Source organism: Triticum aestivum, chromosome 7B (assembly GCF_018294505.1).
Source record: "Triticum aestivum cultivar Chinese Spring chromosome 7B, IWGSC CS RefSeq v2.1, whole genome shotgun sequence".
NCBI lineage: Eukaryota > Viridiplantae > Streptophyta > Magnoliopsida > Poales > Poaceae > Triticum > Triticum aestivum.
Genome location: NC_057813.1, coordinates 149057421 through 149118630, shown reverse-complemented (window position 1 = coordinate 149118630; position 61210 = coordinate 149057421). Strand labels below are relative to the sequence as shown.

At 48.4% G+C, this 61210-nt stretch overlaps 2 protein-coding genes across 17 annotated transcripts; one reads left to right on the top strand and one right to left on the bottom strand.

Moving 5' to 3' along the window:
* The first annotated feature begins 4438 nt into the window (after positions 1–4438).
* On the top strand, positions 4439–31494 carry LOC123161599 (protein ENHANCED DOWNY MILDEW 2). 15 transcript variants are annotated; one of them, XR_006480753.1, is made up of 16 exons: positions 4439–4626; positions 6526–6984; positions 7067–7163; positions 11126–11170; positions 11346–11518; positions 12264–12360; positions 12455–12550; positions 12786–13036; positions 13140–13229; positions 13300–13417; positions 16676–16872; positions 18592–18654; positions 21055–21108; positions 29742–29825; positions 30287–30678; positions 31123–31494. XR_006480753.1 is itself a non-coding variant. In XM_044579417.1 (14 exons), the coding sequence occupies exons 2-13, from the start codon at positions 6569–6571 to the stop codon at positions 29790–29792; spliced, it is 1551 nt and encodes a 516-aa protein (XP_044435352.1). In that variant the 5' UTR covers positions 4439–4626; positions 6526–6568; the 3' UTR covers positions 29793–29797; positions 30287–31494. The 15 variants fall into 15 exon arrangements, 8 of the variants coding, with proteins under 8 accessions (XP_044435352.1, XP_044435351.1, XP_044435355.1 ...); XR_006480752.1 differs by having other exon boundaries at positions 31085–31494; XR_006480748.1 differs by having other exon boundaries at positions 30287–31494.
* A 4810-nt stretch (positions 31495–36304) lies between these two features.
* On the bottom strand, positions 36305–43585 carry LOC123162992 (uncharacterized). 2 transcript variants are annotated; one of them, XM_044580745.1, is made up of 2 exons: positions 42130–43585; positions 36305–37013 (listed from the first exon to the last, which is right to left on the bottom strand). In XM_044580745.1, exon 1 carries the CDS (start codon positions 43298–43300, stop codon positions 42611–42613), a length of 690 nt encoding a protein of 229 aa, XP_044436680.1. In that variant the 5' UTR covers positions 43301–43585; the 3' UTR covers positions 36305–37013; positions 42130–42610. The 2 variants fall into 2 exon arrangements, with proteins under 2 accessions (XP_044436680.1, XP_044436679.1); XM_044580744.1 differs by lacking the exon at positions 36305–37013 and having other exon boundaries at positions 41309–42285; positions 42395–43585.
* Between the last annotated feature and the right edge of the window lie 17625 nt (positions 43586–61210).

The following is a 61210-nucleotide window of genomic DNA, read 5'->3' as shown; positions in this document are numbered from 1 at the left end:
GCGGGCGGCGGCTGGGCCCGGCGGGCCTCGGCGGCACGCGGGTCGGCGGCGGTGATGTGTCGTGTTGTGGTTGGTCAGGGCGGCGGAGCAGACATGTCCGTCAGCGTAAGAAGTGTCCGGCGGCGCGAGGAGAGGGATGACTAGGGTTAGACCGCGAATTTCGGGGGAGAGGGCATATTTATAGGTAGAGGGAGCTAGGAGAGTCCAAATGGGGTGCAGTTTTCGCCCACACGATCGTGATCGAACGACCGAGAGCATGAAGGGGGTTTGGATGGGCTCATAAGCTGTTATGAAGGGGTGTTGGGCTGCAACGAAAGAGGCTTTTACGGTACCCCGGTTAATCGTTGGAGCATCAAACGACCTCCAAATGGCACGAAACTTGATAGGCGGTCTACCGGTGGTGTACCAAGGCCGCTTGGCAAATCTCGGTCCACTCCGAGAACGTTTAACACCCGCACAAGAAAAGAGGCAAAAGGGGGCGTCGGGGGACATAGGAGTGCCAGATTGCAAAACGGACAACGGGGAAAATGCTCGGATGCATGAAACGAACATGTATGCAAAATGAGATGCACATGATGACATGATAAAATGCAACACGCAAGCAAATGACATGGCAACAATGGCGAATAACTGGCAGACACCTGGCACATCGGATCTGGGGCCTTACAGAGCCGTGCGACGAGGAGCCATCTTGGGCTAAGAAGCTTAAGAAGAAGATGAAGAAGTTGTTCTTTATTGAGGCTTATGGTTGGTACAAGGATCATGTGGCAGAAAAGAAAGGCCCACAGTCGTGACGAGCTCATCATGATGCATATTGGGCTGGAGGTAGCCAGCGAGTCAGAGGACAAGATCACATAAGAGGAGGAGTGGACGTCCAAGCATTACCAGTGGACGGACTCAGAGGTCGATCAACCTGCTGCTGCAGAAGAGGAGTCCAGCAATCACGAGGAGTGATGATGATGATCTAGTGTGTTGCTGCCACCCAAGATCGTAGTAGTGCTCTTTGCCCTTTTGGCTTCTCGATGCGAAAGGGGGAGAGTGTTTAGAGTTTGTCGAGTCACGAGTGCGTCTTATTTGCTTGCTTTCTTCGCTCGTGAACTCTTTTATCGTTTGCTTTGGTTTGTGTTTGTGTTTGTGAGACCTAGAGACCGAGTCATATGGTGTGAGACATATGCTACCCTACTACTTATCTATGCATGTCTAAGTACTTTGCCAGTGTGTGAGATTATGCTTATATTGTGGACTATCTTTATGCTCACATGCTATTTCTTGCATCCATTCTTATCTCTCATATTATGTTGATGCAAGTGTTGTCAGTTTATAAAATATAGGGGGAGTTTTGATCCTAGTGTGTGTGCTTTGCATTCCAGAAACATACTTAATTAGTGCACACATCTAGGGGGAGCCCGTCTATATTTTATAGATGTTGGGTTTGCTTATTATCTTAGTATATCTTTTGTGCAAATCTTGTGTTGCATCAATCCACAAAAAGGGGAGATTGTTAGGGTATATTTCTCTCTTAGTGGTATTGGTGATTGATGACAATGCATTTGCGGACTAATCATGTGCATTGAGCATTTAAGATAATCTATCATATGGCATAAGACGATTCTATCCCTTCAGAGGTTCAAAAGTGAAGACGATTATTTTCCTGCGTTTCTTTTTTGGTGGATTTGAGTCGTAGGAGAACCGTGCTATTAAGAGGGGGTCCGCTTCGGAAAGGTTAGGGTGTAATCAACACGTATACATTTTCATTTGCACCCGCATTCCTTTCCCCCGTCGACGGAGTTTGCTCCTCTGTTTTTCTGTGCATAGCTCCTGAAGGCCCCAAGCGGTAGTACCGCTCTGGGCAGCCGTAGTACCGCTTGTTAGCGGCAGTACTGTTGTCTAGTACTGCGTGTAGTACCACTGCTTCTGGGGACTCGACCTTTTGGTCGGGTTGCATGGCAATCAAACGATAGTACTACTTATAAGCGGTAGTATTGCCCACCCACTACCGTGCCACTTCCGCTTCCTTTTGGATCCATCACACTCTCTGCGATGGTAGGGCGGTGGTGGGTGCGCATCACTACGGCTTGTAAACCATATTACCGCTCTTTTTAGCGGTAGTACCACTGATGCGGTACTGCCACCATCCCATGTTCTTGCCATGCCTCTGTGGACTGTGGAGCTGCAACCCCAGCGGTAGTACCGCTCCGGCGGCACTACCGACTCGTGTCTCCGTGCCATTGCACTGCTCTATGAGTACTTCCGCCCGAGCGATAGTACCGCTCTCCGGAGCAGTAGTACCGCTTGTATGCGGGTTGTGAGCAAGAAGACGGTGGGATCTCTTCCCACTATAAATAGGGGGTCTTCTTCCCCAAGAAGACTCACCTCTTCCTCCCCCCAAACTTCATTGTTGCTCAAAGCCCCATTTTCACCCGATCTCTCTCCCTAGACAACAAAACTTGTTGATTATCTAGGGTTTGGTTGAGAGGGTCCCAATGTACACTTCCACCAAGAGAAATTTGATTCCCCCACTAATCCCTTGTGTTTCTTGTTACTTTCGGGTGTTTGAGCATCCTAGACGATTGAGGTCACCTCGGAGCCACAATCCATTGTGGTGAAGACTCGTGGTGGTGTTGGAAGCCTCCAATATCGATGCCTTCAAGGGCACCACTAGTGAAATCACGACATCTTGCATTGTGCGAGGACGTGAGGATAATACGGTGGCCCTAGTGACTTCTTGGAAGCATTGTACCTCCACACCGCTCCAACAGAAATGTACTTCCTCTCAAAGGGAAGAAATTTTGGTAACACATGCTTGTCTTCCCGACTTCGGTTGTGGTTACTTCTTACCTTTATTTTGTGCAAGCTTTATTTGTGTTGTGCCATTTGTTTGCTTGTGTTATTGTTGTTGCTAGCATCATATAGGTTGCTCACCTAGTTGCATATCTAGACAACCTATTTGTTGCTAGACCTAATCTGTAAAAAAACCCTAAAAATTAGTAGTTGCCTATTCACCCCCCTCTAGTCAACCATGTCGATCCTTTCAGCAGCCATGGTGTGCCGCAGGAGAGATGGACGATCATTTACGTACACACTGTTGGATGAAGCTAAAGGAGGAATACGTGTGGGAGGGCATGATCCGTTGATGAAAAACTTGTTGGACATCCGATTAATCTAGTCGAATTTAAGACATTGTTGTACTAGACTTAATTCAAATGCTATGTATGGTTGATTTATTCTATCTAAACTTTGATGAATATCGGGCGGTTTGCATGAGTTTCTTGCAGTTTGTTCAAATGCGAGTTGAAATGTATGTGAGCAGCGTTGAAGCGGCCTCCCACATTTGTGTCCATGGAGTACCCCTGTGCGCGGACAGATGCAAAAGGAGGCCCTTTGATCATTTTAAGAAAAAAATGCAATATTTGTAAAGTTTGTCATAAATAAGTTTGGTGACAAACCTCCCCAACTATACGTATACGACTGGTTGTAATGGAAACATCATAGCTAGTATCATGCATGCCAAATAGACAATTTTGATGATGTGTTATAGAATTAAATGAAGAAAGAGAGTTGAATATCATAATAAATGCTACGCTATTACTCCGTATCATAATTTTAGAGTATATGTCATGAATGACAATAAATAAAATACTACTCCCTCCGTTCCTAAACCCAAGTCTTTTTAGATATTTCAAATGGACTACAACATACGGATGTATGTAGACATATTTCAGAGTATAGATTCACTCATTTTGCTCCGTATGTAGTCACTTGTTGGAATATCTAAAAAGACTTATATTTGGAAACGGAGGGAGTACATGATACTAATATACTCCCTCCGTTTCTAAATATAATTTTTTTAGAGATTTTAATATGGACTATGTAAGGATGTATATAGACATAATTTAGAGTATAGATTCATTCATTTTGCTCCGTATGTAGTTTATATTATAGAATCTTTAAAAAAACTTATATTAATAAATAAGGGGAGTGGATATGATACTATGTATATATGCATGATAATTGTATAGGATACTCCGTAAAAACCAACGATACTATCCTAGCAAAACTTTTGCAAAAGTTCAAATTATATAACGAAAATACTAGACAGACGACACTTCATGCACGATTTACAATCAGATGGATGTGAAACACTTTATTCCCTGATTCAATGGCTGGATGTGGAGCGTCGTTCATGCATCGTTCAAAAACGTCGTGTGTATAGCAGCTCTCATTGTATAACAACATGCACATGTCTTTATTGCGTGGTGTGACCGTTCGCATAGCCCCGCTGCAGCGTGCGAGAGTCCCGGGCTAATGAATGAATTTTTCCTTACTAAAGTCACATAGCTTCGGAGCCACTGATACGTAGGTCCGCTACCAGGCCGGTCCACATGTCAGCCAGGCGACGGACGCCCCAGATGCAGAGATAAGTCCCGTGCAGCCACGCTTTTGCATGCGGGTTGTGTTTTTGGATTCTTTGCGCTATGCTCGCACCCTCCCCCCATATCCCGCCCCTCAAGTGTCGTCGGCTGCGGTTCCTCCCCCAACTTCTTCTGCGCTACGTGCTCTGCCCTCTCCCCCCTGGGGTTTCTGCGCTCGGAATCCAGAAGGGGAGGCCTTCCTGGTAGCTTTTGGGTACGATTCTGGTTCATCTTGATTCATCCGCCTGCCTGTTTCTCTCGATCTATTCCAGTACCACTGTTCTTGGTCGTTTACTTCCCGGAGTTCGTGGCCGTGTCTTTTCCGGGGGTCGTTTCTTGGCCTCTAAGCGAAGTCAAATGCGGCGATTTTAGTTCTTGGCGACCAATGTGGGTGGCGGTTCCTCCTGATCTGTACCAGTACCACCTTCCCGAGCACTGTTCTTGTTTTTTTTTTGCTGTCTTGGTCGTTTCTTGGGGTCTTTGCGAAGTCAAACTGCGGCGATTTTGGTTCTTAGCGGCTGCCTTCTGTCCAAGCGTGTTATTAGTCAGATCTGTTGTATTTTCTGATGGTTTTCTTGGAAGAAGACGCTTATCTTGGCGAGATTATTTTGCGAAGTCAGGATATTTCTTCTCGAAACGTGTTCCGGGATTCCTAGGGCCTGTTCTCGTACTTTCTGCTATTTTTTATCTTGCAAAATATTAGATGCGAATGGAATTTTTTTAGTAACCGCTAAGGGGCTTACTGTTCATCTTCATCTTTCGTATAAAGTTTTTAAACACAATTTCCTGACTTCACAGTTCAGGATGACCGGATCTTCTGAATTGGAGGAGGCAGTACCCCCTCTGTGTAAAACGGGGAAGGGAAATCAGAGGAACATGATTCGCTGTATATTTACTAGTGTTCATAGATCTCTGTAGATAACTGCTGTTCATAAATCATCGTATTAGATTGCAGTTTAGGAAAATCAAGCGAAGGGGAAGTCAGGGTACTGTAGCTTCCCTCCCTTCCCTCCCTTTGTTAGAGGTCCTGGATCCTCACTGGAGGGGAAACCCCCTGGATTCTAATGCGCCAGGGAAAAAAACTGCCATGCTCTTTCTTCGGCCAAGGGATTACCATGTGAATAATCAACTCTTGGACCATATGAATGCTGGCGCTTCTCGGAGTGGGGTTAAAGGGATTACCCCTTCGGTAGTTTGTGATTTCCCTAAACAAAAGAGAAAAGCAAAACAGGGACTCGTCTTGACCGCCTGTGCTGATTGGTCACGCAATCGATAATGGAGCTTCATCTTCGGCGAGCAGATTGGTGTTGCCGCCTGTTGCCTGCCAATACCATAAATATTAGTTTCCCCACGATGATGCCGGAGCTCGCCCATCTCATTATTCTTGCTGTGTCGGAGCCAATCACCATGAGTGTGTGCTTGTGCTCGCCGATCCCCGTTGATGAGATGGATAGCTTCAGCGGGTTCGCTCAGCTTGATTCACTAGGAATGGATTGCGCCATGTGGTCAACTGTTCATCAATGTGGTCAACTGCGTTGGTGGCCATGTGGTCAACTGCTCGTCAATGTCAGCGTATTCTTCTGCGTCTCAGCTAAACGGGATGGCATGGAGCCATGGAGGGCAGCTGCAGACGCAACAAGAACGGCGGCACGAGGTGGGGTGGAGTGATGGAGGCCATGCCCAGAGTTGGCGTTGGAGGGAACGAGAGACACGGGAAAATTGTACACGAGTCGGGAGGCGTTTATTTCTGGCTCGGGGATATGAGAGGGACCGGGCCAATTTCTCCTCTCCCCTGATCCGATTCTAACCAAATACACAGGCAGATAACCCTGATGCAAGTTTCCATGGGTGGGAGCTACCCATGGATTTGCTAGGGTCCCGCCCTTTCCCCTGAACACCAAACGATCCCTTACTGGTTTCCACGGTTCCCCGGCATTCATATGGCCCAAGAGTTGATCATTCATTTTCTACTATACTCAGATCTGTCCTCACTCCTTACCGTTTTAATAAAAAGATGGTTTCCTTCCTTTTCTGGTTTGTGGTTTGCTTTGCATTGCTATTATGTTCTAAGGTTAATTTGTGACTTCTCATTGATTTACTTCTGTGTTCCCAGTGACTCCAGTGAGACTCAGATTTGTCTCTGCTAGAATCTTGCAATGACAATTTTTGACGACGATGATGATGCGGAGCCACAACTGAAGGTCGTTGACAACTACTATTTTGAGAAAGCCAAGAACGAGTTTGTTTGTTTCAGCACCTTGCCCCTTAAGTTTGATGAGAATGATAAAGTCTCCGGGAAGGGTATCTACTTGCGTCGATATCCCGCAGGTGGCGCCCCTGCAGTATACAAGCAGGTTGTAGCTTGGACAGTAGCACTTAACCGTGAGCAGCCAAAGATCTCAGTGCTTTCAAGTGAGGGCTATTGGATAGAATTGGATCTATTGAAACCACGGAAAATCTATTGGAAGTTTGCTCGATCAGCATTAACGACAGTTCAAATGCTCCACTTTGTCAAAAGGCAACCCAGAAAACTGATGATAAGTCTTTCTGTTCACCTCCGTGAAGTATTCAGGTATTTTGTCCACGTAATTTTTTTTCTTGGCTAACGCTAGCTATGGGCTCATAAGTTTTGCATTTTGGATGCTCATTTGTAGTAAATTTGAAACGGAAGAGATGGAGGATGCTTTAGGGAAACACCATCACATAATCAAGCGATGTGCAGAGAGGGATCCTGCTTTAATGAGGTCAAAGGTGTGGATATCAAACTTTCCTGTATTGAATGTAGTTGTTCAGTTTGTAAACTCTGTTGAGCTCGCTCTATTTTCATATGATTCCTTTTTTTGACACCACACTTTGTCGAGCTGAGCTCAAAACTACTCGAACTTTGGCAAGCCAGTATTACTTGGACTTATTATTTTTGTATGTTTAAAATATTTGTCAAACTAAGTTCTAAGTCCTCTTGAGCTGTTGTTGCTGATTTAATGGTCAGCAATAAAAACGACATTTTTCTATAAACAATTGGATGTACTCTTTGGAAAGATAGTCACATTCTAATTGTCAATTTTGCCTCATGCTCCGTTCCTGCTTGTGTTTCTGGCTCCTGAGGTTCTCGGCTCTAGTGAGTTGTGCGATGATTTAAGTTGTTGATGTTTCTGTAGAACAGGAGAAGAAAGCTACACTTAGGTGTATATCTTGTTTCTGTAGAACAGTAGAAGAAAGCCCATTGGGCCCATGTAGCTGCATGTATATCTTCTTATCTTCTTCAAAGGAATAGAGAAGAAGTGATTTTGCCAATTCCAGTTTTGTTAACATGGTAACAGAGCTATGCCATCTCCACTGTAGACCTAGGTTCCCGTACGTCGCGGTCGCCGGCGAGTTGCTGGCAGCCGTCCCCATCGCGTTCGTGCGAGTCCAAGTCTGACTCGGGTGAGTCAGAGTGTGCAGCAACGCCATCCTCCGCCGCCCCAGCTGCGCTATTCCAGGTCCAGGTTGAGCTCTGCTGCCGCAGCAATTTGTTGCTGTCTGCTTTCTAGTCCTCGTGCTGCAGCTAGTATCATCTGAATTGTACTCTTAAACACCCCCCTTCAAACTCAAGGATGGTCAGAAATAGAAGCCTTTGTCAAGAAAAAACTTAGCGAGCAATGCAAGATGTTGGCCATACTGAGGAGGGTTACTATTTCTCTCAGCATCGCTACACTCAAGATTTGGTTTCCCGCTCAGCTCTTTCTGATACGCGCAGTGCTCCTACCCCAATGGAGCTCCACTTGCAGTTGCGTCCTAGGATGAAATTCGCCTTGAGGATCCTTATCACTATCGTCATCTTGTGGGCAGTCTTGGCTATCTCACTGTGACAAGGCCTGACATTGTACACGCTGTCCACATTTTGGGTCAGTTTGTCAGTGCTCCTACCTCAATTCATTAGAGTCGCTTCATGTGCTTCGATACTTGAGGTGGACATCTTCTTGTCAGTTGTTCTATGCTTGCTCCAATCAGCTCCGATCTTCTTGTCAGTTGTTCTATGCTTGCTCCAATAAGCTCCAATCTTCTTGTCAGTTGTTCTATGCTTGCTCCAATCAGCTCCAGCTTCATGCCTACTCTGACTCCACTTGGGCGAGTGATCCTGTTGATCGTTGCAATGTCACCGGCTACTGTCTCTTTCTTGGCACTTCTCTCATTGCAAACAGACTGCAGTTTCCCATTCCACTGCTGAGGCTGAACTTTGATCCCTAGACACTACCACATCAGAGACTGTTTGGCTTCGTTGGCTCCTTGCTGATCTTGGTGTGTCATGTAATGCTATGAAGCACCCATACAGTGACACTGATACGTGGATACGGGTACGGGGGTACAGGATACGACAATTTCTAGAAACAGCAATACGGCGATACGGGACACGGCAATTTCTAGAAACAGCAATACGGCGGTACTGCGAGTATATATATATATATATATATATATATATATATATATATATATATATATAATATATATAATTGACTGCATGGGATGGGATCATAATACTGCCCCACTGGTTGGCTCCATGCCTCTTTCAGTCGGAAATGATCATCAATATCCTCAATCTTCGTGGTGTATGCAAAATACGTCATATGATAGTATTAGCATTTTTTTCAATTTGGCACATAACACTCAGCAAGCATGCCTTTCCCTCTCTAGCGCCAGCAACAACTACAGGTTAGCAGCAACCTTTTTTATGAGCATTGGTCAGCAGCAACTTAGGAACTGTATGAAAAAACATGGCTAGCGTTAGCAGCAACAGCACGTCAGCAGCAGCCATGTACAAAAAATGTCTTCAGTCGTGAGTCTATGACTCATGACTAGTAATTGCTAGCCAGCAAGGCAGCATCAACAGCAGCTCAGCAGCTAACTCAGGCACTTAGCGATGGAAGGCAGCACCAACTAGCACGCAGGAAGAAGAACCAAGCCGGCAGCAAAAAGTTACATTGGTTGCTGCTGATGGAGATTCAGCAACAGCGGTGGCGGTGGCGGCGACTCCAGGCGGCCGCGGCGGCGCGTGCATAGGACGTCGTCGCGGGACTAGATCGTGTCGCTGGTCTTTCGATCGAGGAGATGAGGACCGGTGGGTACCTGTGTAGTGTTAGGAGTGGGCTTCTACTGGGCTCTGGCTGTGCTCCCATCATTCCGTATCCCCGACGTGTTGACGGTGTATCGGATTTATTTTCTTTTCTTTTTAAATCGGAAATCACGTTATCATTGAGATACTCGTATCGGTGCCCTATCATGTGTATTGGCGCCGTCCCGAACGGGGACACACCAGTTTTTGACGTATCGGTGCTTCATAGATGTGATGCACCCACCTCGCTCCTTTGTAATGGCACCGCTGCTATTCAGATTGCCAATGGTCCAGTTAAGCGTCAGCTAACCAAGCACATTGGCGTGGATGCATTGTTCATGTGTTCTCACTGCCAATAGTCAACTATTCTTCTCCAGTATGTTCTATCGGAGCTTCAAATGCCAGATTTCTTCACCAAGGCTCAGACTGGAGAACAACATAGACTTAATGTTCTCAAACTATGTTTCTAACCCCCTTGAGTTTGAGAGAGGGGGGGGGGGGGTTAATACTTAGATGTATGTGTATAAGTTAGATGTATATATCTTGTTTCTGTATAACAGTACACAGTACAAGAGAGCCCATGTAGCTGCATGTGTATATCTTCTTTAGAGGAATAGAGAAGTGATTTTAGCAATGCCAATTTTGGCAACAGTTGGTATTTAAAGTTCGGTCTAGCAGCGAGTTCAGAGGAGGGCATTGAATGTCGGAGGTTGTTTGTGATGATGCGGAGTAGATCAAGTTATGTTTTGGTACATTAGCCGTTAGGCAGTCAATGTCGGCACCGGCTGTTGTTGATGCCTGAGGGAGAGGTTGACGGTGGCAGGCTGCTATTATCACAATATCCCTCCTTTTTGGGTTAGTGCTATCAATGCGGGAGCAGGCACGTTGCTTGCCAACACTATTCAGATGATGGAGAATTGAACCAAGTGCTAGAAATCCGCTCGTTTTTTAAAACAAAATTGCTGCCTGCCCTATATGTGCTCTATAGATACTTATCTTCTCTCATAGTGGCGATGCTGAGGCTCTATGGTGGGTAGCTAGGTTATACTCCCCCCCCTTTCCGTAACAGTTGTCTGTTTGAACATTGACACAATATCCAAAATATAAATATTATCAGTAATTTGTATCTTATCATACTATGAGATCTAATACAGTTAATATTGTGGAGTACTTTCTGAGACAAATTTATGCATATGATTGTCTAGTGCATAAGCCAAATGTTTTTGAAGATATTTATAGTCAATGACTGGAAGGTTTGACTTTACCAATGTCTAGAGCTGTCAACTTGATCAGGTTGTTACAGAATTGATCCAACAGCTAGGAGTTAAACTAACCTTTTGAAATAAATCTGACTGTACCTGTTGGGCTGGCGTGTTACAAATTGTTGCCGTCACATTAACTGACACAACCAAAGTGGAACTGCACAGCACTAGTCATTGGAACAGTTAGCTTTAATGAAAAAGTAGCATTGCAACATCCTTTCATATACAGGTATGGGCTATGCATTGCCGTTTACTTTAGTATCCATTTGTATGCTGCTTGCTGTGTCTGCATTCCGATTTACAAAATTCCACTATGCTTCAATTGATACATGATTTTTTTTTCCTTTCTGCACATACAGATTCTGCAAAGCTTTATCAAGGACACTTCTGGGAAATACTTTGAGGTATCTAAGTTCATAGTTTGGAGCTTTCTTTGGATACGTAGTGTTTTTGGCATGCAGGGCTAAATACACATTATTTCAAACCTTCTTAAGCTTTATTACCACACCATTGTTTACATGGTGTTTCGAAATTTCTCATGTCTTGTCTAAATGTTGTTACTTTTCATATGGAAATTAGGACATATTAAGGAGTCTGAGCACCAAGGAGTCATTCATTGTTGTTGCTGAGCCTCTTGCAAGTGGGGGTAAAGGCAATTGCGATACATATAGTGATGGTAACATAATCGGTGATGATGGTGATGGTACTGAGCCAATATGTGCAATATGTGACGAAGGAGGAGAATTACTTAGGTATAATGTGTTTTTTTATACTTACGAGATGATATCTGTTTAATGCCTCTCACAACATTGTGGGTTAGCATATGCTCCATATCTCACTTGACATCATTATAGTTATTCTAATAGTGTTGTAGTGTCCTATTTAACATGCATTTGTGCGAGTCGTTATTGAAGCTATCCTTGCAAGGATATGTTTGATAGTTAGTTTAGATTATACCTTATGTTTGTTGGTACGAGAATACTAATCTGTACTATATTTGCTCTCGTTCTGAGCCCTTCTTTGTTTCTTTGGATCCTAATGATCTCAAGAACAACAGCAAACTTTGGTGCTATGTTTTTCTGAAGACTTTGCATCTGGTGTAGGTTATGTGTGTTCAAACTTTATTATAATTTAATCTGGTGCATTATGCTTTCTGTAGCTAATTATTTCTTGTGTGTGTTCATGCTTTTTGTTGCTTCTCAAACCTAAGTCTCTTGTTGCTTCTTCTTATCTTAAGAATGTATTGAGGGGGTTTCTTCGCCCTCCCTATCTGTTCTTTTATGTTTTCTGTTTCTAATGTTGGAGAAGAATGTGTAAATTTGTCAAGGGATTGATCCTCATACCATTTGATGTTATCTTGTTACCATCCACCATTTCATGGATAATTCATTTTGTGTGAAGTGACCTACATAATCTATTATGTCGAATTATCATGGTATTTTAGCTGACATAAATCTCGTAACTCCACCTGACGCTTAACACAATGCTTTGATGCAGCTGTAAAGGTCGATGCAAGAGAGCCTTCCATCCTACAATAGAAGCTGGCAGAAAGTCTAAATGTGTAACACTTGGTTACACTGCTGTCCAAGTAAAGGTGGCTTTCTGAAGTTTTTACTGACTGATACTTCAGCTTTATCACTTCATTTTGTTGTCACATATTAGTTACTGTCATTTTTACATATTTACAGGAAATGAATAAGTTCATATGCGAAAACTGTAGATATGAACAACACCAATGTTTCAAATGCGGAGAACTCGACTCGTCTCATGAGCCTAATGCCAAGGTGACATATTGCTTCTTCCTTAGAGTACTCTACCCGTGGTAGAGAATATCGGTTTTTGGTTTCCTGATTTCTTTTCCTGTGCCCTTTCTTCTTGTCTTGGGAATGGCAAAATGCTGCTTGTGTTGTTATTCATCTTTGTTACATCCTGTGCCCTACTGATCATTAAAACCATAATAATGCGCTTCAAGTATCTTTGCCTCTTCTAGTCCTAAGTTTGGAAACTGTATGTTGTCAGGTCTTTCAATGTTGTAAACTGTTTTGTGGCCACTTCTACCACCCCAAGTGTGCTGCAGAATTACTTCAGTCTCACAGTAATGGAGCCTGTGAGTTGGAGAACAAGATTGCAGCTGGGATGCCATTTCCGTGTCCTGTACATTGGTGCTCCAGACCTGATTGTAAAATAATGGAGGAAGGGACTGAAAGAGCAATGTGGCTTGCTGGCTGCAGACGTTGTCCAAGGTCATATCACTTAGATTGTTTGCCAAGGTATGGTGCAATATTCATCTGAATGATTTTCCTTAACTTAATTTGTGGATTCTTGGTTCTGCATGGTTGAATTCTTCTCATCACGTATATTTATGTTTCACAGGGAGATATGCTTTAAGTATGGTAACGGACGTATACGTGCTTGGTTTCTATCGGAAAGAAACCTATCTAAAAGACTCATCATTTACTGCACGTAAGTTAATTTTTTACCCGGTTCCCTACTTCCTCCACACCGGCTACTAACTCCTGTTCATACCATGCAGAGACCATGAGATAGACCCAGCTATGGGAACACCTTGCAGGGATCATATAAAGTTCCCTGCTCTTCTAGAAAACAAAGGTCACGGTTCAACAGAATCCACAAAGTTTCAGCACTCTGAGGTACTTAAAGATTGAAGTTGCTAGCATGTGAACATACATAAAACCATAACCTAATGGAAGTCAAACTCTGACAAGTTAAATGTGCTTGTGATTGCCACACTGTTGGCCTTATAAGCTACCCCCTTTGATCCAAAATAAGTGTCGTGTTTTTAGTTCAAATTTGATCTAAAATCCGACACCTATTTTTGAACTAAAACCGCGACACCTATTTTGGATTGTGTGTGTAGGGGGGGGGGGGAGTATTTTGCATGATTCTGTAAACTGGTAATCAAGTATAATGCACAAAAAATAACCTCATGGCACTCACCATGTTGCTTTCGTCAATTATAAGTAAATAAATGGAATCAAATGTAGGCTTCTTGATCTATGAGTATCACTTTGTAAAGGTTGTTTCTTGAGCTTCTATAATGACTTGAATGGTAGCTTGCTTTTCCGTAGCACCCTCCCAAGGGCCTCGATACTTTTGGTAGGGGTTTGACTAATGTCATAAAATGTAGAACTGAGATGTCAGTTTTGGTCATTAGACCATAATGTTCACAAGCCCATATAAATAGCTTATACTGATTTATCGGTTAATTAGTGGCATCAAGTGTTAAGGATATGCATGTGTTAGTTGGGACTATTACCCATAGTTACCAAATCCACTGCTCCCTTGATTCGCAATTTGGGTTTTTATTGGGGAGAAAAGCCACATAAATTTTACTTGAAAGGACTAGGACCATGACCAGGAAAAAAAAGACTGACGGATAAAGATTTGGTGGACTCACATGGCATGATAAACACGAACGAGCAACGGATGTGGTGAACCCAGCAAAAAAGAGAAAGCAAAAGCTAGGAAGCACTCACCAGAGAATGATGCAGGGGCCCATTGTGTTTGTAGGGGGATCATGAAGGAAGCCATGCAGGTGGGATGTAAAAAGAGTAGTATTGAATGGCAACTAATGGATGGACACCCACTTGATGGAAGGTGCATGTGTGAGACGGAGTTGGCAAAATGGTCAATGTCAAGAATTAGCGGACAACAAGGAAGAGAAACGATGTTGGGCATCGAAGACATGGGACTCAATAAAATAAATATGCCTTGAAAGAGCACCTATCAACGCTGGCATCAACACACGGGCAACTGTAGTAGGAGACTAGCATGCTAATAGCAGCACAGAGAGCCACATATGGGGTAGTAGGCATGTAGCAGCTAGCCGCCAGCTAGCCACCAGAGGCAATGACCAGCGAGGACCGGCCTCCTTGAGATGGCGAGGGGATGCTTGTAGACTGGAGGGTGTCTTGAGGAGTTTTGAGCGAAGCTAGCTGGGGACGAGCAGTGGGAACAATAGAGGGCATTGGCTGCCCAAGAAGTCGCAACAATGTCTAAGGAGATCAGGGTGCAACATGTATTTGGGGCCAACAACCAATGTACTTGGTGGATTGGTGCGGCAAGTGGGGAAGTTGTTGGGCCTAGTGAAGCGTGGAGGCATGGCCTATGGCATGGGGACTGGCCTCCTTGAGATGGCGAGGTGGTGCTTGTAGACCAGAGGGTGTCTTGAGGAGTTTTGAGTGGAGCTAGCTGGGGACGAGCAGTGGGAACAATAGAGGGCATTGGCTGCCCAAGAAGTTGCAACAATGTCTTAGGAGATCAGGGCGCAACATGTATTTGGGGCCAACAACCAGTCTACTTGGTGGTGGGTTGGTGTGGCAAGCGGAGAAGCTGTTGGGCTGGGCCCAGTGAACCGTGGAGGCATGGCCTATGGCATGGGATTGGCGAAGCTTCGACTGCAGACGACAGTCGTCGATTTAAAGCTTAGAGATGACGCATCAATTGGAGGTTGCAAGGATGGAGTGAGGAAGTTGGCGACCTTTATTCGGGAACAAGAGCTGCCGAGACGGCTTGATCTGGTTGGCAACGCATCGTGAGTTGTGACGCGCATGAGAGGGTGCCTGATGCAATCATGGTATCTGTAAATGCCTAAGCAACAACAAAAGTAGATGAGTCTAGAGGAAGAATCAATCTGAGAAGATAGGGAGTTTGAGAGGCAAACTCGATCGAGAAGTGGAGATAAAAAACAAAATGCATCTATCTGGATTGAGGGCATGAGTTGTGTGTGACCCCCCCCCCCCCTAAAAATGGGCCCCTTGATACCATGTTAGAGGATGCAACTTGAATTATTGCATACCCCAAGGGACAAGTATATAGTACATGTGACTTGGGAGTACAAGTAAGGGCATCTAGACTTGGGAGTACTCATATTACTAATACTCCTTGAGAAAATCTTGATTATAGTTTGAAGCCATTCACACTGAATCTCGTAACTATGCTATTACCATATAGATCTGGTTCTTTTTCTTAGAATGGTAGCTTATATGTGGTCCATTGATAGGTAGCGTGATCATGGATGATGCAACACCATCTCGTGTTTGCTAGGCCAACATTTCTAGTGCTTGCGAGTCGGTATGAGGATTGCGAGTCTTCTTTCCACCATGATGATTACAAACCTGAGTAGTACGAGCATTTTTGTTGGAGGCGCTATGAGCATGACGGGTTGGTCGAAGGCATAAAAGGATGATTATCCCCACAAGGTGCATGACCCTAGAATGCGAAGGAAGGAAAAGTAGAGATCTTTGAGGGAGGGGCTTATCATGCCCGTGTAATGTGTGAAATTAGCCGAGGTTAGATTATAGCCACGAGGTGGCCTCTAAATGTTGTGGAGGGTGCCTTGTCATACAAAGGATTGTTTGAAGCCTGATCAACCACTTGTATTCAATAGCCACGTAAGTCATGCAGTAGCATGAAGTTTTTTATGCCGTCAAGTCAAGTAGATTCGCATGCTTTCAGAGCAATTTATAGCCAAGCAGCCCCAACTAGTCATAAGGGATTTATAAAAGTGAATGAGAGGATGTCTTGGTACATGGGAGGTCAGAGGGTAGAGTTGCAGTAGTGGAGCCTACAAGGTGGTATTTTCATGGAAAAACTTTAAACTCTAGAGTAGCTCAAATCTAGAAAGAGGGAACAACTAAAATAGAAAGGCATGTGAAGTTTGCTAGTAAGACTCAATCAAGGCAACATACGTGAGGCAACCAGGTTCGAACTCAAGGAGAGGCCACGATAGAGAAGAATCTCTAGGCAAGGTCATGGATGTTCAAGTTGAGCGAAGGTGATGATAAGGGCTCGGCGTCCCTAGCCCATGAAACGAGTTGTGATATTAATGCACTTTGGCTTCTTAAGAACAACAATTTATCTGCACCTTCCTTTCTCTATTGATGTAGGATTATATATGTTCACCTTGTCCTTCACAAAGGAAGGCAAACGCTACAAAAGTAGAGGAAATTAGAGAAAGGCTTGAGAAGAAGAGAAGGCTGCAGCACAACAAAGAGATGGGTTCGAGATTGTCTATAGAAGGAAATAAAAACATCAAGAGAGATTCAACATATGTTTTGTTGGGATCATCTCACAAGGCATCTAGGTAATTTGCTAAAGCTCTATTAATTTTGAATATACTTGTATCCTAACTCCTATCTTCGTGTTATGGCCTTGTCGCATGAGGTCCAGGAACTTGCACCCAAAGTCCACTATAACTTGCTCCAAGTGTTGTCAATCTTGCTATTCACGAAAAACTAAACCAGGGACTGGGTTTCAACCCAAGTGCCGAAATTAGAATCTTTTAAAGATACCCTAAGGATTCCAATAGATGCTCCTCTTCCTTCTACCTTGATAACCTAGTCTCTTTTAAGAAAATATCTTGGTTCTTTTTAACACTCTCGCGTCCAATCCAATAGCATTAGATGCCATGGCAGTTTTGCTCAATCTGACTTGTCCTAGCTCTTCTCCTTTGCCCTGTCATTTCTAGCGAGTTGGGAACACTCACAATGCTCTTCCTTGTTCTTTCCTCCTTCGGCTATAGCAGCCCAATCCCCAATCATCCTTCTTGTTGCTTCCTCTCTTGCCTAGAGCAACCTAAATCTACACTGTGGGTATGCGCTCTAGCGTCACCTCACCAATGGCCAATCTGGGAAGCAGACCAACATGGCCTCTACTTCGCTTGAAGTCAACCACGTTGGTGTCCCGCACCTCCGTCACGTCATTTGTGTTACCCTTCTCCCTCTTCCTCTTTCTCCTGCATGTATGCTCCGCCAGTATATGCCGCGAGCATCCTTGGCCCACTAGCTTAATTAGCCCTGTGTGTGTTTCTAGACTCGATGTTCACAATAATCCACTTTGCTTCTACCACGGGCACCCTAGCTGTGCGCAACTTCCCCACTCCCTTCTACATCCGCTTGGAACTATGTCCAACACTTTCGCCTTTGTGTCCCCCACCCCCCACTCCCCCCCACACACGAGTTGGCTATCCTACCACTCAACCTCGTTGAATGTGCATCCTGAATTCCTCCACTGCACCCATGGACCATGCCATGTGTACTGGCTGAACATCTATACATTTGGTGAATTAACCCAGTCTGACAAAGTTCTCGTCGGCTCTAGTTTGAAATCCATGATCCCTTCGACCCCTCGCTCCCTGGTCATTGCCCTCATTGTTTTACTTCATCGGTTATGAGAAAGATAGCTCATCGACGAGCCCATGTTTGACCTTGCCACCTAATTGTTGTAATGCTTTCATGTCGTAACCCTCAACCATCACTAGTCGGTATGGAGCCTTTTTTGACGACATGCTTGCTCCCGTAGCCTAGCTTGTCATCATTCAACCGGTAGGTAGAACTTTAATGAGCTCTTCTCTACCACCATCACACTTATTACTAACGGGTCCTACTTTCAACGAGCTTGTGTAATGGTTTAAATCTGATAGGTGGAGCCCACCTAGTAGGTTCAAATCATTACTAAAAGCGTACCCCCTTTGAAATACTTTCCTTGTTTGAAAAAGTGTAATATTTGTTTAGTTCCATGTGTCATCAAGTCATCGTTTATAGTAATATCAATTGTGTCATCGTTTATAGTAATATAGAGGGTTTAAATTAAGCCTACATGGTGATTGTTCATCGATTAACGCATATAATTTTTTACTCAAGAACGAAAACAAAAGAACATTAATATCTCCCATATTTAAGCCAATTTAGTGATTTTGTACATTCATAGAATTCATAACTCAACCCAACAATACCAATTTTTTTGCATAATTTTGGGATTTGTTTATTCATTATTTCTAATTCTTTCTCTTATTTGCGATTAGAGGAAACCATTGTGTAGAATTTTGATGATGGTCTCGAGGACTTTGAAGATTCTGCCAAACCAGGTAAGAACCCCGTCCGATCATATTGATCCCATGGTTGAACCACTATTATTTTCATTGTTACATTACTTAATTCCATAGAAATGTTATTTGCTATGCCCTATTGTACCTAAACGTAAAAAACATGTGAATTGATAATAATAATCCTTGCCACTTAGGTATTGACACCCATCCACTGATCATACCTAAATAGGTGGGATTTAGAGACTAATAGTAACAAGTTTGGACATGCTTCGCACATAAAATCAAAGGACATGTGAGAATCACTAATTAAGACTCGCATGATTTTACTACTCTTGGGGGTCATTTAGTGGCCAAGGTTTCTAGAAAGGAGGTTCTTAAGGTGTAGAATGAATTAGAGGATGTTCTTTTACAAAGCCGTAAGTCTCGGTCCTACCCAAACCATACATGTGCGACCACGTTACCCCAATATGGGTTAGTACCTCGTTTGGCCAAGCATAGGACCCCTGGTAGAGTAGGGAACCATGCAGGAGATTGTATGTTGGCTCTCGGATAGGACCTTCGTGATTGATGATATGGTTATCTGGACACAGTGATGGGTCTCATTGAAAATGTATAGACGATAGCAGCCCCTTCTTTGGGAGTGGCATGTGTTCTGGCTGGTTGCTAAATATTTGCGTCGAGCCTAGTGTTGAGGGTAGTACCCCATTAAGCAGGTTCTATGTTAACATTGAGTAGGGGATAAGTTATGTATTGTTCTTGGGATGCATACACCTATGTCCCGACCTGGCTGGCATGATCATATTGTGTCTTGTCGATAGTTGTGTCCATGATCAAGGATAACTAGTCAGGTCACACTAGACTTGTGGATGTCTTTGATTTCAAAATAGGAAACTTCGGAGGGTATCATAGTGGTGTGCATTGAACACCTGGAGTTTGAGATGTGTCACTTATATGCTAGACATGGACTGAAAGACATTCCATTCCATGAATAGAGATTGAAACGATTATTACTTGGTTAATGATGACATAGTAATGTTGAAAGAAATGTCGTTTTAATGATAATCGAGAAAAGTATATTTTTCGTCCATAACTCTTTGCGGAGTATGAATTTGGTCCCTCAACTTTAAAACCAGAAATCTTGCACCCTTAACTTTTCAGACCGGACAAGTTTGGTCCTCTGACTTGTTCTAAGCGGTATCTATGATGACATGGTGTGTTTTGACCCTAAATGTACACATCCCCATCATGACATTTTCTTGAACACCCAGTGTGCGCTCGAGATCCTCCCTTCCCATCATGCTCCCATTGCTTGCCCACATTGCCGCCTTTACTCGACTCACCACCCCACTATTGTGAACGCTGGTGCCGTTTTGCCCTGGCCTGCCCAAGAGCAGCACGAACGTGTTGTGCGCGTGGGAGGAGATGATGCTACCACTAAAGCCGCCGCCCTGGCGCATGGCCCCTCGAGGACAAATGGTGCTATGGCAAGGCGAGCGAGGTGAGCAACGACGACAACGTGCTCAACAAGTGGGAGTTATGCGTGCTCATGTTGCCTAACATGAGGATGAGGACAACTCAGGTTGGTTGCGTTGCGTCTCGACGAGAACGCTTACAAGGGTATGCCTTTGAGCCGCCTCTGGTGCTGATGGCGCCACGACGGCTTGTGGATAGGGCACATGGTGAGGAGGTGCATAGCGAGTGAAGGCGGTTGCTGTAGGATATCGTGAAGCTGTCGTGGGAGCACGAGCTTGCCGCTTCCAAGCTTGCCGAGGGATGTTGACACTTCACGCTAAGTGTCGCTGCATTAGGTGGACAGAGCTTCGTAGGAGCCCGTGTACGTAAGACAATGACGGCGTGGGGGGTAGAGGAAGGGTCACGTGTTGTAGTGTGGTGGACATGAAGCATGCTGCACTTAGTCGCTATCCGAACATCCTTCGCCTCCTTGTTGCATCGCTCTCATTGGCCATCGCCGTAGAAGATGTTGTCGGGCATTGTCTGGAAATGTTGCAGGCGAGTGCAATGCCTAGTAAAATGACAAACAAAGTTTGGACGAGAAAGAAAGAAGAAATGTGATTAGCAGGAGAGATACTATTTCCATGTGGAAGAAGACCAGGAAAAACATGTGTCCGCAACAATACTGGGTTTGCTGATCCGAGGAACCAAATTTGTCTGGTTTGAGAAGTTAAGGGTGCAAGGTCTCTGGTTTTAGATTTGAAGGATGAAATGTTTACTTTACAAAAGTAGTAGGACGAAAAATATACTTCTCTTTACAATCTAGTGTTTTGCAACGGGAATCTATCTTTCTGCAACAAATGGAAAATAGTATAGTGACCCCACCTTTTTACTTTGTCTTCTCGTATACATTTCGTATAGCATCCTTGTTGGTTGCTTGTGAGTACATTTAGCGTACTCATTTGGCTTTTAATAATTGATGACCAGACATGGAGGAGAGACCAATACCAGAAGGAGTTTACAACGTCCATGCAAGCTAAGGTGCCCTTGTTAACTACCTATAGGGTTAAGACATGTTGGTTAGGGTTCGAAGACATCTTTGAAGTTTTTGATTCAGACTTGCTTGATATTTCGTCCTCGAGCTATGTTTATGTTTAAGACTTTGCCATAATGGCCCTACTTATGTAAAAGTATTTGGTATGTATGGATGTAACGTGTGATACCAATTTGGTTGTAATCATCGACAAACTGATCATGCTATCGCCATTGTATGCAAGTGGGCAGTCCAGTCAGCTAGGTCGGGTCCCTACACATGCGTACTAAACCGGTTTGGTTTGACTATGAGTGATCATGTCGGTTTCAAGCGGTTGTTTGGTGGCATGATTTGTTTTGCTAGTGTGCCGATTTTGTCGTTGGCGATTAGCAACAATAAACATGCTAACGAATAAGGCAATTTTTGTGGCTAAATGCCATTTTATTCTGAGCTACATGCAAGGATTTGCTCCATGTTTGCTCCGTATGTCGGCTCATGATGCCTATGACATAGATGATGTTGGGACTCGTATTAATCGTGCAGTACATGTCTTAAACAATGTTGTGCAACTAAGGGTCATCACACGTAGCATTCTTCTAAAATTTATGTGTATTCCGTGGCCGCGCAGAGATGCGAGGTACTAGGCACGACAGTGTTGCAGTCCATAGTGGCTGGTGAGGTATACCATTTATATAAATTTATGGTATAACAAGTTGGCAATTAACTTAGCAAGCAACCTAGTTCAACATGATTGACAAATTCTTTATCAAAGAAAAACTGTATGTGAGTTCAGGGCAACAAATTGCAGATTGCTTGACTAAAGGACTAGAACAGAGAATTCAGCTTGGCGTGTGACAAGATGGGAATGATAGATATCGATCACCCCTCTTAAGGGGGAGTGTTGCTTGTGAGCCCATATCTAGGTCGTGTATGTTCGAGGCATAGCGCTGCCGAAGTTGTAGAAGTGAAAGGTTAGTATCCAACCTGATCGCTCTGCTCCCTTCCTCCTAGCTTAGCCTAACCCAACCCCCGCCCACTAGCCTCGCTACCGACATATTCTTGCCGCTAGCCTTCCATTCCCAGCCCTCCTCGCCCATGCGGCCCCATGGTGTCCCCTTGCGATAGCTCTAGCTACCTCAACCTTAGCCCCGCTAGCACGCACAACTAGATGGACTTCGAGGGCCAGTCCTTTGCTCGGTCCTACAACGTCGTCGCCTGTCGCCCCCCTCCCCTGAGCCAGGCACAGCTGCGGCTCCTCGGTGCGTTCCCACCTCCGCTCGCCTGGGAACTCGCTCTGAGGTGCATCGCGACAATGGAGGCGCAAAGGTCGACACGGGCGGCTTTCAGCTCTCGCGGTGCAAAAACTTGATGGCTCCGCTCCGCCCCCTCCCTCCTAGCTTAGCCTAACTCAACCCCGCCCACCATCCTCTCTATCGACATATTCTCGCCGGTAGCCCTCCACTCCCCGCCCTCCCCACCCATGCGGCCCCATGGCGTCCCTTCGCAACAGCTCTGGCGACCTCAACCTCAGCCCCGCCGGTGCGCACAAGATGGACTTCGAGGTAGTCCTTTCCTCGGTCCTACAACTACGTCGCCCCCCCCTTGAGCTAGGCATAGTTCTGGCTCCTCGGCGTGTTCCCGCCTCAGCTCGCCTGGAACCTTGCTCTGAGGTGCACCGCGTCAATGGAGGCGCAGAGGTCGACACGGGTAGCTTTCAGCTGTCGCGGTGCAAAAACCAATTCTGGCGAGTGCAACGCGAGGCCGCCCCCAACCCCCGCTCCAGCAGTGTCGTCGGAGCCCGTCCCCAGAGAAGACTGCCGGCCTCTGCTTTCGGCTGCCTTGACCCTAGCCACCCACCGTGTGATTGCACAAATGACATCCGTTGGTGCCGCTCTCTCTTCGTCGACCACGATTCTTGTGCCTGCTTAAAGTACTGTTGTAGTGTGCTCTGCATGCCCCCTTACACTGCCGCCCCTAGCCGCTGCGCCTCGGATGCGTTGCACCACTGAACACCACCCCCTACACCTCCCCGCGCTCCTACCCTCGGCCTAGCCCGTCGACTTGCTGCGAGTCATCTTGTCGCGCTCTGTGGAGATGGAGGAGGTCAAGATTGTGTTGTGGCGTGGATGGTGGCCTCCATCATCAGGACCAGGTCAATTATCACCTTAGATGAAGTTGAAGACCTCCTACCCGACGACTTCACTGCCCATGCGTATCATCTGGAGGACTTCCTCAACTTCATTAGTTAGCTAATGGCTAGCCCATGTTCATCAATGGTCGAGCCCTGGCTTCACTTTGTCGCTCCATCCATTGAACAAGCTAGCTCCTTCGAGCACAATATCTAGGTGGAGCTTCACAGCATCCCATCGCAGGAGTGGCACCTGTCAACCGCTGGGCACCTTCTTGGCAGCAGCTGCTGGGTCGAGCGGTTGCACCTGAGCACATGGTCGCACGCTGACCTTGCCATATTCTGGCTGACAGCGTGCATGCATGATTCGGCTTGCATCTGTCGCATTGGAGATTGTGGAGTCTGTCCTCGCCCGCAATCGTGCCCTGTCGTCGACCATCCGCACCCTCACCAAAGTTGTGGCTGGCCGACATGCTTCGGCCAATGCTGGCAATGGCGGAGGCCCGAGCAATGGGGCGTCTGGAGGTGATGATGGCGCGGCTGAATGCGGGCATGGTGCAGCGCGCAACCCACCCACCGCCACAGCCGCAAGCGACGCCGCATGTATGGCGCTCCCGACGGCCGCGTAGATGGCAGGGTCGTCGATTCTGCTGGCTAGAAAGCTACTAACCACTGTACAGGTGTTGATGGTGTCACCGCCTCCTTATGCCGCCTCGAGACGTATGATGGAGCACTGGTCTGCCACAGGTGGTCCCTGCCATTCTCGTCGCGTTTCCAAAATGAGTAAGTGCGGTGGAAAGAATATGCGTGCTACATAAGCTGCCTCTTTGTTTGCTGGCCTGCTCGCACGGCCTAGGTGCATTGTTCGGCACCAGATGGCCATCGCCCATTGGTGAAGCCTTGCTTTTTCGCCCCGATTCCAGAAGGGGAAAGTGCAGTGGAAAGAAGGGGCGTGCTACAAAAGCTGCCTCTTTGTTCGCTGGCCTGCTTGCACGGCCTAGGTACATGATCCTGCACTAGATGGCCATCGCCCATCGGTGAACCCCTCGTGCCTTGCCTTGGACCCGCTGCCCTTGTCATCGAGCGCACGTGATCCCGACCACGTAGACATCATGCCATACTTGGTCAACCCTAGCGAGCATGGGGACAAGGATAGCTCCATGGGCCACCCGTGGTTAGACAACGAGGTTCCTGATTTGCCAGCCATGGTCCCCGAGGCTGATTCGTTGTCGTGGCAAAGCAACGCTTCGACTCCGTGAACCCTTGATGTGTTGCATGCCTGGCTGCTCCTCTTCGTGGGATGGCATGATAGAGATTCAAACAGCGAAGCCCACCTTGTCGTCTGGTCAGGACGAGGAGCTTCTGGGTGCTTCCACTGAAGAAGAGCTGAGCCACGACCTTTCTCCAGCGGCCCATCATGGGCACATGCTGCACCTAAAGTCCTGCAAGAGCAACAACCCTCCATGGAAAGCCCATAAGCTTGCACGGCCTAGGTTCCAATCCGTAGAGAATCACCATGTGTTTCGCTTTGCCCCCGATCACCATGTGTCGCTCTCGCCCGCATGCTGCTGTGACGACAACCTGGACCCTTGGTGACTTCCTTGCTGTTGCTACCAAGGAGATTGTCTTCGCCCTCCTAACTCCTGGCAAGTGACACAGGCGGTACCTACCTAACTTCGCGCCATGACAAGCAAGGCTGTTGCCTCGCCCACGGCTAAGAGGCGCACTCAAATCCGCATCTTGCGCACACTAGGAGTCGTCGGGGTCACCCTTGGTGACTTCCTTGCTGTTGCTACCAAGGAGATTGTCTTCGCCCTCCTAACTCCTGGCAAGTGACACAGGCGGTACCTACCTAACTTCGCGCCATGACAAGCAAGGTTGTTGCCTCGCCCACGGCTAAGAGGCGCACTCAAATCCGCATCTTGCGCACACTAGGAGTCGTCGGGGTCAACCAGAAAATCACCACTGCCGAGATGCAAGCGTACGATGGGCTCTTCATGACGCCATCTACATGTCCGTCCTCTTGACCATCGCAACACTTGTTAATCGTGAGCTTCCCTTTGATACTACCATAGCGCTGATCATCACGGTGATCGTGGGTATCTCGATCGAGGTCTAGCTGCGCTCTTGTGCCCACCCGTCGACCTCTCCTACATGGATTACGGCCCTAAGATCCTTGAATGGAATGTGCGCGGCCTCAACGCGTGTGCTCGTCGTACCGCCATCCAATCACTAACTGTAGCCACCAGTGCTCGATCGTTTGGAATTGATCTGCTCACCGATTGTCCTCGAAGCCCTAGGCTTGGAATTCGACGATTATGTGTACCTGTCCGTGTTGGGGACCCGTGGCGGCATCTTTGTTGGCCTGGAAAAGTAGAGAGGAGACCATCAGTGGTGTCAGCACACTGTGGTCTACAGACCGCAGCAGACGCCGCCAAGGTCGTCTTCTTGTAGGACCTTCACGACATCCGCATCATGTGCCTTGGATCATGGATGTTGTGGTAATTTCAACCTCATCTACCGCAATGAAGACAAAAACAATGGGCACGTCAACCGCTGATCCTCGTCAGCTTTGGGTCACTTCTGGCGCGTGCTTAACGACCTCGCGCTTAAGAAGGTTTACCTCAAAAGACGCCGCTACACTTGGTTGAACGAGCAATTGCCCCTGACCCAATTGCCCCTGACCCTCATCCACCTTGATCGCGTCCTCTGCACCACGGATTGGGAGGAGCTGCATGGTGAGTGCCACCGCTGCTTAACCTCCGTCATCTCCGACCACAGCCCCATCATGCTTCATCGGCCAACTGACACTTCCCCTTTGTGGACTTCTAGACGCGCCTCGATGGTTTTCAAGATATCGGCACAGAAGCATGGCACTATGTCGATCACGCTGACCCCCTTCTAACGCTTCATGCTAGGCATGCAAGCCACAATGTGCAAGCTCACGAGCTAGAGCTCGCGGACCGTCGACAAGTGCGCCTCAAACTCTTGATCTCTTGGGAGCTTCTCCTTAGGCTCTATCCCCGCACGAGGACTGGCTTTGGCGACAAATCAAGGCCTCCTATCTTGGTCTTGCATCCATGGAGCGCACCATCGCTCGTCAACGTGCCCGCCCAACACATCCTCCCACCGGCAATGCACGTATCGGCAACAAAAGAACCGAGCACACAACCTAACGTTAGAAGAGGATGGGATCACGGATCCGTGCAACATGGTTGCGGCGGCCTATGCGCATGGCCTATGCGCGCTTTGATGCCCTTGGCTCCGCGGTGCCCTGAGAGTGCACCCTGGACCTCTCGGCGCTCATCACGCCCGCCAACCTTGACGACCTTGATGCACCCTTTGATGCAGAGGAAATCTGGCAAGTTGTGAAACCGCTATGCCTGCGCAAGGCTTCGGGCCCCAACGTCTTCACCACTAAATTCCTTAGCACTTGCTGGCCCACCGTCCAACAAGACCTCGTTGACGTTTCCCAACAACTTTTTGCACTGCGGGGCCGAGGATTCAGCTGCTTGAATCAGGCGCTCCTCACGCTGCTACAAAAGCGCGCCGATGCTCCTCGCCTAGGCAATTACAGGCCCATAAGCCTGACCCACCTCGTCGCCAAGATCTTCGTGAAGGTACTGTCGTTGCGCCTCGCACCCAAGCTCAATGCCCTCATCAGCGCGAACTAGAACGCATTCATCCCGGGGTGCAGCTTGCATGGCAATTCGTCCTTATGCGGCAGTAGGCGTGCCTACTTCGCAAACTTGGAGCCCCTCACGTGTTGATGAAATTGGACCTGGCACACACCTTCGATGCGGGGACCTAGTTGTTTCTCTTCGAGGTCTTGTGCCAATATGGCTTTGGATTCCTGGACTGACTGGCCATTCTCCTCTCGTCGGCCAGCACCAAGGTGCTCCTAAACGGTGAGCCTGGCCTGGCCGGCATCGACGCTGGCTTCGACAGGGCGACCCTATGTTGCCCCAGCTTTTTGTCCTTGCAATGGGTATGCTAGGTCGGCTGTTGTGTCACGCCATCGAGCTGGGCATGCTGCAACAGCTCCACCCTTGGCGCCCTATCTCTGTTGTCTCGCTATATGCGGACAACGTGATCCTCTTTTCCACCCTTCACAGTGAGATATTTTGGCAGTGAGCATCTTGCAGCTTTTTGGGCGTGCCTCGGGCCTTCATGTTCCTTTGTCGACCTTCTAGGTTGCCCCATTATCAATTTGCCCATCACCTACCCGGGCATCCAGTAATGATAAAGCGCCCCCATCGTGGCTCAGCTACAACCCGTCGTCGACAGGACCGCCATTAAGCTCCCAGGGTGGAAGGCATGACTCATGAACAAGGCCGGCCGCCTCGCGTTCGCCAAGGCCGTGCTGGGCGCGATCCCTATACATCATCTACTCGTGCCAGCGCTCCCAAAGAAGACCATCAAGTTGCTCGAGAAAATCCAAAGAGTATTTCTCTAGGCGGGACGCGCGGTAGCGAATCTTGCAGCCAATCTCGCTTGGCCTCGGCGGCCATGACCTAGATCGCACCGTCCTTGCGCTTCGCATGCGTTGGCTTTGGTTCAGCCTCACTGACAGCGCCAAGGCATGGGGTGGCCTTAACCTGCAGTTTACCGCCGAGGAACACGCCTTCTTCGCTTCCATCACCATGCAGATTGGCAACGGCCAACATGCCCTATTTTTGGGGGACCACTGGATTGGCCAGTGTTCTGTCTGCGAGATCACACCGCTCAAGTGAGCCTGCATCCTAAAGCGCCGCAAGCTGCAGACGACCTATAGGCTAACCGTTGGGCGCATGACATGCACGACACCATCGGCCTCCACGGTATAGGCCAATACCTTCGGCTATGGAACATGATCGAGCAAACGATCGAGGCAGATTGCCTACTCTAGAATTTGAACTTGAGCGGCTCCGCGCAATCTGCCTATATGGCCACATTCCATGACTCCACCACCTGCAATGCTTGGAAGCTTACCATGACCTAGGCCGGCCGCCTCGCTTTCGCCAAGGCCGTGCTGGGCGCGATCCCTATACATCATCTACTCGTGCTAGCGCTCCCAAAGAAGACCATCAAGTCGCTTGAGAAAATCCAGAGAGTATTTCTCTAGGCGGGACGCGCGGTAGCGAATCTTGCAGCCAATCTCGCTTGGTGGCCTCGGCGGCCATGACCTAGAGCGCACCGTCCTTGCGCTTCGCATGTGTTGGCTTTGGTTCAGCCTCACCGACAGCGCCAAGGCATGGGGTGGCCTTAACCTGCAGTTTGCCGCCGAGGAACACGCCTTCTTCGCTTCCATCACCATGCAGATTGGCAACGGTCAACATGCGCCCTATTTTGGGGGAACCATTGGATTGGTCAGCGTTCTGTCTGCGAGATCACACCGCTCAAGTGAGCCTGCATCCCAAAGTGCCGCAAGCTGCAGACGACCTATAGGCTAACCGTTGGGCGCATGACATGCACGACACCATTGGCCTCCACGGTATAGGCCAATACCTTCGGCTATGGCACATGATCGAGCAAACGATCGAGGCAGATTGCCTACTCTAGAATTTGAACTTGAGCGGCTCCACGCAATCTGCCTATATGGCCACATTCCATGACTCCACCACCTGCAATGCTTGGAAGCTTACCTGGAAGTGTTGGGCTCCGCTGCGTCTCAGGTTCTTCCATTGGCTCGCCCGTCTTGATTGGTGTTGGACCACGGATCGCCTCTCCGCCATGGCCTGCAGCACCCCACAAGCTGCCCCTATGCGACCAAGGACCAGAGATAATGCACCACCTCCTCCTAGCGTGCCCCTTCTCTTGGCAAGTTTGGTACGAGATCCTGAGCTGGTTGAGGATACCCTGCCACTCGCCCCACGGCGACTGATCTCTCAATGCTTGGTGGCTCTACGAGAAAGGACGTTGAGAGAGCTTTTGTGGTGCTACAAAATCACCTTGCTATTGTTCGTGGCCCTGTTGAGTACTAGGACCAAAAGTTACTGTGGGAGATCATGGCAACATGTTTGATCTTGCACAAAATGATCATCGAGGATGACAGAGGTCAACCAGAGAGCTTTGACTTATGACTACAATGGGCGTCCAACTATTGATATGGACCAAATATGAACCAAAGACTTCTGCAAGCGCATCGCAGGATCGAGAACTGAGAAGCCATGACCAACTATGAGATAATCTTGTGGAGCACTTGGGGGAACTTCTATTATGCTTTTATTATGTTTCATTTGGATTATTTACTTCATTTGGACTGTATGTTGTGTTTGAATTTGAATGTGTAAATTTTCAAACAATGAATTTGAATTGTTGTTAGAATGTGTGCGTTAGAAGTATGAAGGTTTCATTTAATATGTTTGTGCAAATGTAGTTCAGATGGGGTTTATGCATGGAAAGATTGATGGAATAGTAAAGAAAAAGTATAGAGTTAAGTTTAGGGCAAGGATTAGGTTCAAGGTTTAAGCACTCAAATTTTAGAAGGGGGGGGGGGGAGGATAGAGATGCTCTAATTCTTTATGTTTACAGATGATTTTGATGCTCATGGATCTGCTGCCAATCATGGTGCCCAAGCCATAGGCCAGGTGCTTCCTCAGTTTTCCACTTTCTCAGGTCGGACCCCTAACTGGAACAAATATGCGATCTTTCTTAGTACAACTATAGTTTAATCTGCCACATTCCACTAAATATTATTTTCCAGCCCCTGATATGGGTCTTCTATTACTCATCTAATGTTCTTCCAGGGAAAAGCTAATCATCTGCTAATGCCTTCTTATTGACAAACTTAAAGTAGTGTTAAATGGATACAAGGCTAATAGATTGTTTTATGCAGGTAGGTTTACCTAAATCAAATATGTGTTTTGTTCTATTCTTTTTTACCACATGTCAAACATTTGCTCAGTAAGAAAATCATATCTAACTTCTATTGTTAGAAAGTTCTGGTTGACAGCAATTCAGAAAAACCATTCATCTAAACCTTCATATCAGCGATCTTCAAATTGGCACATTTGAAAAGCAAAAAATGCTCTACGCCTCTGTTCTTAAAGTTTTACCCGACATTATTGAATCTTCAGGAATGCAAATTGCTGATGGAAAGTGAAGCTTATGTCAACATCATTGTGTCCTGGTTGCCCTAGCACTACAAAATATCTACGGTTTGATGGTTCTAAAAGTTGGGGTATCGACAAAATTTCTAATTCCGCTTATTAATAAGTTATGCAGATACCTATTAATCTATTATTAATGCTAACTTCGATGATGAAATGTGCTGGAAACATACTCCTTATGCTCAATGCTCCTCGAAAAGTGCATACAAAACATCTGTGCAGGAGCCATGGCTGGAATCCGCGCATCTACTTGTGGTCCTTTGTATCAAGAAAATCATAGTCCTAATGCATCTTGGAAGGACAAAACCATCCCTCGAGCCCTTCTGCATGGAGACTTATAAGGTCGGGTTTAGCAACTGGTAAGAGAGCATCTAAACATATTTTGAAAGGATGCATCCTATCCGATGCCTCCGTGAATCAGATGCTCATATGTTCCATTGCCCCTTTGCTAGATCAGTCTGGTTCTCTTATCTAGGCTTTAGATCAGATGTTTTTGCTCCTGGCGCCTCTATATTTCCTCCATGCTTAATTCTAATCATCCTGGTATCTCCGTTGCTAAATCATTTCCATGCTCTCATTTTTGGAAAGCCAGGAGTGATTTGCTTCTTAATTAAACAAGCTGGTCCATTGTGCAGGTTCTTCATGCTTCCTCAGCTATTCTCTCCTGTAGCTCTGATATTGCTGATTCTTGTCGGTCCTGTTGGCTTTAATCTTGATTCCATGTATCTGCATTTTAGTTTGATTTCGTACATGCATGTGGTCTAGGGCATTGTATCCAGGTTGAACTTCACTTGAGCGTACAGGAGGTGGGATGCCGAGCTAGCCGTGCGATGCGGCCGGAGTGCAAGGCGTGATGCCATGCAACAGTGTCGTGTGACGTGACATGTTACGAGGAGGTGGAGCGTGACAACGTGTGTGATCCAGTCCTAGAGCCAACGTCCTGCAGTGTTCCCAGACGAGTGAATAGTTGAAGCGCCAGTTAGTTGGTTAGTTCGTGGAGCTTGTTATCCAGTCATGTGCATGTGCATGTTGGTCATTGTGTCATTGTGTTGGAGTATGGCGTGCGTTTGCCGGTAGTGGCCTGAGATGGGCTGCTATATATTCTGTAATCATCATACTTATTTGAAGAGGCAGAAAGAAAAGGTCGAGCTGCGAGAGGCAGCATGACGCCAAAACACTTGTCTCCATTTTTCTTGAGTGTACTGTGAGATGCAACGCGAGGTGGAAGGGGAGCTGCGCGTGGCAGCTCCAACACCTCTCTGGAGATAAACTCCATTTTGCCTGCAGGTCCACAAGCATACTGCGATGCAACTTTTAATCCTTCTGTTGCAGGAATAGTAGCAGGGTTGGGAGTGTTGCTCCACAACCTATCCACTTATGGTGCAAGATTTGTTCAAGCTACCACCTTCCATATTGGCTCCGCACTAAAGGGTGAAGCTCCAGCGTTGGGGTTGCCCGTTACGTTGCAAATGCCCTCGCCTTTCTAGCCAATACTGGTTCAAGGATCAGAGAAGGTGCTCAAGTTTCGAAGATCCATCAACAAGGTTTTCCATGCTCTAGCAAGGAGTCCAATGCGACTTCCGTACAAGTGCTCTTCTGGCGTGCCGAATATGTAAAGGCCTTGAATATCGGAAATGCAAAACGCGGCCCGGGCTCGCATGCTATCTTAATCTGTGCCACCCAGTTGCATCGGGATTGCTAGACACAGGTAATGCAAGATGTAAACTATGTACATATTCCACATTTTCTCTTTTCACTTGTCAGAACAAAGAACTGACATAGCTAGGCACTGAACATGTGGCTGTACGTGTCAGAACTAGCATAGCCTGTGCATTGGCGGATATTCATTTTGGCTCCCAGGTCCATATGATGATAAAGTCTGTACCGACCATGTGTTGGCGCTGCTGTATTCCAGGATCGTTCGTTAGGGTGGGTTCCTGGGAGCGAACGAATTTGTTCGCTGGGTTATTGCATCCAGCGCGAACTAATGGTTCGCCAGGACCACCTCCCTTGGGGAACGAACGTCATATATTGGCGTCCTTTATTTAGTGCCTCGCATATTTACAGTGTATTCCGCTCTGATGAGACACTTGCCATCTAACCTGTTTTCTTTTTTTTTGAGCATCAGTACAGACACAGGCGCTCATATATACGCGCATACACTTATCCCTATGAACGCACACACGCACACCCTAGCCCTATGAGCACCTCCGAAAACTGAGGCGGCATATCATCTAACCTGTTGACATGTATCCATGATCTCAACTGTCAGCACATATTGTCTGTGGTATTTGGAATGGTGCCGTCATGAGAACCCACTTGGTCTATAGATAGACGTCATCATGCTCACTTAGTTCCTTCCTCTCTTGCCTTGAGCTCTATCTCTCGGGCAGGAACCCTATCCAGTGTTGAATCACCTTTGCCTCGTGTTCGATGGAGAAGGACATGATTCACGACCGCTAGTTCTAAGTCCTCACATTCCTTTTAGACGGACGGATCATCTTCCACCGCTGTCATCGTAGCCGGTGGTTCTCGCCAAGACGAACGATCAGTGTGCTCCTCGTCTTAGTAGCATTTCATTAGTTCATCTTGCGGTAACAAATCAACATGGGGTTTTACATGGATATTACAGGAAATGAGACAAGCCCCTTTGGGAAGTCCCTCTCAGAGTAACTACAAAGCCTACTAGAGGGAGGAGTGTGTTTATGTTGTAAGAGAGTTCCTGAATCCTTCAAAAAAGGTCAGGTTTTGAGAGTTGATTCTATAGCCCAAAATCACAAAGTCTTCCTCGAGCTTCCTAAGCCAGTCAAAATGGGTGGCCGTCTCACCATCAAACACCACTTTATTTCTCTGCTTCCAGATATTCCAGGATGCCAAGATGGTCGCTTCTTTGAATTGGCCTTTGCCAGCTTGCCCTAGCTTGATCATATTTTGTTGCATTTCCAGCTGATTGTTCCAGTTAATACTAATTATCTCCCAACATCTAATGGCAAAGGGACAATCGTAGAAAAGATGTTCATTAGTTTCTAGGACCCCCATGTTGCAAAGAGGGCAATCATGATCATCACCAATGTTAAAGTGTCTTCTCAAAAGCATATCTCTGGTATTGACTCTGTCGAGTAGCATCAGCCAGGCAAAAACCTTATGTCCCATGATGCATTTTGTCTTCCAAATCAAGGTGAGGAACTGTGGTGCTAACACATTTTTGAACATGAAGTTATATAGCTTTTTTGGTTTGTATTTTGTGTCCCCCCAACACAAGATCCATTCATCAGTGGCCATAGGTTCCAAGTTGATTCCTGCCATCATAGCCTGCAAATCATCTAGTTCGGTCTGGGCTTCCATTGATAATGGCAACACAAAGTTCTCCGTAGGTGTGCTGTTGTTGTAGAATTGGGCCAATTAAATATCCTCATTGTTTGTGTAGGAGAACAAATGCTCGTGCGTGTTCATCAGCGGTCGGTCTTCCAGCCAAACATCTTTCCACGAAAGTATAGTATCACCCGCTGCTGGAATACAAGAAGTAATCCCACGATAGATATCCATCAATGAGAACACATCTCGCCACCAGAATGAACCACAACTAGGTTTTGAAAGGGGAGGAGTTTCATCATAATAGGCATCCTAGACTATCATCACCCATGGTGTATCTTGTTTGTGCATGAACTTATGTACGTATTTGAGCAATAGGGCCTTATTTTGAATTTGTAAATTTAGGACACCAAGCCCTCCTCTTTTCTTAGGGCGGCAGACCATATTCCACGCAGCAAGAGAATGAGTTTTAGCATCTCTATCAATTTCTTTCCTCCATAAGCAGTGTCTTCTCGCTCTGTCAAAGATCTCTATTAACTTCAGAGGGAGTTTTAGTACGCACATGGCAAAGGAGAGTAGCGAGTAGAGAGCAGAATTGATTAACTGCACTCGTTCCCCATATGATAGCCAGATAGCAGTTCCCGTCAACCTTCATTCGATTCTATCCACTAGCGGCATCAAATCTTTCACTGTGGGTCTGGTAGTCCCGAGTGATAGCCCTAGATACGTGAACGGCATTTTTCCAACTTGGCAGCCTAACACGCTGGCCAGATCCGTAGCTTTTTGAGCTGCCACATTAATTGGCATTAATTGACATTTGCTGTAATTAAATTTCAGACCAGTAGCTCGGGCGTAGGAGTCCAGTATCGCCTTAATTGTTTTGAGCTCATCACGATTGGCTGGAAGGACAATTAACGTATCATCGGCATATTGGATAACTGGGAAGTTTTCCGATGCCGGTTGGTTGATTGGGAGTGTAATGAGCCCTTCGGACTAAGCCTTGTTAATTAAAGACTGTAGAAGATCTACTGCCAACATGAATAGTAATGGAGTAATGGTGATATCGGGTCCCCTCGTGTCACCCCCCCCCCCCACTTGCATTTAAATTCCGTGCCAGGTATTCCATTGAGAAGTATTGAAGAAGATCCCAAGTCAAGCAGCATTTTAATCCACATGCACCATCTGTCATCAAACCCCTTGCACTTGAGCATGTTTAAAATGAACGAGTGTTCCATAGTGTCGAAAGCCTTTTCAAAGTCAAGTTTTAAAATGACTATTTCCTTGCCAGAGTGCTTGCATTGATGCAAGTATTCGAAAGCCCAGCCTAGACAATCTTGTATTGTCCGAGATTTAATAAAGCCATATTGATTGCCATGTACCACTTTAAGTATCCATCTTTGAAGCCTTTCTGCTAGAATCTTCGTAATGACCTTGAGCACACAGTTTAACAAAGATATCGGTCTATAATCATTAACCGTTTCTGGTGTCAATTTCTTTTGTTTTCTTACCGCGCGTTTGATCTTTTCTTAAGTCAATCCTAGACAAATTGTTGTTTTTAGGCGAGATCTAAAGCACTTGCCCATTTTTGATCTATTCCTTTCTTTCGAAATTATTCACTGAGCACACTTGACTCTCTGATACCTCATTTGCACAACAATTTTTTTAAACAAGCATTTGCGCAACAATTGTATTGTACAGTTAATTCCCCAGTGAGTTCATCTTAAGGAACATATTTCAAAGTCTTCAGCTAAAATAATTTTCTTCAAATTAAGTTATGCGGCACTTGTGGCTGTGCCCAATTCCCCACGCATCTAATTCTTCACAGTACAATGATTTCAGGTGATTCTACTGCTGGCACGCACGTTGAGTTTGCCACTCATCTAGCGGAATCTAGAAGAGAATCTGGCACAAGCTCGAAGGGGGCGGGTGAAGCTTGAAGGGTCAAATAAATTCAAATCAAGCTGGAATTTGGCAAATCAAAGCACCACAACTTGAAAGTACTATTTGGAGAATATCACATGGATTTAAAATATTTGGAATCAAAAGGAAATTCAACTGCAAGTGTGTTTATGAGTGATTCCTAAATTAATGGGATGTTTTATTCTAGCTCCCTAATAATATTGGGAGGATATGTTCATGGGTTATAAAGAGAACCATCAGGTGTATTCCCTTATTTTAAATAGATCAAAGCTCTAAACAATTTATTTATTTGCGTTTTAATGGCATGATGACATGATGATGCAAAAATAAAATAAAACAAAGAATATAATAGAAATTAGGGAAAGAAATCTAGACAATTGGTCCATGTGGCAGGGGGACACTTGAGAATGGGAAACAGGTGAAGGGAGATGAGTTCGTCTGTGTGCCCTTTTTTATATATAGGTAAAGAGAGTGTGTGTTCTCTCTGTAAGTGAAGTGTGTACGTGAAGTGCTTTATGTGGGTCAAGCCTAAATAATGAAAAAATAAATTAGAATCTTCCCAACCAAGCAATAAACTCTGTCTAAAAAAAATCAACATAGTAAAAATAGTTAAAAAATGTACGAAGTTCTATATATATTCACACTTTCTAGAAACTGGCCAAAATTTCCAATAAAAAAAGTCCAAACAATGTTCTCCTTAAAAACATTCAAGTTTTAATAAAACATTCAGTTAAAAAAATGAATATTCATGTTTTTCCAAAAAAGAATAATGATCCACAAATTATTCCACGAACCACTACTCTTTCATCAGATAAAGAACGCTAAGAAAGCTTTTCTAACGTCCAAACTTCATACTCTGAAAAACAATAATAGCAGATGTTTATCAGAATTAAATATAAACTATGGTATATAATAGCACATGGATCAGGTTTTAGAGTTTCTATGCCCGTTGCAAGACACTGTCATTTGTACTAGTGCATGCTAAAAAGAAAAGCATGCATCTAGACTGCAGTACACTGTTTAGGTCGACACCAATCAAGCATTACCAGGCTATCAGTACCTAGTAGTCATACACAATCATCACTCCGGCAGCTGCATTCCTTGACCAGATCCATCAGCATATTATTATCTCCACGGATGAGGAGGGCCCATGTGTGAGTCGCTCCTTAATCCAACGCCTGCGAGCTTCATCCACCTGGGATCTCTTCCTCGGGTCAATGTCATCAATGTCGTCGCATTTCTCGCATGGCTCTTCTCCATGGAGCTCAATTCTCTTCAACCCCACAGTTCGCTCCATGACTAGCCTTATGTAGTTTGTCACCTTGTCTTCCTCCTCGAACCCGGACATTTGGAGAACCTTCAAGTTCAGGTGCTTCAAATCCTTCAATGGCTCCCACACCAAATTGGTCTTCTCAGCAATGCACTTTGCTATTTTGGCACACGAATGCCGTTCTCGAGACAACTTCATGCATGTACATAGAAAATGAACAATACGTGTTACAATTAAACTCGCAACCAGCACATGCAGGAAAACATAGGAACAATGGCAGTTAAACATATTTCCCATTTAAAATTTAGCAACGAGCTCAATACTAGCATCTAAGCAAGTTTAGGCCTCTGTGGAGCTTTTGGAAGATCTGCATGAAATAAATCATGGATTAAAGTAATTGAATATGTTTCCAGGATTCCTATGAAATCACGGGCCCCTGTGCGAAATTCAAATGGAGCATCGCGACTTCCATTTCAACTGCACCATCATTCCTATGCAACCATGTGTTCCTCATATCCAATTACAATGCGGCGTGTCTGCATTCTACTTGTAAAACTCTGTGCTACCTGGCTATCTAGAGCAATTGCTGCACGAGCGGCGTTTTCCACCACTGGATGGTTTTACTGTTAGCCTTTTTACCCCTGTTTTTACTGTTAGCCTTTTTACCCCTGTTGGCTGGACAACCGTCCATCCCTTTTGCACGCACAACCTCGGGCTAAGGTTGGATGACCGGTGGGACCGTTCGCTTATAGGGCCAGGGGACAGTGAGTGGGTTGCCCCAATGCTTGGTCAGCAATTGGCTGGTGATGGACGTGGGATGGGTTGCGAGGACAACCGAAGCAGTAAAACCTAACTACCAATCCTCTTCCATTCATTGGGGCACAGCTGCAGAGGAGCAGGATCAAAGTGAAAACTGAAGGCGTTACAGCAAGGTCATCCCCTTTTTTCTATTTCTTTCTTGTCCCTGAATTTGGGCTGCTGAGTTCGAGTTCGTGTTTGTGATAGAAAATTACGGGTTAGTGTTTCCATTGGTTTGTGCCTTTGCGGGGTTACAGACTGACAAGGCATCTATGCTTGACGAGGCCATTGAGTATCATAAGCAATTATAGCTTCAAGTACATATCTGTAAAAGTATGCTTGAATGGCTGGATCAAGAGCCCTGCTTGAGGGAGACGGCTGGCACTGCAGTTCAGCTCAGCAGCCGGGACCGGGAATCAATTTAGATACATTATAACTGAGCATCTTTCCTGCCCTCTCAGGCCATTAGGATTTCTATCCGTTGGATCGTCACTTTTTAAGGTTTTGGCCGTCCGATCTGCTCTTAGTCCCACCTAAATCGCGCGTACAGGCTGCGCTAGCATCTCGGGCCGCTGCTCCGGTGGCTTTTTTGGGCATCTGACATTCAGTTGGGCCTGCTAGCTTAATGGGCCTGTACTAGGATCCTGTCGAACGCGAAACCCTAAAACAAGCACGGCCATGGCCCTGGTCTGTTTCGCTCGCAGCGTCGCGTCGCGCCGCCTCACCATGGTTGACCACAGTAGTCTCGAATTGCAACAGCGGCTGCGCTGGATTTGCACCAACGCGGCGGACAACGCCTTCCTGGTCCGTTCGGATGCAAGGACATCGTTCGGTTGCACGGACGGCGAGCGGGTGCGGCCGGATGAGGAACGGAAGCAAGCGGCAACGTGGAGCAGTAACAGATCATGGCTGCGGGCTACGCAGGCACCGTCATCCTGTCTTCCGTGAGCGGATTCAGCGGACACGCGATGCGGATTCAGCACGCACCGTCACCGCTGCTATGCTCCACGACGTGCCTCGCCTGGCCCCTGCTCCCTATAGCGCCTGCCTCCCTGCCGGGTGCGTCTGTGGAGGTGGCCGCACATCCCCACCCTCCACGCGCAGCAGCCTACTCCAGGCGGGTTCGGTCTGCCTCTACCCCAGTGACCACTTCTCGTCGCAGCGCTCGGCTAGGCCGGTGGGCAGTCTGGCTCCGTCCATCCCCGAGGGGGCTGAGATCCGGGTGGCAGCCCGGAACCTCGAGAAAGGTACTCCAGTGATCCCTGCCAGTTCTTCGAATTGTTCGTTCTTGGCTTTCGAGCCGGCTCCGCTTGGTCACCTTGCTAAGGTCGCAGCGGATTCGGTGATTGTGTTCGGAGGGGAGGTAGGCCCTCCCTTGGCTCAAATTGAGGCAATCCGCGCTCGCGAAATACTCAATCGGAAGCTAGCGGAGTCTCGCGCTCGTCTTCTTAGGGCGGATACCCCTGCTCCGGCCACCATCGAGACTCCAAACACCGCGGCCCCAACGGCTGTGGTGGAGATCCGCGGCCGCACCCTCTCTCGCACTGCTGCCATGCGTGCACAAAGTGCCTCCCTAGTCCTAGGGTCAAGCAGCCCCCCGATGGAGGCCTTGATGCAGACACTCTTCTAGAACATCTGCGGTTTCTGCCAAGATGACCGGCGCCGCCAACTTGTTGAGTACATGCGCGATGAGAGGATCAACATCGTAGCCATTCAAGAAACCATGTGTTTGGACTTCACCCTTTCGAAGCTCGAACGGTTGAGCTCCCACCTGTTTGCCTCGCATTGGCTCCCTTCTAGTGGGACTAGAGGCCATTCGGGTGGCATCCTTTTAGGCGTGAAGGATGCCACCTTTGAGGTGGGTAGCATGGACAGGGGCGAGTTCTTCGTTAGCATGGAGGTTTTCGAGCGAGCCCTAAACTTTAAATGAGAGATCATCATAGTATACGGCCCCACCGACCAGCGCGCCGACGGTGAAGCCACCTTCCTCGAACTCGAGCGTTCAGCACGACAGCTTGGAGGCCGGCGGAGACCTGCGGCGTGTTGCCCGTGATGGTAGCAACCAGCGCGCGGGAGAGAACCTTCTCGACTTCTTCCATATCAATGAAGTGCGCCATGATGACCCGCGCTGGTTCAGCGGCAGCCACCTATGCAGCCAGAGCTAGCAGCGAAGGCGGTAGCGGGGGAGGAGTGGTGACATGTGGAAGGGCAGCACCAGGGCCGGCTGGACTGGCACAATTGGGAGCGGCCGGATCTCCGGTGGAAATCGACACAACCGCGTGAGTCGTGGACAGAGATGAGGCAGCGCCGGCACCAGATATCATTGGTGCAGTCACGTAAGCGATGGCGGTGGTCCAGGCATCAGAAGCTGAGTCCGACGACCTCCTCCGAGGATGGACTGCGCGGGCGCTGCTGGGTTATGCTCGGCGCAGGCGCGCTTCAGGGGCAGCAGCGGTTCCTGCGATGTGGATGCTGGAACCCGTCAGCATCCACCACGGCGCCCCACAAGATGCGATGCACCTCGGAGCGGGGACCAATGCGGGCCGAGGCAGGCAGCCGCGTGGTCGCCGCCACGGGACCAGGCGCAGGAGGCGGCGCGGGAGCAGCGCTCCGGGGAGCCGGCGGTGAGCGGGTGGCCTCGCTATAGGAGCGCGCGGAGGACTCACCATCCGAGTCAAACCAACGTCCATCCCCGGAGGATACGCGGTCGCCGGAGAGGGAGTGCGAGCCGGGTGTCGCCATAGGAGGGGGAGGGGGAGGGGATAGGGAGGAGGCTACCAGCGGGGAGTCGACGACAGCGAGGTTGGTGGAGGGGCTGGGTCAGGCTAGGCGAGCGGAGCGGGAGTGGAGCCATCTTCCGTTTGTGGAGGACTCCATATTTTCTAAAGATGGCCGTGTTGCTTGGATTGAGGCCTTGATCTTGGCGACGGGTGTCTATTCGCTCAGGTCACTCGGTGGAAGAATAACTTCTGTACAGAGTGTTTTTTCAGTTTCGATTGCAAGGCTTCGAAATCAAATGCACCAGGAGGGTTTAAACAGTAGTCGTGTACAAGACAGAACAGATTATGCTTTCAGAGCTTTCAAGCTACCGGAAGTAACATAATCTGTGCTAGGTAAGAATGGTTACATATGTTAATTAGCAGGGCATATTCCTTGAGACCCTGTATAATTCTAAGAGAAAATGATTATATGAAATTGATAGTAGCTGAAACTGCTTGTGATTAAAACTCAATAGTGGAACACAGCATATACTTATCGCTCATATGTTACTGCTTATCAGCAGATCTCGTGTGAAACCCTTTTTTTTAAAATTTTCGTGTGAAACCTTTTAACTTTGTAAAGGTTAATCTCCTTGAAAAATTGAAACGTTACAATCTGATCACAGTGTTCGAAATATTCTGTCTGACCATTCTAAATATAATATTAGCCAGGAGTATACGAATTTATCAGCCCAAGTATATATGCTTCAAACTGAGTTCTCATCTCCATAACTAAAACAAAGTTTTCTAATTGGATGAAAATTAGATGCTATTGAGATGAGATAAAATAATAGCATGGTTCTCATCTTCACCTGCGTGGGAAGCTCTATTCAGCTACTCGGAACGAAAGGGTCCACGGCAACGTTCCCCCAATGTTTCCAACAAAATTTAACACTTGTTGGGAAGGTAAACATCTTGGGCAAGGACATCAGAAATTATGATATGCCTTATATTTTGCGATATTTCTGTATATCTGAGGTTTACTTACAGCCACCTTGCAAAAAGTAAGTACTCCCTCTGTAAACTAATATAAGAGCATTTGGATCACTAGTTTAGTATTCTAAACGCTCTTATATTAGTTTACGGAGGGAGTACTTGTTATCTGGTGCAATTGCGATAAAAAAAGAGAGACTGTTTTGTATGACGCTATGACTTCATGAGGCCAGATCTTCAAGTGAGTCTCCTGGTTGATGCAGTTGAGAACTATCCAAAGGGCAAGGGAGAAACTCGGTACTGTTACGGGAGACTTTCGAGCAGAGGCTTGTGGATTACTTCCAAGAACATCATGAGGATCAGGTCATCCGGATGTAGATCGTCCAATCACTACATGTTCATCTGCTATAGTTGATACACATTTCCAGCCTTAAATACCATGTATTGATGCTATGTTTCATCTATGTGTAATAATGGTGACCAAAACACCCCAATCTCCACTACTGCTAAGTTCGAGCTTTAGCTGTTCAGCTCAGTTATGTATCAATTTAGCATTTAACTCTTCTCCTTGCTGATATTTAAGCCTGTGGTTACCAGTTCAAACACAATTAGCACATACCTCTATGCTATAGTGGGTTTTTGCATCAAGCTATAGTGGTTTTTTTGTGCCATTGGCACAGCGGGTCCTCTAGTTACTTCTAATAGAGTTTGATGAGTGACTGAAAATCGGATCAATTTCCTGGTACATTGTTAATGTTGAATATTCTGGAAACATGCCATACTAGAAATGAGGATTAAACTTAGAGAAGATTAAGTACCAGACAAACTCTGAAATTTTGCAGGGCAGCTGCAGCTTCAAGGATAAATATGGTCCATCTCAGATCACACTCAGGAAAGATACCAAAAAGCCCCACATTGGTCAGGTTTCTGAATGTAAAAGTGAGCTGCTTCGGATGTTCCATCTGAATCCACATCTGCAACAAGAAGAGGAACACAGATAGACAGATGAAATTGCTGGAGAAGAAACACATACGATATTCAGATGCAGACAAAAACTCATGTGGCACATCGAAATTAACTCACCATTTGGCTGCCAAAATCGAGATACAAATTAGAGAAGTTCCTGGAACTCCATGGTAGACACCCACTCAGTGCGAGTGGCGCCGAAAAGCCTATGATACGAGAAATGAGGAACAAGCAGCGAAGCTCCGGAACGTAGCCGAACCGCACCGGAGGGTTTTCGAAGCGCGAAGATTGGCACCGCACTTCTGTAAGTTTGGGTACATCGATCAACTCGATCTATCTGCAACGAAAGCCGATGAAGCAGAGCTCGTGGAGCCCGGAGCGTGGCGTGTCGATCTTGAGCACAGAGTGCCGATCAACCAGTCCGCAGGAACTCAGGGTGAGGTGTCTGAGCCTATCGCAAGCTCTAATGAGATCGGTGACGTCAGAATGGCCAAACACAAGGTCGTTGAATTTAAGCATCGTGAGCCACCGGAAGGTAACTGGACAGGCACGGGAGAAGGACATGAACAGCTGCCCCAGCTCAGCACGCAGCCCTTCAGTGTTGAAACCAGTCCGTAAACTGTATGGCGAGCACGTGTGAAATTCAAGGCATTCAATCTCACCGCGGGCGACAGCGTCCTCGACGGCGCGGCCTATGGAGCTCAGGTCCGACATAGGGAAGAAGCGGAGGCTGAGGGTCTTGATAGCGCACTTGCACTGGGCCGGAGGAGGACATGCAGACAGTAAACTGCACAGCGCGCCCGTGAACGCCTCCATGACGTCGGCCATGGGAGAATTCCCAGTGATCAAGACCGCCGAATTGTCTCCGACGAAGTGGCGGACGTTGATGCAGGCGCGGGAGCAGGTGGGGGAGGTGCCGCCACCGCGTGGAGACTGCGCGGGCGCGGACCACCTCGCGCAGGTCGAGGCGCTCCAGGATTCCTCGGAGGACGTCGTCGGGGAGCGCGCTGAATCTGTCCTCATCTCGGCCGATGTTGGACGGCGGCGGCCGGATTCGGAGGTTGGTTGAAACCCTAGCTAGAAGTGGAAGCAATCGCTCGTATGCGGCCCGGAGCCAGAGGGGCAGCCTCCTGCGCCGAGGCCGCGGCTCCTCCGGCGCTCCGCTCCCCGCCTCCGATGTGGAACCCGTCGGTCTGGACGGAACGGCGGAAGCCCGCCCAGTTTCGTGGCCAGGTCCATGGATCCGACTCCCCCCTACTCCTCCTCGACTCCCCTCCTGCGGGCTGTTTCGATTTGGTGCTTGCATTTCTGCCGGCAGTGGGAAACTGATTGGGGACAGACGCGATCTTTCCTTCTTATTTCTCGCTGCTGGTGCTCTCACTTTTGACTACTCTTTTTTTTTCGGTTCAAAATTGACTACTCTTTTTTTTTTGCCGTTCAACATTGACCACCCTAAGTTCGCTGGGATTTGATTATAACTACAAAGTTGATGTTTTACATTAAGCAGGGACTAGAGCGTGAGAGATGATTAGTGTACTACTGTACTGTACCAGAAGAAGATGCTCACTTAAAAAACAAACCTAAATGATAAGAGCATCTACAGCTGGACACCTCAAACAATCTCTCGTACGCCCGCGGACGCGCCCGGTCAGTGATCGAACAGAAAAGAGAAGGAAAAATGTGACCTAACCGGACTCCTCATATCATTCCTATATGCTTGGGCTGTCCGCGAACCCTCATATCAATCTTAAATATAGAGAGGACATGAGAGCTCGCGGACGCGCCCGGGCATTCCGTCACGTAGGACGCAACCCCATCCCGGACCACCTTTTCTTTTTCTTTATTCATTTTTTTATTTCTTTCTTTTCATCATCATCAATCACGTGCAAGTGACCGGACATATGAGAAAGAAAATAAGGATTGTGGCTCCAGGGATAGACAAATAGGGGCTCAAAACGGACACACTAGGTCACTGACCAAACGCGTCCGCGGGCATTTGAGAAATCAAATTAGGTGTACATGGTTGAAGATGCTCTAAGTGCCACACGTGTGCAAGGAAGCAATTTGGCCCTTTGTCGTTTGATTTTTTGCACGGATCTTAAAGTCGTTGAGGAGGACACGTCAAACTTAAGGATCGTTCGCTGCTAAACACATACGCCGGAACGAATCATTTCTACTCTCTTCTCTCGTCACCTACCCCCAACCCACCACGCACAGTAGTCATTCATGGGCGTATCGCTGTCACGACTCCGCTCTGCTCGCGCCACTACGAGCTGTCGGGCCGCCACCGAACGGCACCCGTGACCATCTCTCTTCAACGCGACCTCCCTACTCGGGGCGCCTCCACGGCGTCTCATCTGCAAACTCCGCCGATCTGCATCTCGCGGCGGCTCCAATGGCCATGGAATCGTAGCTCGCGCTTCCAGCCTCTCTGTCTCCAAGTACTCATCGGCCTCTGTTCATCTTCTGCTCGCCCGCTCCCAAGTGACGCCATCGTCCTCATCTTCTTCAGCGTGACCTCCCTGCTCGCAGGCACCAGAGTCGGTTGCATCGTCTATAGGGATGAGCCGGAGGTGGGTGATGTCTACTACGCAATCTTCTTCTTGTAGACTTATGTTGGGCCTCCAAGCGCAGAGTTTTGTAGGACAGTGGCAAATTTCCCTTAAGTGGATGACCTAAGATTTATTAATTCGTGGGAGGTGTAGGATGAAGATGGTCTCTTTCAAATAACCCCGCAACCAAATAACAAAGAGTCTCTTGTGTCCCCAACACGCTCAATACAATGATAAATTGTATAGATGCACTAGTTCGGCGAAGAGATGGTGATACAAGTGTAATATGGATGGTAGATATAGGTTTTTGTAATCTAAAAATATAAAAACAACAAGGTAACTAGTAGTAAAAGTGAGCGAAAACGGTATTGCAATGCTTGGAGACAAGGCATAGGGTTCATATTTTCACTAGTGCAAGTTCTATCAACAATGATAACATAATTAGATCTATAACAACCCCTCAACGTGCAACAAAGAGTCACTCCAAAGTTCCTATCATGGAGAATATAAGATAAAATTGTTTGTAGGGTACGAAACCACCTCAAAGTTATTCTTTCCGATCAATCCATTGAGTTATTCCTATAAGTGTCACAAACAACCCTAGAGTTCATAGTAAAATAACACCATATGATACATATCAATCAACCCTAATGTCACATAGATACTCCAATGTCACCACAAGTATCTATGGGTCAATTATATGATATGCACCAAACAACTTCAGATTCATAATATTCAATCCAACACAAAGAACCTCAAAGAGTGCCCCAAGATTTCTACCGTAGAAACAAGGATGAAAACATGCATCAACCCCTATGCGTAGATTACCCCAATGTCGCATCGGGAATCCGCGAGTTGAGTGCCAAAATATACATCAAGTGAATCAATAGAACACCTAAAAGGATTGGTATAGTTGACTAGAGGGGGGTGAATAGGCAACTAACAATTTTTAGCTTTTTTTTATCGAATTAAACTTTGCATCAAAGTAGGTTGTCTAAATATGCAACTAGGTGAACAACCTATATGATGCAACAACAATAAGTGCACAAGCAAGCAAGGGATACAATACAAAAAGCTTGCACAAGTAAAGGCATGAGATAACCAAGAGTGGAGCCGATAGAGACGAGGATGTGTTACCGAAGTTCCTTCCTTTTAAGGGGAAGTATGTCTCCGTTAGAGTGGTGTGGAGGCACAATGCTCCCCAAGAAGTCACTAGGGCCACTGTATTCTCCTCACGTCCTCACACAATGCGAGATGCCGTGATTCCACTATTGGTGCCTAAGGGAGTCCTGGACTAGGGGGTGTCCGGATAGCCAAACTATCATCATCGGCCGGAGATTATGAAGATACAAGCTTAAAGACTTCGTCCCGTGTCCGGATGGGACTTTCCTTGGCGTGGAAGGCAAGCTTGGCGATACGGATATGTAGATCTCCTACCATTGTAACCGACTCTGTGTAACCCTAGCCCTCTCCGGTGTCTATATAAACTGGATGGTTTTAGTCCGTAGGACGAACAACAATCATACCATAGGCTAGCTTCTAGGGTTTAGCCTCCTTGATCTCGTGGTAGATCTACTCTTGTAATACCCACATCATCAATATCAACCAAGCAGAACGTAGGGTTTTACCTCCATCAAGAGGGCCTGAACCTGGGTAAAACATCGTGTCCCTTGTCTCCTGTTACCATCCGCCTAGACGCACAGTTCGGGACCCCCTACCCGAGATCCGCCGGTTTTGACGCCGACATTGGTGCTTTCATTGAGAGTTCCTCTGTGTCGTCACTAATAGGCTCGATGGCTTCTTCGATCATCAACTACGACGCAGTCCAGGGTGAGACTTTTCTCCCCGGACAGATCTTCGTATTCAGCGGCTTTGCACTGTGGGCCAATTCGCTTGGCCATCTGGAGCAGATCGAAAGCTACGCCCCTGGCCATCAGGTCAGATTTGGAGGTTTGAACTTCACGGTTGACATCCACGAAGACTTGATCTTCGATGGATTCGAGCCACAGCCGAGCACGCCGCACTGTCACGATGAGCATGATTTAGCTCTGCAGCCGGACAGTGCCCTGGAGGCCGCACACGAGCCCGCTCCGACCCTCGATTTGGAGCCGGCTGCACAGATCGAGGACGGGTGGCTAGACACCGCCTCGGGGGCTGCAACCTCTATGGTGATGGAGCCGATTACTGGCCTTGTCCCTTGTGAAGCTCGTGGCTCCGAGGTACCGGACTCCTCGCCGGACTCCGAACCTCCCGCGACCCCTCCAATCGAATCCGATTGGGCGCCGATCATGGAGTTCACCGCTGCGGACATCTTTCAACACACACCTTTCGGCGACATCTTGAGTTCGCTAAAGTACCTCTCGTTATCAGGAGAGCCCTGGCCGGACTGCGGTCAGGACGGTTGGGATGCGGACGACGAAGAAATTCAAGGCCCACCCACCACCCACTTAGTAGCCACTGTCGACGATCTAACCAACATGCTAGACTTCGACTCCGAAGACATCGACGGTATGGACGACGATGCCAGAGACGACCAAGAACCAGCGCCTACTGGGCACTGGAAAGCCACCTCATCATATGACATATACATGGTGGATATCCCAAAGGATGGGAATGGTGAAGGAACAGCGGAGGATGACCCCTCCAAGAAATAGCCCAAGCGCCGGCGTCAAGGCGCCGCTCTAAATCCCGCCACAGCAAGAATGGAGAATCCGGCACCGGAGATAATAATACCCCAGACAGTGCCGAAGAAAACCCCCTCCAGCAAGATTCAGCACAGGAGGACGGAGAAGCCAGCCCTCACGAGAGAGCGGCAGACGAAGAGGTAGAGGATGATAATTACATGCCTCCCTCCGGAGACGAGGCAAGCCTCGACGACGACGAATTTGTCGTGCCTGAGGATTCCGTCGAATAAGAGCGTTTTAAACGCAGGCTTATGGCCACGGCAAATAGCCTCAAGAAAAAGCAGCAACAACTTAGAGCTGATCAAGACCTGCTAGCCGACAGATGGACTGAAGTCCTTTTGGCCGAAGAGCATGAGCTCGAACGCCCCTCCAAAAGCTACCCCAAACGTAAGCTGCTCCCCCGATTAGAGGAGGAGGCATATAAACCTGCATCACCAGTGCACAATACGGCTGACCGACCACCCCGTGGCCGCGACAGAGAGGCCTCTAGGCCCTCCACTAGAACCGTACCCCGGCATCGCTCGAAAAGCACAAGGCCACAGGGGAACGCTTTGGACTTGCGAGATATATTGGAGGATAAGGCAAGACAATCAAGATCGATCTACGGATCGCGTGGGCGCCCCATGATACGTGACGACAACCGTCGCGCCGGACACAGCAAGTCCGGCCGGGCCGAACACAGTAGACAAAGCTCTTTTGAGTTTCGTCGTGATATAGCCCAATACAGACGCGCCGCACACCCACTATGCTTCACAGATAAAGTAATGGATCATCAAATCCCCAAAGGGTTTAAACCCATTAATATTGAATCTTATGATGGCACAACAGACCCCGCGGTTTGGATCAAAGACTATCTCCTTCATATCCACATGGCCCGCGATGATGATCTTCACGCCATCAAATACCTCCCACTCAAGCTTAAAGGACCAGCTCGACATTGGCTTAACAGCTTGCCAGCAGAATCAATTGGGTGTTGGGAGGACCAGGAAGCCGCATTCCTTGATAACTTTCAGGGCACGTATGTGCAACCACCAGACGCTAACGACCTAAGCCATATAATTCAGCAGCCAGATGAATCGGCCAGACAATTCTGGACACGGTTCTTAACGAAGAAAAATCAAATCGTCGACTGTCCGGATGCGGAGGCCCTCGCAGCCTTCAAACATAACATCCGCGACGAGTGGCTTGCCAGACACCTGGGACAGGAAAAGCCGAAATGCATGACAGCCCTCACATCACTCATGACCCGCTTCTGCGCGGGAGAGGACAGCTGGCTAGCCCGTAGCAACAACCTCAGCAAAAATTCTGGCAGTCCGGATATCAAGGACCGCAATGGCAGGTCGCGTCGCAACAAGAACAAACCCCGCATTAACGGTGAAAACAATAAGGATACGGTAGTCAATGCCGGATTCAGAGGCTCCAAACCCGGTCAGCGGAAAAGGCCATTCAAAAGAACTACTCCGGGTCCGTCCAATTTGGACCGAATACTCGATCGCTCGTGCCAGATACATGGCACCCCCGAAAGGCCAGCTAACCACACCAACAGGGACTGTTGGGTATTCAAGCAGGCAGGCAAACTAATTGCCGAAAACAACGACAAGGGGCTGCATAGCGATGACGAGGAAGAGACCCGACCGCCGAACAATAGAGGACAGAAGGGTTTCCCCCCACAAGTGCGGATGGTGAACATGATATATGCAACCCACATACCCAAAAGGGAGCGGAAGCGTGTACTCAGGGATGTATACGCGATGGAGCCAGTCGCCCCGAAGTTCAACCCATGGTCCTCCTGCCCGATCACTTTTGATCGAAGGGACCACCCCACCAGCATCCGCCACGGTGGATTTGCCGCATTGGTTTTAGACCCAATCGTCGATGGATTTCACCTCACCAGAGTCCTGATGGACGGCGGCAGCAGCCTGAACCTGCTTTATCAGGATACAGTGCGCAAAGTGGGCATAGACCCCTCAAGGATTAAACCCACAAAGACGACCTTTAAAGGCGTCATACCAGGTGTAGAGGCCAATTGTACAGGCTCAGTTACACTGGAAGTGGTCTTCGGATCCCCGGATAACTTCCGAAGCGAGGAGTTAATCTTCGACATAGTTCCGTTCCGCAGCGGCTATCATGCTCTGCTCGGACGTACCGCGTTTGCAAAGTTCAACGCGGTGCCGCACTACGCATACCTCAAGCTCAAGATGACAGGCCCTCGAGGAGTCATCACGGTCAACGGAAACACTGAACGCTCTCTCCGAACGGAAAAGCATACATCGGCTCTCACGACAAAAGTACAGTGCAGCCTCTTAAGGCAATTCTCGAGTCCGGCCGTTAAGCGACCGGACACGGCTAAACGCACCCGGAGTAACCTACAACAAGACCACCTGGCACGTTCCGAGCACGCGTAGCAATGCGGCCCCAACCCCAGCCCCTGCAAAATTGCAAGACTGGTCCTTCGCGCACATCATTACGCTCTGGAGATACCATAGGCATAGGGGGAGGGGCACGACCACGATAGGCCCTGAATGCGGCTTAACCACACCAGGGGCTCTCAAGTGTGTCGTTCTTTTTTCTCTTTTTCTTTTTTTTTACCCACAGGACTCCATTCATCGAAGGCCCTGTCCGGAAGTAGACCTGCCGAACTCACGATGCAACAGCCAGGGAAGGAGAAAGGCTACGACGAATATCCAGGTGGTCTCCATTACGAGCATTAAATCTATTTTATACACTATTCCGCAGCCTACCCCTGGAGGGGGACATGTTTAATAGTCCCATCCCTTGCTTATCGCACTATTTGTATCATTCTGCATTCACGGCAGTATTTCTTGAATAAACAATGCAGCACCTTTTTGCTTATAATTGCATTTCTTTTTTATACATATGTTCATTTATGACATGTTGCATCCGTACACTTTGGTACGGCTAAATACACCAGGGGCTTATGTTTCCCGCATCATGGTGTGATAAGTCCGAACACTTTCACAAGTGCGGCACCCCGAATTTATAGCATTATATGCATCGGCTCTGAATCATGTCTTGGGTCAATAGTTGGGTTTGCCCGGCTCCCATGTTTTGGTACCTTACGTTCTGTTGTATCGGCTAAGGTAGCACTGGGAGAACCACTATGATTGCGCCCCAATTGAGCTGGGCGAGCGCCTCAGTGGAGAAAGCTAAAACTGACCGTCATGATGAGGCGAGAGCCAGTCGCTGTTCGAGAGGTTTTTTTCGAGTCCCTAAAGACTTATGCCGCTTAGAGCGAGGAACCGGCTTTGTCCAGCCCAGGCGTGGATAGCGCCCCAAATTCGGCCTTCCGAACACTAGGGGCTTCGCCGAAATTTAAAACTATAGAATTCTATGGCTAAGTGAGAGTGTTCAAGCATTATAAGTCCGGTTGCCTCGTTCGTTGTGTTGAGCGCCTCCCTAGATGGACCAAAAAATGGGAACAAGAGTGCTCAAATTTATCCCGAACACCCCAGCACTCGTGGCATGGGGGCTGAAGCCGACGACTTGCCATCTCTCAGATTTGATAAACGGCCGCACAGAAGGTAATATTTTAAATTAACAAGCGTTGCTTAGCGCATATGAACAAAGTTTTCAGCGCACAGGATAACAAAATGCGAGTCTACTCAAATATTACATCTTTGGAACACTCACCCGCAATAATGCGGGCACCCTTCAGGACACTCTTATAATACATCTCGGGCGTGCGATACTCCTTGCCCGGCGGTGGCGCGTCCGTCACAAGCTTCTCAGCATCCATCTTGCCCCATTGCACCTTTGCGCGGGCAAGGGCCCGACGGGCACCTTCAATACAGGCGGAGTGCTTGATGACTTCAACCCATGGACACGCATCCACCAGCCGCCGCACCAGGCCGAAGTAGCTCCCAGGCATGGCCTCCTTGGGCCACAGCCGAACTATGAGGCCCTTCATGACCTGTTCGGCCACCTTGTGGAGCTCGACCAGCTACTTCAGCTGGTCGCTAAGGGGCACCGGATGTCCGGCCTCAGCATACTGAGACCAGAAGACCTTCTCCGCTGAGCTCCCCTCCTCGGCCCTGTAGAAAGCGGCAGCATCGGACACGCTGCGGGGCAGATCTGCGAACACTCCTGGAGAGCTCCGAATTCGGGTAAGTGATAGGTAATTCACACTCACATGCTTGCTTTGCATGAAAAATGCCTTACCCGCCGCTATTTTCTTCAATGCCTCGATTTCCTGGAGGGCCTTGTAGGCTTTGGCCTTAGCGGCTTTGGCACTCTCAAGAGCCGATGCAAGCTCGGACACTCGAGTCTTCGAGTCGCGCTCCAAACTCTCATGTTTTTCCACGAGAGCCTGGAGCTCTTGCTGTACCTCCGCCACTCGTGCCTCCTGCTTCTCTCGCTCGGTGTGCTCCGCGGCTGCATTACATTCGGCCGCGGACACCGCCTCCTTCAGGATCACCACCTCGTTCGTGGCCCCTGCAATACCCACGTTATCCTTGTCATTCTTCTTGCAACCAAATCCTTTTCTGTAAGGTACAGTTTTAATAAGGTGTTACTCACCTTCCTTGTCCTCGAGCTGCTTCTTGGCACGTCCGAGCTTGTTCTCGGACCGCTCGAGGCTTTGCTTCAAAGTATTGACCTCCGCAGTCAGTGCGGCAGAGGTCAGCAGCTCAGCCTGCAATCCCATATTGACATATTTTTTATGACTCCTGCGTATATATTTTTAGATCCTCAGTCCAGCTTTTCTTTCCGAACACCGAACCGAGCATCAGGGGCTACTGTCTATGCGGTACTATTTTACATATATCAAAATTCTTACCTCAAAGCGTGTTAAAAGGCTGCTGCAGGCTTCGGTCAGCCCGCTCTTGGCGAGCTGAACCTTCTGAATCACCGCACTCATGACGGTGCGGTGTTCCTCTTTGATGGAAGTGCCGTTGAGCGCCTCCAGCAAGCTATCCGGTGCCTCCGGTTGGACGGAGGCCGCCGGCGTCACGGTCTTGCCCTTCTTACGAAGGGGCCGCCCGCCGGACTCCGAAGCCACTACAGGTTTCGGTGCGGAGTCTGGTGCAAAGTCCGGGAGGTTGCCCTGCGGCACCTCCGGGGCCTCCTCCTCCTGGCGGGTCCCTTCCCGGGATCCCACCTCGGCATCGTCCGCATCACGGGGGGTGGAGGCGGTCGGAAGGGAATCCATATCCGACGCACCCAAGGACCCGCTCGACGAAGCGGGAAGATCATCCTTGGGTGGACTGCAGGGTTGTATGCGGCATTAGAAAGGCATCATGTGGCGAAAAGAAAAGTCATGAAGTTATTCGGGAGTCCGGATACTTACGATCTCGCCAGGGGCTTGGGCCTTGAAGGCCAATCCTCGTCATCGTCGCCGGCGTTGGCAGAGCAGTCCGGGGGAAGAGTCCTTCCCTTCTTGGACCCTTCGGCCTCCCTCGTTGGGGAGGCCTTCCTTTTCTTCCCTCCCCCCACTGGGGGAGAGGCCTCTTTCTTCTCCTCCTCGCCTTCGTGGGAAGAGTCCGCCTCGGAGTCACCGGACAATAAGTCCGATGACACCTGAAAACGGGAACTCTTTCGAGTGCCCGTGGCCTTCTTCTCCGGCACCACGTGGGGTGCCGGAACCAGCAGCCCCGTTAAGCGGGCGTCCACTGGGTCTTCTGGCAAAGGGGCCGGACAGTTAGTCTGCTCGGCCTTCTTCAGCCAGTCTTGTCAAAGGAGAGAGAGAGTTTAGATCCCGCATAGAGTCAAACTATGGAAAACAAGTGTCCCGTAAAGGGTAAAATCACTTACCTCGCTAGCCGGACACTGCGAGCTGAATCCGCGATCTTCGGTAGCGGATGCGGGAGCCTCGCGCCCTTAAACAGCACCCTCCAGGCCTCTTCGTACGTAGTGTCGAAGAGCCTGCTCAAAGTCTGGTGCTGCGCCGAATCGAACTCCCACATATTAAAGTCTCGTTGTTGGCACGGGAGAATCCGGCGGATGAGCATGACCTGGACTACGTTGACAAGCTTGAGCTTCTTGTTCACTAGCTTTTGGATGCAGGCTTGGAGTCCGGTCAGCTCCTCCGAATCACCCCATGTCCGGCCACTCTCTTTCCAGGAGGTGAGCCGTAGGGGGATGCCAGATCTAAATTCGGGGGTCGCTGCCCATTCAGGGTCACGTGGCTCGGTGATGTAGAACCACCCCGATTGCCACCCCTTAATGGTTTCCACGAAGGTGCCCTCGAGCCAAGTAACGTTGGGCATCTTGCCCACCATGGCGCCTCCGCACTCCGCTTGGCTGCCCTTCACAACCTTCGGCTTGACACTGAAGGTCTTGAGCCACAAGCCAAAGTGGGGCTGGATGCAGAGGAAGGCCTCACACACGACGATAAACGCAGAGATATTGAGGATGAAATTCGGGGCCAGATCATGGAAATCCAGGCCGTAGTAGAACATGAGCCCCCGGACAAAGGGATGGAGTGGGAAGCCCAGTCCGCGGAGGAAATGGGAAAGGAATACTACCCTCTCATGGGGCCTAGGGGTGGGGATGAGCTCCCCCTCGTTGGGGAGCCGGTGCGTGATGTCGCTGGACAGATATCCGGCGCTGCGCAGCTTCTTGATGTGCCCCTCCGTAACGGAGGAGGCCATCCACTTGCCTCCCGCTCCGGACATAGTTGGAGAAGGTTGAGGTGAGATGTGCGGACTTGGGCGCTGGAGCTCGAGTTCGTGGAGATGGATAAGCAAAGGAGGAAGAAGGCGTAGGTAAAAGTGTGGATCTTTATCCCCTTATATGGGCGGACGAAACCATGCGTCCCCACCGGCCTGATAAAACTCGCTTATCTCCCAAGCGCCGCAATCAATGGCGCGGTTGGGTTAACCACGTCCGTATTGATGGGAATTCCGGAATAAGGGGAACACGATCTCTGCTTCGACAAGACGTGCCAAGGAAACCGCTTCGCTAAACGCGCTGAGGTGGTACAATAAAAACAATTCGAGTAATGGCTTGGTGGTGGTGTGACGTCACACCACAAAATACGTAAGCAGATTGAACTTGTGTAAATATTATTCTCTCTACGGTGGTATGTGGAATTTATTTTGCAGAGCCGGACACTATCCTGGTGTTCACAATCTTCTATAAATTATTCGAAGTAGGAACCCGCCTTGCAATGCCGAAGACAATATGCGCGCCGAACTCGTCGTCATTGAAGCCTAGTTCAGGGGCTACTGAGGGAGTTCTGGACTAGGGGGTGTCCGGATAGCCGAACTATGATCATCGGCCGGACTCCAAGACTATGAAGATACAAGATTGAAGACTTTGTCCCGTGTCCGGATGGGACTTTCCTTGGCGTGGAAGGCAAGCTTGGCGATACGGATATGTAGATCTCCTACCATTGTAACCGACTCTGTGTAACCCTAGCCCTCTCCGGTGTCTATATAAAACGGATGGTTTTAGTCCGTAGGACGAACAACAATCATACCATAGGCTAGCTTCTAGGGTTTAGCCTCCTTGATCTCGTGGTAGATCTACTCTTGTAATACCCATATCATCAATATCGATCAAGTAGGACGTAGGGTTTTACCTCCATCAAGAGGGCCCGAACCTGGGTAAAACATCGTGTCCCTTGTCTCCTGTTACCATCCGCCTAGACGCACAGTTCGGGACCCCCTACCCGAGATCCGCCAGTTTTGACACCGACAGTGCCCTTGAAGGCGGCGACCGAACCTTTACAAACAAGGTTGGGGCTATCTCCACAACTTAATTGGAGGCTCCCAACGACACCACGAAGCTTCACCATAATGGACCATGGCTCTGAGGTGACCTCAACCGTCTAGGGTGCTCAAACACCCAAGAGTAACAAGATCCGCTAGGGATTAGTGGGGGGATCAAATTTCTCTTGGTGGAAGTGTAGATCGGGGCCTTCTCAACCTATCCCGAGCAAATCAACAAGTTTGATTGGCTAGGAAGAGAGATCGGGTGAAAATGGAGCTTGGAGCAATAATGGAGCTTTTGGGGGAAGAGGTAGGTCAACTTTGGGGAAGAAGACCCCTTTATATAGTGGGGGGAACAATCCAACCGTTACCCCCCAAGCAGTCCCGCAGAGAGCGGTACTACCGCTTGGGTGGGCGGTACTACCGCTGAGCCAGCGGTACTACCGTGCCAACTAGCGGTACTACCGCGCACATGAGGGGAGCAAGGTCCTGGACCCAGAGCGGTACTACCGCGGTGGTAAGGGCGGTACTACCGCTGGGGAGCGATACTACCGCCACTACTGCCACAACTAGTGCTGCAGAACCCGACACAAGAAAACGAGGCCTCGAGTCGAGGCGGTAGTATCCTGGAGCCTCAGCGGCACTACGACGGAAGACAACAAGCGGTACTACTGCTGAGGAGCGGTACTACCGCTTGTTGTGCTTTGGCGGTACTACCGCTGTGGCCCGCGGTACTACCGCTGGGACCAGACAGAGAAAACAGAGAGGGGAAGGAGAGCTCCATTAAAGCGAGAAGGATCAGTGGGTGCAATAAGGATGTGTACGTGTTGATTCCACCCTAGCCTTACCAAAGAGGATCCCCTCTTGATAGTACGGTGACTGATACGTCTCCGTCGTATCTATAATTTTTTATTGTTCCATGCCAATATTCTACAACTTCCATATACTTTTTGGCAACTTTTTATATTATTTTTGGGACTAACATATTGATCCAGTGCCCAGTGCCAGTTCCTGTCTGTTGCATGTTTTTCGTTTCGCAGAAACCCAATATCAAATGGAGTCCAAACGGGATAAAAACGGACGGAGATTTTTTTTGGAATATTTATGATTTTTGGGAAGTGAAATCAACGCGAAACGGTGTCCGGGGTGGTCACGAGGTAGGGGGGCGCGCCCTACCACCCCAGGCGCGCCCCTGACCCTCATGGTCCACCCGTAAGGCCGTTGATGCTCTTCTTTTGGCGCAACAAAGCTAAATTTATGAGAAAGATCTGGGCAAAAGATTCACCCCAATCAAAGTTACGGATCTCCAGATATAAAGGAAACGGTGAAGGGGTAGAATCAGAGAACGTAGAAACAGAGAGATAGATCCAATCTCGGAGGGGCTCTCGTCCCTCCCACGCCATGGGAGCCAAGGAACAGAGGGGAAACCCTTCTCCCATCTAGGGAGGAGGTCAAGGAAGAAGAAGAATAAGAAGGGGGCCCCTCTCCCCCTTGCTTCCGGTGGCGCTGGAGCGCTGCCGGGGGCCATCATCATCACCGCGATCTTCACCAACACCGCCGCCATCTTCACGAACATCTCCACCAACTCTTCCTCCCTCTATGCAGCGGTATAACCTCTCTCTTACCTGCTGTAATCTCTACTTAAACACGGTGCTCAACGCTATATATTATTCCCTAATGATGTATGGCTATCTTATGATGTTTGAGTAGATCCGTTTTGTCCTATGGGTTAATTGATGATCGTGATTGGTTTGAGTTGCATGTTTTATTATTGGTGCTGTCCTATGGTGCTCTCCGTGTCGCGCAAGCATGAGGGGTTCCTGCTGTAGGGTTTGCAATATGTTTATGATTTGCTTATGGTGGGTTGCATGAGTGACTGAAACACAAACCCGAGTAAGTAGGTTGTTTGCGTATGGGATAAAAGGGGACTTGATACTTTAATGCTATGGTTGGGTTTTACCTTAATGAATCTTTAGTAGTTGCGGACGCTTGCTAGAGTTCCAATCATAAGTGCATATGATCCAAGTAGAGAAAGTATGTTAGCTTATGCCTCTCCCTCAAATAGAATTGCAACAATGATTACCGGTCTAGTTATCGATTGCCTTGGACAAATAACTTTCTCGTGACAAAAAGCTCTTTACTTTTACTAATTTAGTTGTGTCTTTATTTAAACAGCCCCTAGTTTATGTTTACATGCTCTTTATTGTCTTGCAAACCTAGCCTTTCACACCTACAAAGTACTTCTAGCTTCATACTTTTTCTAGGTAAAGCGAACGTCAAGCGTGCGTAGAGTTGTATCGGTGGTCGATAGAACTTGAGGGAATATTTATTCTACCTTTAGCTCCTTGTCAGTGTCAAAACCGGCGGATCTCGGGTTGGGGGTTCCGAACTGTGCGTCTAGGCGGATGGTAACAGGAGACAAGGGACACGATGTTTTACCCAGGTTCGGGCCCTCTTGATGGAGGTAAAACCCTACGTCCTGCTTGATTAATATTGATGGTGTGTGTTACAAGAGTGGATCTACCACGAGATCAAGGAGGCTAAACCCTAGAAGCTAGCCTATGGTATGATTGTTGTTCGTCCTACAGACTAAAGCCATCCGGTTTATATAGACACCGGAGAGGGCTAGGGTTACACAGAGTCGGTTACAATGGTAGGAGATCTACATATCCGTATCACCAAGCTTGCCTTCCACGCCAAGGAAAGTCCCATCCGGACACGGGACGAAGTCTTCAATCTTGTATCTTCATAGTCTTGGAGTTCGGCCGATGATGATAGTTTGGCTATCCGGGCACCCCCTAATCCAGGACTCCCTCAGTAGCCCCTGAACCAGGCTTCAATGACGACGAGTCCGGTGCGCATGTTGTCTTCGGCATTGCAAGGCGGGTTCTTCCTCCGAATAATTTATAGAAGATTGTGAACACCAGGATAGTGTCCGGCTCTGCAAAAATAAATTCCATGCACCACCGTAGAGAGAATAATATTACACAAGTTCAATCTGCTGACGTATTTTGCGGCGTGACGTCACACCACTACCAAGCCTTTACTAGAATTGTTTTTATTGTACCACCTCAGTGCGTTTAGCGAAGCGGTTTCCTTGGCACGTCTTGTCGAAGCAGAGATCGTGTTCCCCTTATTCCGGGATTCCCATCAATACAGACGTGGGTAACCCAACCGCGCCATTGATTGTGGCGCTTGGGAGATAAGCGAGTTTTACCAGGCCGGTGGGGACACATGTTTTTGTCCGCCCATATAAGGGGATAAAGATCCAACCCTTTTACCTGTGCCTTCTTCCTCCTTGGCTTATCCATCTCCGCGAACTCGAGCTCCAGCGCCCAAGTCCGCACTTCTCACCTCAACCTTCTCCAACTATGTCCGGAGCGGGAGGCAAGTGGATGGCCTCCTCCGTCACGGAGGGGCAGATCCAGAAGCTGCGCAACGCCGGATATTTGTCCAGCGACATCGCGCACCGGCTCCCCGACAAGGGAGAGCTCATCCCCACCCCCAGGCCCCATGAGAGGGTAGTATTTCTTCCCCATTTCCTCCGCGGACTGGGCTTCCCACTCCATCCCTTTGTCCGGGGGCTCATGTTCTACTACGGCCTGGATTTCCACGATCTGGCCCCGAATTTCATCCTTAACATCTCGGCGTTTATCGTCGTGTGTGAGGCCTTCCTCTGCATCCAGCCCCACTTCGGCTTGTGGCTCAAGACCTTCAGTGTCAAGCCGAAGGTTGTGAAGGGCAGCCAAGCAGAGTGCGGAGGCGCCATGGTGGGCAGGATGCCCCATGTTACTTGGCTGGAGGGCACTTTCGTGGAAACCATTAAGGGGTGGCAATCGGGGTGGTTCTACATCACCGAGCCGCGTGACCCTGAATGGGCAGCGGCCCCCGAATTCAGATCCGGCATCCCTACACGGCTCACCTCCTGGAAAGAGAGTGGCCGAATCTGGGGTGATTCGGAGGAGCTGACCGGACTCCAAGCCTGTATCCAAAAGCTGGTGGACAAGAAGCTCAAGCTTGTCAACGTAGTCCAGGTCATGCTCATCCGCCGGATTCTCCCGTGCCAACGACGGGGTTTCAACATGTGGGAGTTCGATCCGGCGTAGCACCAGACTCTGAGCGGGCTCTTCGACACTACGTATGAAGATGTCTGGAAGGTGCTGTTCAAGGGCGCCGAGGCTCCCGCATCCGCTACCGAAGATCGCGGATTCAGCTCGCAGCGTCCGGCTGATGAGGTAAGTGATTTTTTCCTTTACGAAACGCTTGTTTTCCATAGTTTGACTCTATGTGGGATCTAAACTCCCTTTACCTTTGACAGGACTGGCTGGCGAAGGCCGAACAGACTATCTGTCCGGCCCCATTGCCAGAGGACCCAGCGGACGCCCGCCTAACGGGGCTGCTGGCTCCGGCACCCCACGTGGTGCCGGAGAAGAAGGCCAAGAAGAAGGCCACAGGGACTCGGAAGAGTTCCCGTTTTCAGGTGCTATCGGATGACGACTCCGAGGCCGACTCCTCTCACCAAGGTGAGGAGGAGAAGAAGAGAGCCTCTCCCCAGTGGGGGGAGAGAAGAAAAAAGCCTCTCCCCCAGTGGGGGGAGAGAAGAAAAGGAAGGCCTCCCCAACGAGGGAGGCCGAAGGGTCCAAGAAGGGAAAAACTCTTCCCCCGGACTGCTCTGCCAACGCCAGTGACGACGACGAGGACTGGCCCCCAAGGGCCAAGCCCCTGGCGAGATCGTGAGTATCCGGACTCCCGAATAACTTTATGGTTTTTCTTTTTTGCCGCACAATGTATTTCTAATGCCGCATATAACCCTGCAGTCCGCCCAAGGACGATCTTCCCGCTTCGTCTAGCGGGTCCTTAGGTGCGTCGGATGTGGATTCTCTTCCTACTGCCTCCACCCCCCGTGACACGGACGATGCCGAGGTGGGATCCCGGGAAGGGACCCGCCAGGAGGAGGAGGCCCCGGAGGTGTCGCAGGACAACCTCCCGGACTTTGCACCGGACTCGGCTCCGGATCCCATAGTGGCTCCGAAGTCCGGCGGGCAGCCCCTTCGTAAGAAGGGCAAGACCGTGACGCCGGCAGCCTCCGTCCAACCGGAGGCAACGGATAGCTTGCTGGAGGCGCTCAATGGCGCCTCCATCGAAGAGGAACACTGCACTGTTATGAGTGTGGTGATTCAGAAGGTGCAGCTCGCCAAGAGCGGGCTGACCGAAGCTTGCAGCAGCCTTCTAACAGGCTTTGAGGTAAGAATTTTGATATATGTAAAATAGTACCGCATAGACAGTAGCCCCTGATGCTCGGTTCGGTGTTCGGAAAGAAAAGCCGGACTGAGGATCTAAGAAGATATACGCAGGAGTCATAAAAAATATGTCAATATGGGATTGCAGGCTGCGCTGCTGACCTCTGCCGCACTGACTGCGGAGGTCAATACTTTGAAGGAAAGCCTCGAGCGGTCCGAGAACGAGCTCGGCCGTGCCAAGAAGCAGCTCGAGGACAAGGAAGGTGAGTAACACCTTATTAAAATTGTACCTTACAGAAAAGGATTTTGGTTGCAAAAAGAATGACAAGGATAACGTGGGTATTGCAGGGGCCACTAACGAGGTGGCGGCCCTGAAAGAGGCGGTGGCCGCGGCCGAACGCAATGCGGCCGCGGTGCGCACCGAGCGAGAGAAGCAGGAGGCGCGGGTGGCGGAGGTACAGCAAGAGCTCCAGGATCTCGTGAAAAAACATGAGAGCCTGGAGCGTGACTCGAAGACTCGAGAGTCTGAGCTTGCAACGGCTCTTGAGAGTGCCAAAGCCGCTAAGGCCGAAGCCTACAAGGCCCTCCAGGAGATCGAGGCGGTGAAGAAAATAGTAGCGGGTAAGGCATTTTTCATGCAAAGTAAGCATGTGAGTGTTAATTACCTGTTGCTTACCCGAATTCGGAGCTCTCCAGGAGCGTTCGCAGATCTTCCTTGCAGCGTGTCCGATGCTGCCGCGTTCTACCGGGCCGAGGAGGGGAGCTCGACGGAGAAGGTCTTCTGGTC

What these genes read in the sequence shown, in the direction of transcription:
- LOC123161599 (XM_044579414.1), top strand. Translation starts at nt 6,569, where the DNA reads ATGACAATTTTTGACGACGATGATGATGCGGAGCCACAACTGAAGGTC. An exon ending in CACCTCCGTGAAGTATTCAG is followed by an intron (nt 6,985 to 7,066) that starts GTATTTTGTCCA and finishes GCTCATTTGTAG; the next exon opens with TAAATTTGAAACGGAAGAGA. An exon ending in AGACTCATCATTTACTGCAC is followed by an intron (nt 13,230 to 13,299) that starts GTAAGTTAATTT and finishes CATACCATGCAG; the next exon opens with AGACCATGAGATAGACCCAG.
- LOC123162992 (XM_044580745.1), bottom strand. Translation starts at nt 43,300, where the DNA reads ATGAGGACAGATTCAGCGCGCTCCCCGACGACGTCCTCCGAGGAATCC.